Source organism: Henckelia pumila, chromosome 2 (assembly GCF_033568475.1).
Source record: "Henckelia pumila isolate YLH828 chromosome 2, ASM3356847v2, whole genome shotgun sequence".
NCBI lineage: Eukaryota > Viridiplantae > Streptophyta > Magnoliopsida > Lamiales > Gesneriaceae > Henckelia > Henckelia pumila.
The window spans coordinates 954,188-1,026,276 of NC_133121.1; the positions used below are offsets into that span (position 1 = coordinate 954,188).

A 72,089-nucleotide genomic window follows, 5' to 3' on the forward strand; every position below is an offset into this window, starting at 1 on the left:
CCTTTATAAATATACAAAATTATATTTATCTGTGGAATATTCACTTTAATTAATAATCAAGTTGCGTTTAACTCATTAATTGAGGCAAATTAAAGAAGTCCAAAAATTATTAGCAGATGGAGAAAAATGATCATGCAAGAACAACATTATATGGTTTAGCAATATATTTACAATTATTATTAAGAGTTGCATCTATATATATATATATATATAGAGTTCTTTTATGGTGCCCAACTCATATGCCCAACTCCATGCCCACCATGTACAATATGTGAGTTGACCAACACAATTGATGAGTTGACTTATCACATATTGTACATGGTGGACATGGAGTTGGGTATATAGAGTTGGGCACAATAAAAGAACTCATATATATATATATATATATATATATATATATATAGAGTTCTTTTATGGTGCCCAACTCATATGCCCAACTTCATGCCCACCATGTACAATATGTGAGTTGACCAACACAATTGATGAGTTGACTTATCACATATTGTACATGGTGGGCATGGAGTTGGGCATATAGAGTTGGGCACAATAAAAGAACTCTATATATATATATATATATATATATATATATATATATATATATATATATATATACTTCCATGTATGTATATATAACGTACAGCTTTTTTAAAAACAGAAACCAAATCAGGATATTCATGGAAATAATTATTTGTACATTAATTGGGACGTTATTTACTAGATATTGTGGCACGTTACCAAATTTAAATTACAAATATGATGTCATCACGATATTTTTATATTATATTATTAGAAAATTTATATGAAATGCAAGTGGAAACAAAAATCCTGGGTTTGTGCATGAGAAGAAGCCACAAAACAAGGCCCTGCTCGGCGATGCCTCTCTAATTCAAACATGTCACCATCATCCATTCACATCATGCGCAATATATCAATGTATTGATGCAATTCTAAAATATTTTTTTAATTAATGTATAATAGTAATATCATAATTGTTAAAATTATCAAATCATTAAACTATGATTTAAAATATCAAAATATAAAAAAAATATATATAAAATAAAAGTGTATTAATATCTATATCACATAAAAATAATTTTGGTAAAAAAATAATATCTTAGAGAAAAATTCTTTATATATAAAGGAAGATTTATTGCTTGTTAGTAAATTGGCATGCTAAAAAGAAAATTTAACTTAAATAATATGGTAAGCAACTATCGTGTGCATGATGTCACGTCAACAAGTGCTCACAATAATATCATTTCTCTAGGTTATATTAACATATTGTTTAGTAAGGTTAAATATACCAAAATCGGTTTTTTTTTAAAAAAAAAACGACAATTTTTATCGAACTAGAGAACGGGTATTGTTGTGATCATTTTATTAAATTAAATGATCCAGATTTATTAATTCAAGAGGTTAATCCATTATTATATATATAGTATAAATTAACCTGAAAAATACTCTTTTTAATGATAATTATGTGATCTTGATAAATACAAGAACGACCAATAATTTTTATAATATTTTTAAAACACATATGTAAACTTTCCTAATGTACGTAATTTGATATGTTTAATATCCGGAGCTTTTGAAATTCAATATTTTTAATAAAATAAATTTTAAAATATAACAAGCATTTTGACATCATACATTTGGCATACATCGATAAGGACGATATTTTACGCGAGATGCAATATTATAGATTTTACTACACGTATTACATAAATAATTTATGCATGTAAAATTAGATTTTTTTCACGACGACATTATATTGAAAACCAAATGACGTGAAAGTTTTACAAACTTTTTCTGAAAAATAATATATTGTTTGACATTTAGAATCAAATTAAATGATTGCGTAATGACAGTTTGACATCTAATGTTTGCCGAATTCGATATACGCAAGTTGTCGATCTTATTATAATTAGTAACATTTTTTTTTTACAAAATTATAATTAGTAACATTATTTTTAGGAAAAATTGATTTTTTAGTATTTATGTTTGTCACTTTGCGATTTTGGTCTTCTATATTTTTCGATTTCAATTTTAATCTGCTATCTTTATTTTTTTGGATTTTTTTTTTGATGTGACCCTGATGTAGCACAGATGTGCTAATGTGGAGCTAACGTATATAGTGTCACGTAATAATTTTCGAAAAAAAAGATTGAAATTGGCAAAAATCAAAACATGCAGGACTAAAACTGAAAATAAAAACATAGAGGGCCGAAATCGTAAAGCGACAAGCATAAATGAGCAAAATTATAGTTTTCCACCGTTTCCTTATTTTTATAACGTACCCATACTTTCATCCTATATAATTATATATATCCACACCTTAAATTCATTTTATGTTTCAAATAATATTCACTACTTTGTAATGGATAAATGACCAAAAAATAAATTTTGAAAAATCAAATTAAACAATTGAATATAGTCGTTCAGAATCCATCATGTGAAGAACTGTCATGTAAAATTTCATATTATACGCGGGAAGTCCTATTTTTCCTGTGAATTTTGTTATTAGTTTATTTATTTTTACATTATTCATAAAATTTCCACCTGATTTGATTAATGTTATATTTTAAGCGCTTCTCTTTGATTTGCTTTATTAGGTCCACATAGTTATGTACGCAATTTTTTTTACTCCGACCCTTAAACTAAAGATAAGCCCAAGTAATTAAACTTGGATTAATGGGATAAAAGTCCATTAGAACTATGAGGCCCAATCGCCCAAAATCACATGTGAACAAAAGTCAACTAGGAAGTAAGATAACTGTGAACTCATTTTCCGTTACACAATAATTGAAATCTTTATTCACTCAATAAATAAATAAATGAAATCGTTGCGAATAGCCGAATATGCTTTAATTGGCTTTTGAAAGTAAAATTAAATAGTACTCGTATTTTAATTAATTTTGGTCGCACAACTATATCGGAACAACCTAGCTACCAAGTGCTTAATTAGTTTTTCTACGCCTAGTAAAGGTAAATATTATTTGCATATTGGCACATGATTAGCGATATAACATGAGTACGTAGGTATTTTTTAAGATGATCTTATGAATTTTTATCTGTGAAACTGGTCAACCCTACATATGTTTATAACAAAAATTAATATTTTTGACATAAAAAATAATATTTTTTAAAGATAACCCAAATAAGATATCCGTCTCACAAAATTAACCCGTGAGATTGTGTCACAACTCACAAGCATTTTTGTCAATTATTAAAAGATTAACACGATCGCGGCAATTTCTATCTCAATCGATCTCTTGAGGTTTTTTGAATATTAGTCAAGCAAAATGAGTCAAATGACCTTCGAGGCATGCTTCTAGAAGTAGGCATGTTCCCCTTCCCGTAAGTTGTTGCCTAGTAAAGTAACACGCTAAACAATTTCCACCAGCTAATATACAATAATTACTAATCTACAACATATAATTGCATCTAGAGTTTTTAAAGTCGTGATTTTGATAAAAGATTAATTAATATATAGCTATATTATTTTAATAATTAAAGATAAATCCAAAAGGAAAACGACAATAAAAAAACTATACGTGGGTAATTTGGGATCCTTCAATTTAATTTATTTAAATAAAAATGCCCTTGTGAGTAGGTGCTTAGTCATTTAATGATTTTTAAATGACGTACGCTGTGACATGTACACAATATTTTAACAAGCAGTTGTGGATTAAGTAAAGATTTGTTGATCAAACCAAATAACATATATATTATAAACAAAAAAGAATATTATGTAAAATAATATTCAAATAAAATTATTACAAATGAGAGTAAATTTGAAGCTTCATATATATATAATATATATCACCAATTTGTTTCCGGGTTTTTTTTTTAAAAAAAAATAATCACACACTGTTTCCATAAATATAATATATAAAATTAGGCGTAGAAATTGTTTTTATGTGTATTCAAACTGTTTATTAAATTAATAACATATGACACAGTAAGATAATTATCTATGAGCATTAACAAATCTCGATGCGCTTATAAAAAGTTTGTGCTAAAAACTATTATCTTTTCATTAAACAAAACTTATTATTTTTAGAAATTGTAATCCATATATGATATATTTTATTAAAGAAAAACCTTGTATGTTGATTTTTTTTTCCTAGATCATATTGTATGTTGCTTTAAAAGTAACCAATTCAGTAATTTTGGTTAAAATGAGTCCGTACGGCGTACACGATACAAAAGAACTTTTATAAATTAATGTGAAGGTTAATATATACATTATCCATATTTATCTTTTATTATCTATTTAACATGTAAAATTTAATCGATTCCCCCGTTCGATGAATGTTAAATACAATTCGTCTTTTTCATATATAATAATAATATAGATATAGATGTTAGTTGACTTTCGTATACAACCTGGAAAGTTCATTAAAATAATGGGAAAATATATCCAGTTGATTTTGATTAAATTAAAAATAAATATTTAAAACCAAAGGTTAATTAAATTTAGTGTGTTGTGAATATTATTAAATTTAAATTAATATCTTTTGACGGAGTCGAATCTTCACATTTTTTTTTATAAAAAAAAAACTGAAAAATCATTGTCATCTATTGCATACACATTTATCCGGCCATGTCAAATTTACCTTAAATTTTTTTGAAAAAATTGATTGGTTGGAATTTATATATTTATAAAATAATATAATTGAAGTATAAAACATTATTATGGGAGGAAAAAATGATTGAAAAGTAGAATATGAGCATGGGAAGCTAGCTGGTAAAAACTTGAAAAGCAAACAAGTAAGAATTGGACCGAGACTAATGGAAGATTCCACAATTGATTAATTTTATATGTTATTCACTTCTCTTGGACTTAATCCCAGTCTCCGGTCCAAAACGGCATGTTTCGTGCTTTTACCAATAAACTATATATTTTCTACACGTCTTCCATGTATTTCATTTCCACATTCAATTATTGGAAATTTTTTAAATTCGTATGTTTAGTTTAGTAATTGGGTATTTAATTGGACATCAACATCTATCAATTTTTTTAGTCAATCGTTTGATTTGTGGGTGAGCATATTTAACAAACCCTCTCATTTCTTCTATAAAAAAACAAACATTCATTTCATTAATAATAACTCTATTTCTTTTTGTATCTATTTTCTTTAAAAAAATATACAATTATTGCAAAATTTTTAGTAGTTCCACGAATACATATTATATATAAATTAAACAGAAAAAAAAAGAGTCCATAATTTGTACATAACTCATTTGACATCATAATTTTAAATTTAAGAGGAGATCTATAAATGTAAGACAGACAGAAACGTAATTAATGTAACAAAATTAATTGTACAATAAAAAAAGTTAATTTAATTTAATATGCATCTAGACACGAAAAATAAATCAAAATATCTGAAAAATAGGAGTTCATTAACGAGGAAGACTTGCGACATCTTCCCACTTATAAATAATGTCACCCACTTTTCAGCTTTGCACACACATATCCTTAATCTTCCCAACCAATCCCACTTCAAATCTCTCTTCTTCTTGCCCTTAATAATTCAAGCTTCGCCATGGCCGCCGCCGCCGCCGCATGTAGAATGCTAGCAGTAATGGCCATAATGTTGGTCGCCGGAAGAGCTTCTGCCGATCCTGACATGCTTCAAGATATCTGTGTGGCTGATCTTGCTTCTGGTATTATAAATTATTTATATTCTCTGTTTGTTGTTGTTTTTTTTTTTTTTCTATATATAGTAGCTATATCTAATTTAATTAATTTCTCTATATATACTATATTTTCTTTGAAAATTTATGTATCATTTTGATGCATCAGTTTTGATTCGATCTTCAGTTTGTTCTTTCTTGATTGACCTGTGATTGCGAGGTGTGTGTGTCTATAGACTATATATATAATCTCAGTGTAATTAATTTGTCTTAATTATATATATAGTATATATAAATGTTGGTTTTTCTTATGCACCAAGAAAATTTCCAGCGACTTGCGGTCAAATTACTATAATCTTGAACCAATAGGGCATAGGCTGCAAATTAACCTAATAAGACATGTTTAATTAGTTATGAACGTGGTTAAATTGGTTGCTTATTTTTCCACTTAATTTGATATATATTTCTTGTTCTACGTTTGTATTTCATTTGATATTGTAATAATATAGGTAAATACTTTTTTCCTTTCACTTTTAGTAATTTGAAATTTTGTTAACAGGTAATTTTTATTCATTTATACTTTATATTGATTAAGATATGCATATCTTTTAAAAATTTATTGAAAATGACAATATTTTTTGAAAAAAAAAAACTAAATTATTTTTGTGTGCACGCTACATATATATACGTGGATATCTATATATATATTTTTGGTACCAACTATATATGTATATATTTATTAGAGCTTCCAGAAGACAATTGATAATTTTGAAAAGTGGTTAATGACGTGGAATTGACATATTTGGCTCCAAAATGGAACAGGTGTGAAAGTCAACGGATTCGTGTGTAAGTCAAACACGACGGCGGACGACTTCTTCTCCGCCGTGCTGGCAAAACCCGGCGCCACAAACACCACCTCTGGTTCGCTAGTCACCGGTGCCAACGTACAGAGAATCCCAGGCCTGAACACCCTCGGCGTCTCCCTGTCGAGGATCGACTACGCCCCCGGCGGCCTGAACCCGCCGCACACTCACCCACGCGCCACCGAGATCGTGTTCGTCCTCTACGGCGAGCTGGAAGTGGGCTTCATCACAACCGCCAATGTCCTCTACACCAAGACCATCAAATATGGCGAGATCTTCGTCTTCCCCAGAGGCCTCGTCCACTTCCAGAAGAACAACGGGGGAGTTCCCGCCGCCGTGATCGCCGCCTTCAACAGTCAGCTTCCGGGCACGCAGTCCATCGCCACCACCTTGTTTGGAGCGTCGCCGCCGGTGCCGGATAATGTTCTGTCAAAGGCCTTCCAGATCGAAACTTCCCAAGTTCAGGAGATCAAGTCCAAATTCGCACCCAAATGAAATTAAATGAAAGTTCACATGCACTACTCGATCTTTTTTCAATATTCGTTTGATAATTTGATTCCTCCTGATGTTTGTTTGAAGATTTTCCAAATTTCTTTCCATTTTATCAATAAAATCTGATTTTAATTTCTTCAAATTGTTTGATTTGTACGTACACATGCATGAACAATTTGTGTCATTATTTCCCGACTTTGGACGATTTAAGAAATCACATGTACACACTTAATTGTCTCTTTCTTGCATATTTGGTTAACTAAACAGCAAAATTTACTGCTTTCATTTGACCTCAAATACTCATATAAGGTTGCGCTTGATACTTGAATTGGAAATCCATGGATTAATTCGAATAGTTTTATTGTTTTACAGTTAATTAAATAATATATAGCTCAACTTTTAAATCCATACTTCAAGTTTATATATATATATATTAGTAATACAAACTACGTAAAGTATATAAAAATTTGAAATGTCATCATATTCATTATTGTGGAACTTGAAATGCAGTTATTAATTAACATTAAATAATATTATATAAGAATGTTAGGGATATGAATATGAAGTTTATGGATTTACTAGTCTAAACAACAAAAAAATATTTAAACATATTTGAAATCATGAATTTGAAACATATCAAACCAAGCGCAACCTAACATAATTTAGCATTATTCATTCAAGCCACTTTGTTGTGATCATGATCAGTACTATTCAATTAATGATATGGAATTCCACGTGCGGTAAAGAAAATAATTAAGGTTGCAATGTTTGGATTGCTGGATTTTGATTATAAGTTTATTGTTTACAATTAAACAATATCTAAATGTTAAATCCATACTTTACTTATTTGCACATTAGTAATACAAAATAAAAGGCCATCAAAATTATATGCTTTGAGCAAAAGATATAACCAGGGGCGGCCCTAAGTTAGGGTGGACTGTGCGACCGTTCAAGGCTTCATCTTGACACGGGCCTCCGATTATTTTTAAAAATTAGCATTTAAATTAATATCCAAATAAATTTAATAAATAAGTAGTGATATAACAAAATAAAAAAAATTGTGAATAGGTTTTTATGACACAAATTTTGCTCCAAATGAGTTAAATCACCACAATTAACTATCATGGTTCACTAACTCTGTTCAACTTCTATTTTCTTTCCTCATTCAACCCTCCAACCAATTTAATCTATGTTAAAAAATTTCTTGCTAACCTCCGTTGCATCATAGGTAGACATACTGTCAAGTTTTTTTTACTTAATATTCAATTAAACTATGTTGATTTCTCATATTGTAGATTATAAAATTGAGTAATTTTACAAAAGGTATAATTTTTATTTTTATTTTTATTTTTTTTCATTTATTAATGGATTGTTGCATCATTATTTTATTAATTTATATTACATTAATTTATTATATTTTTCCTATATATATGTATATTTTTTGTTCGTATTTTACTTCATTATTTAGTATTATTTTACATTGTTTATAAATTTAGTTAAATGGTTCCATTCTTGCACAAATATTCATCATAAAATGTCAAAATGACGACTTTGTTTAAAAAAATGCAATAAAAGTGAATTTTAAATAACATTGGTTGTTGAATAATTTATTTTGAGAAACTATATATATGTAAAATTCTTTCTAATGTGTATGTTCTTTAATATTATATTTGTGTATATATATACACACTATTAATGAAAGAGAACATATTTTTAACTTCGACCCGGGTCACGTTTTTTTTCAGGACCGCCCCTGGATATAAACTAGTATGATTTTTTCTTTTTGAAAGAAACATGGATTGTTGCATATATGTGTATCATTTCTTAAAAATATTGTTGGAAAAAAAATTTATTGAATGAATTACAATTGAAATGTGCTTGAAAATCTTATTTGAATTGTGTTGGAATAGTTTGAATTTGGTGAAATAAATTGGAGGAAAAACTTGATTTGGTTTGTCCCACATTGGAACATGTTCAATGTATATTTCACCTTTTATAATTCAACTTTGGTTTAAGGGATTGGGCCCTTAGGGCACCTGATGTTTTGTAAAGGGGAAAGACGCTAATCCATGCAACAAACACACGACGAGACATGGCGTGGCGAGGCGAGGTCATATGATAAATTATTTTTTTTGGATAAAATTTGGTTCAAGAATAATATTTTATTATTTTTGTGAGTGCGGTCGATCGGTTAAAAACAACCGACCGAGTGCGGCCCTCCTCTGCCGAGACAGAATGTTTCATGAAATTTGGGCGCTCGGTCTGCTCAATTTAACCGACCGAGCGCACCATAGTTTGAGCAAAATAGTAGGCTTTGGAAATGTTGGGCGCTCGGTCCGCTAAATTTTATCGACCGAGCGCGCCTTCTACAGTCCGAAAAGCTGCGTCTCTTTATGGGCTTTTTCTGTCATGGGTTGCATCCTTACGCCTTAAAACGTGTTGTTTTGTGTATAAGCCTATATATACGATAGTTATAACATAGAAAAGATATACAGAAACATCTGATAACGTATGCATCAGATTTCTGATTTCTGAAAAATCTCTTCCTCACTTTCTCAAAGAAAAGTTGAAACTTATTTTAGTTCGCTGAAGTTCGTGATATTTGTAGTGCTGCTATATCACGATCGTTAGTCGTTGTATCTTAGAGACGATTGCCGTCAACGTTGAGCACTGTTAACGGGCAATTTCGTCTTGCGGATAGAGAGTTTCTCTCGCCTCGACTTTGTTCGTCTTTGTTGCTGCTATTGTTGCTGTTGACGCACTCATTTTCAGAATTCGAAGTACACCCTAATAACAATCGCAAGACAAAATTTTGTATTTCTTGGATTTTGAAGATGTCTAAAGTTTCATTCTGTGGGGACCTCGGGTTGCTAATTGCAAATCTTAAGGGACAATTAATGAATAAGCATCATTAATCTAATAAGAAAATAATAAGGATCAAACAATTTTTCTTTCAAAGGAGGGGTGATCCCGGGCGGTTAAAAAAAGCCGCCCGGGCGCCCCTGTTTTTTTCAAAACAGTAGGCTAAGACCCGGGGTGCGCCCGGGCTGTTGTTTTCTACCGCCCGGGCGAATCATGGGCGAAAAATCTGCTCTGTTCTTTTATCAGCAATTTGATCCCTTCAATCCATTTCAATCCTTCAAATTCAAGTCTAGAACATGATATATAAGATCCAAATCATGCATATAAACATAAACAAGGTCTCAAGCATCTATACATGCATTTGTTATATCGAACAAGTCTCTAAATAACGATAAACAACATCAACTATCTCAAGTTTCATACATGCATTCCAAAACCAACAAGTTCTAAGGTTCTTGATGCTTCTAGTTCACAAAACTTCATCTACAACCCGAGCCTCACGTGCTAGACTCTCTCCCAACTGTCAATGACATCGATGACTAGCTCCTGCCCCATCTGTTGTCATGCACACATACAAAACAAGACAACAGCCGGATAAACTCCGGTGAGAAACAATTCTCAGTATAACCAACATATAGAAAGCGTTAAATAAATCATATCGACTCTATTTAAAACTCGACTCAACAAATAGAGTAATTAACACTTCGAATAAGAACTGATTCATACAACTTCGAGGCCATCAAGATTCATAAATGATCTTGACATGGATATCCATCTATCGTAGCCATTTCGAGCTAGAAAATAAGGTTAACCGCAACCTTGGCATAGAATCAATTCATTAATAATAACTCTATTTTCTCATCTAATGTTTTTTTATTTAATGTTAATATAATGAAACAGAGAAAAGTCGATTTTTTTTAATAATCTGTTTGACATTAAAATTACAAATTTAAGACAAGTACTCCATTGAGGAAATCAATCGTAAAAAATTATTCAGTTAAGTTAAGAGAAAAGCACAATGTGTGTAGAACAAACAAATCTCTTGAGCCTTCACAATCAACATCTTCAAACAAAAACAAGTCATAGATCATTTTTCCGTGTTCAATATTTTTCTATATCAGCTTAATAGAGCTTAATCACCCACAAATGAGAATTCAATGTGGGTTAAACTTCAAATTCTATATATAAAAATTTTGTCTCTTTTCGGTATTGATTTTTTTTTTCTTTTGATGATTTGGATTGCATTGTAAAATATTGAATACAAAGTATTTAATAAATTGTTTAAAACAAACTTTTTTTAACATTACAACTTGCATTCTTTCAAACGACTCTAAAATGGTAATTTTGGCTTTTTAGAAGGATTATTTTGAGTTTTTTTTGCTATGTTGAGAACTGAACTCGATATAATTTCTCGATGCTCGATCTTGTAATGGGCTTCAACTTTTGATGTAAAAGTGATGGATGTCACAAAACATAAACCATTTGTAGGGGTGTATTACTGCATAGGCCTTTATATATACACAATTAATGTCCGTTTGTCTTTTCTTTTTGCACCATTTATTTTTTATTTTTTTAATATATAGACCATATAAATTAACACGTACATTTGAGTACTAGTGTTTATATATATATATATATATATATATATATATATATATATATATGGGATAATTTCCAATTTGATCTCTCATTTTAGACCTTGTTCCTGATTTGGTCCTCCGTTCTTAAATCGACCCAATTTAGTCCCTCGATTTTCGTCGTTTTTCCGCAATTGGTCCATCCGTTTAATTAAACGTCAAAATGAACGGAATGACCTGCTAAGCCGAGAGACTAAATTGGGTCGATGTAAGAACGGAAGACCAAATCAGGAATGAGGTCTAAAATGAGGGACCAAATTGGGAATTATCCTCCCCATTCTAGCATTACTTTTGACTAAATGGTTTTTTTTTATCAGTTATATTTATAAAAATATTGTTTACCTAAATAAAAATATTTTATAAGAATTCAACACATACCATATTAATATTATTTTTTAAAATTTAAACACATAATAAAAAGTTTCGTTTATATAAAATTAAAATGTGAAAGTTTAATTTTAAAAAATTAAAGTATACTTAGTAAAAATAAATAAATATTTGTTAACAAAAATAAAAATTTTAAAAAATAAATATTAATGATGATAATATGTTTTAAATATACATTTTTTTCAAACATAAAATATTTTTCGAATGAACTCATCTAGGTTTGTTAATATAATTGAAAAACCTTCATAAATCCAAACAAATCAAAATAAGTCAACAACTGATATAACAACTTTGTAATTAAAAAATAAAATTTATAATAAATAAAATAAAAAATAATAAAAACATATTTTTATTTATGTTAAGCAATATTTTTATAAATATTTATATAACTGATCAAAAAAATTTCATTTAATGACTCTACTTTTCTTATTTTCGTCTCCTTAATATTTTTAAAATGGACATCAAAATCGAAATTTAAAATTAAAATTTATCAATATTGAGATAAAAAAATTTGCAAAAATATTTTTATAAACTTATAATTTATTTATTATAAATGTGGAATTTTGTTTCTCAAAATTGATAAATTTTAATTTTAAATTTCGTTTTTGATGTCCATCAAAAAAATTATTAAGAAGACAAAAATAAAAAAGTAAAGTCATTAAATGAAATTTTTTTGATCGGTTATATTTATAAAAATATTGGTTAACATAAATAAAAATATCTTTTTATTATTTTTTATGAAGGTTATTCAATTATATTAACAAACCTAGATGAGTTCATTCCGAAAATATTTTATGTTTGATAAAAATATATATTTAAAACATATTGTCATCATTAATATTTATTTTTTAAAATTTTGATTTTTGTTAACAAATATTTATTTATTTTTATTAAGTATAATTTAAATTTTTAAAATTAAACTTTCACATTTTAATATATATAAACGAGAATTTTTATTATGTGTTAAAATTTTAAAAAATAATATTAATATGGCATATGTTGAATTCTTATAAAATATTTTTTTTAGGTAAACAATATTTTTATAAATATAACTGATAAAAAAAATCATTTAGTCAAAAGTAATGCTAGAATGAGGGGATAATTCTCAATTTGGTCCCTCATTTTAGACCTTATTCCTGATTTGGTCCCCCGTTCTTATATCGATCCAATTTAGTCCGACCCGGACCGGACCCGGACCGTGGCTAGGTCTAGTAGAGAGCTAAGCATTGAAGTTGAACTTCCATCTTTTTCAATAAATAAAAGACTAACTCTATTAGATTATATGGTAGCTAGCTAGGACAATAAGAACCTTTTCAATACTAGCTGTCCGGATTGCTAGCTACCTCCCGTTCATACATATTATATAGGTTTGAAATTATATTGGATATGGTACGTACACGAGGATTCTTTTTATGGCGGTTAACTTGCGGATGAATTCTTTTCCGCCGTGCTAGCAAAACCCGGCGCCACACACTCACCCAAATGAATTTGACCATATTTGAAATCATGAATTTGAAATCTACCAAACAAAACGCAACCTAAAATACTTTGGCATTGTTCATTCACATATGTTGTCATTACTATTCAATTAAAATTATGGAAATCCACATACTGAAAACAATTAAGATTGTTGTTGGATTGTTGGATTTCAATTATAGGTTTCTTGTTTACAATTAAATGATAGCTTAAATATTAAATTCACATCTTACTTATGTATACATGCGGTCCTAAAGCCCAGGGCCCCATCTTAAAATGGGTCCCGATTATTTTTAAAAAATTATTATTTATATTAATATCTAAATAAATTTAATTAAAAATAGTGATATAAAAAAATAAAGAAATCGCGAATATGTTTTTATGACACAAATTTTATTCCAAATGAGTTAGATCATCACAAACTCTCATGGTTCACTAAATTTGTTAAACTTCTATCTCATTTTCCTATGTCTCACTCCAACCAATTTAATCTAACTTTGTTAATATTTAGTACAATTTCATATTGTCTATGAATTTAGTTAAATAGTTTCATTCTTGCAAAAATATTAATTCGAATGTCAAAAATGACGAATTTGTTTTAAAAATTCAATAAGAGTGAATTTTAAATATTATTGGTTGTTGAATAATTTATTTTTAGAAAGTACTATGTGTAAAAAAAAATTTAATGTGTTTGTTGTTTAATATTATATGATATATATACATTATTAATGAAAACGGTCATATTTTTAACTTTGTCTCGGTTCGTGCCACATTTTTCTCAGGACCGTCACTGCATGCATTAATAATACTAAGCGGAATACTTTCACAATTATATGCTATGAGCAAAAGATATAAATAGTACGATCGTTTCTTTTTCAAAGAAATATGGATTGTTGCATATATTATATATATATACCATTTCTAAAAAAATATAGAAATCAGTTTACTCAATTTTTAGCTTTTTGGCTAAAAGTAACTAAAATATTGTGTGTATTCAATACGATAACAGCTTTGTAACAGTATATATGAAGTATGAACAATATTGTAATTAATTAATTTTAAATAACGATAGCTGTGCTTTTGTTACAAAACTGAAATTTGTGAGACTTAACTTTAGTTGTTGCAAAATTTTCTTTTCATCCTCCAACTGCAGTAGGTATATATAGTTGATTTGATAATTTATTTATTTTTTTAAATCATGCATTTTTCCATAAAAAATTCGGTTTTGTTTATGCTACCTCATTCGAACATAGGGATCTAACGACACAAATTTTTTTTGTATTTAAAATGAACAGTGCACATGTACTAGAATAGACATATCCTAAAAGGTCATTGAGAGTAGAATATGTGAGAAGCAGAAACTCTTGGAAAGCGAACAAATAAAAGAAGTGGACCGAGACTAATGGAAAATTCCACAATTGATTATTAATCTTTCGTTATCCACTTCTCTTGGACTTAAACCCTCATCTCGGGTCCAAAACGGCATGCATGTTTTTGTTTCGTGCTTTTACGGTCAAATATAAACTTTGTATTTTCGGTTAGAATATTTTTTTGAATTTATTTAATATTTTCAGAAATTTAATTGTCGATGTTGAATAATGATCTTTGTTGCAAAAATTACGGAGATCGACTTGTGTCCGTTCGCGGGTGGACACCTTGATTCATGAACGGATGCATGTCAATTTAAAAAAATACAATTGTTTGGAATCATCTCTTAATTTTTATATATATATATATATATATATATATATTGTACAATATATTCTCCATTATATCCTAATAAAAAAATTTTATAAGAAAAACATCTCTTAAAATATAATATTTCAAAACAAGCCTTGAAGTCAATCAAAATCCTTTACATTATTTTTGAAATTCTTCAACATTTTATACATGTTCTTCCATCTATTTTATTTCCCCAATCTTCCATTATCGGCATTTTTAAATTCGTATATTCAATTTAGCAATTGGGTCTTTAATTGGACATGACCATCTATGCATTTTTAGTCAATCGATCGTTTGATTTGTGGTGAGTCGATTTAACAAACACGATCTAATTATTTTTTTTCATCTAAATTGTTTTTAAAAAATAAAGTGTTAATATAATTAAACAGAGAAAAAAGTGTCGATGATTTTTACATAATCTTATTGACAACAAAATTACAAATTTAAGATGAGAAGACGATAACTCTAGAAAGAACACAATTATAATTTTGTAACAAAATCACTTCTCGATAGATAAAAATAGAGTTTATTCAATTGACTAATACGTCTCTTATGAAACACTATTATGCATGAGACGGTCTCATATTCATGTATTTTTAATATGAGTTGATCCAATTTATTTACGTAAAATAAAAATTAATATTTTTATTTTATTTTTAGTCGAATTAGTTGAGACATTCATCCCACAAAATATATCTTTGAGTTTTTGTGTTATTTAATATTAGCTTGAAAAAAGAAATATCTAAAAATAATAATAATAATAATAATAATAATAATAATAATAATAATAATAATAATAATAATAATAAAAGTTCATTAATGAGGAAGATTTGCAACATCCCATCTTCCCAGTTATAAATAATCTCACCCACTTTTCAGCTCTGAGCACATATATATCCTTAATCTTCCCAACCAATCCCACTTCATCTCTCTAGTCTTCTTGTCCTTAATTAATTCCAGCTCCGCCATGGCCCCCGCCGCCGCCGCCGCATGTAGAATTATAACAGTAATTTCCGTAATCTTGGTCGCCGGAAAAGCTTCTGCCGATCCTGACATGCTTCAAGATATCTGTGTGGCTGATCTTGCTTCTGGTATTATAAATTATTTATATTCCTTGTTTTTTCCCCCTAAATATATATTTAGCAAGCTATTATTTCATTAACAATTCTCTACACTAGTTTTTTTTATCGGAAATTTATTTGTGATTTTGATGCATCAACTTCGATTTTTGATCTTCATGAGTTTGTTTGTTCTTTCTTGGTTGACCTGTGAAGTCCACATTCCACTCGCCTTCAATTAATTTCTTTTTCTTCTTTGTCGATCGGTTTTATATATGTAGATATATAGATATTATCATAATCTCAATGTTTGTTAAAAAAAAATAGAAATTCATAAATTTAAAGTCCATAGTCCTAACAAACATTATTGTATAAATAATCAATTAGGGAACATAACATTGTTCACTTATGCACCAAGAAAATTGCCAACTACTTGCGGTTTTACTCTATTGTATATATAGTTGCCGTTCATTGAATTTTTACTTTAGTTATTGTCGTTAACATTGATTAATGCTTATTTTCCCACTTGATTGGATGTATATATATATATATAAATTTTTAGCTGCCCAACTAATGATGTTCAATTCATTTCCGACAACTAAAACCCGGTAGTGGGTTTTAGTGATACGAATTTTTTTTAAAAAAAACAACTAAAATCCGGTAATGTGTTTTAGTGGTCGGGGACGAGTTGGGCAGGAATGGCTGGGGAACTGAAAATTAATCTAAATATATATATATATATATATATCTTGTTCCATTATTATATTTCATTTCATTTTGTACGTAATATTTACATAAGAACATATTTTAATTTACTTTATATTGCTTAAGATATGGATATTTTTTTGTAATTTTACTTAAATGTATTTTTGTCCATCAATTTAGGGACCAATATATATATATATATATATATATATTTGACTTCTTTATTATTTTTGTGTACGCCTAAAATACGCGTGGATTGATTTCACACCAAGTATTTATTAAGATCTTCTAGAAGACAATTAAAATAATATACATTTATTATTTACAGTTTTAAAAACCGGTTAACACTTTTGGCTCCAAAATGGAACAGATGTGAAAGTCAACGGATACGTGTGTAAGTCAAACACGACGGCGGACGACTTCTTCTCCGCCGTGCTGGCAAAACCCGGCGCCACCAACAACACGTACGGATCGCTGGTCACCGGTGCCAACGTTCAAAGAATCCCAGGCCTGAACACCCTCGGCGTCTCCATGTCGAGAATCGACTACGCCCCCGGCGGCCTGAACCCGCCGCACACTCACCCACGCGCCACCGAGATCGTGTTCGTCCTCTACGGCGAGCTGGAAGTGGGCTTCATCACCACCGCCAATGTCCTCTACACCAAGACCATAAAAAACGGCGAGATCTTCGTCTTCCCCAGAGGCCTCGTCCACTTCCAGAAGAACAACGGCAGAGTTCCCGCCGCCGTGATCGCCGCCTTCAACAGTCAGCTTCCGGGCACGCAGTCCATCGCCACCACCTTGTTTGGGGCATCGCCGCCCGTGCCGGATAATGTTCTTTCAAAGGCGTTCCATATTGCGACGCCCGAAGTTCAGAAGATCAAGTCCAGATTCGCACCCAAATGATCACATATCGTGAAATGACTTTTTTTCCTTTTTAAATTTTTTTCTGAGAATTACAGTCTGTATTCGTTTGATATTTGATGTTTGTCTGACGATTTCTTTTAATTTTAACAATAAAATTATCTGATTTTTTTACTTTAATTTTCAAATTGCTCAATAATTTGTACGTGCACATGCATGAAAAAATGTGAATTATTTTTGTCTTCGTTTGATAATATATATGATCAATACTGTACGTGTTTGATGTTCTGATGTTTGTATGAAAGATTTTCCTCATGATTACCACTTATTTCAACTACAAAATCTGGTTTTCTTTAAAATCATCCGTATTCATAGATCAAATTATCTTTCTATACAATCAACATCAGGTAAATAAACAGATACGGAAAATATATAATAAGCTTTAAAGTCAATGAGCGTTAATCTGATTACCTCGTTGTAATGTAAATATAGTACTGAAATTTAAATAATATTGTTATATTTTAAATTTAACTTACAATTTATCGTTTATGACTTGACTTTTTTCTATTCATAATTTATGTAATTTCATGTTCATAATTATAATTTTACAATTACAATTCACCCTAATTTATGTTCATAATTTTAATTTTATTTTAAGTTTAAGAATATTATAGTAATTTTATAATAAAAAAATTAAGTGGGGCTTGCCCCTTAGTGAGCCGCCCCTGATCCCGCCCAATATAACAGTACTAGACAAAATTTGGCCATGATCATGTAGGTAAAACAGGCAAACATGTGCATACACAAGACATTTTCAAAATTATAGTGAATATAATATTTGATTTGATTGATTAAATTATATATAAAATGATAAATTATTATTTTATTTTTTAAAAAATAAATAAAATATAAATAATATTATTTATAAGGGGTAATATAGTAATTTAAATTCAATGATTTGATTATGTAAGATGAATAATTAGTGATTTGATTGATGTAAAATTATAATTAACAGAGAATAAATAATATGATGAAAAGAACGTAAGATTAGATAAAATAAATTTATACAAGAATTACTAATAATCCAAACAAACATAGATTGTATAAATAATCAATTAGGGAACGTAACTTTGTTGAGAATAATCGAGAGACTGCACTTACGCACCAAAGAAAATTACCAATTACTTGAGGTCTTAATCTTGATTGCGTTTTCCCACTTCATTGAATATATATAGATATATATACCTTGTTCCATTATTATATTTCATTTCATTTTGTAATATTGACATAAGAACATATTTTTGTCTTTTTTACATTATAAGTAATGTTTTTTTTTTTTGGAAGATACATTATAAGTAATGTAGATACATGGTAATAGATAATTTTAATTACTTTATATTGCTTAAGATTAAGATATGTATTTTTTTTAAAATTTTAATTTAAATGTGTTTTTGTCGATAAATTTAACGAAAAATATATATTTGACTTCAATACCACCTGTTTTATTCCTTAAAGTATTATTTAATAATTTATCCCCATGTTTTGGTAATTTAATTTTGGTTTTTTTTTTTAAATTTTCGGACAAAAAGACTAGTTAGTTAATATCTAATGTGCACAGTGTTCTTGAGAGAATTGTTGTTTAGCACGTGGTATCCTAGACAAATAATAAATTAAACATTGAGAGCACTTAAATAGTGATATGGTTTATGGTAAATTTGTTTTCCAAACTTGACATATGATATATATGTTTGTGTAGGTTATGTTATGCTTGTTGGAAAAGGCAAGGTTCTATAACGCGTGAAGCGTGTCGAAGCGTGAGAGTCAAACTTCAAGTTTTTTAAATTTAAGCGCGATTACTGCGAGTTTAAGCGTAAAAAAACGTTTTTAATTTAAACAATAATTTTAGTTATCTCAAAAAAATCAAGTGTAATGCATTAATTCTTTGTGAGATTCTAATTCAACCTATGTCTGACCGCTTTTTTATCGCTTTTGGCCGAAGCGAAGCGTTTTAGATAAGTTTCAAGCTTAAGCAAAATTAAGTGAGACTTAATCAAACTTTTTAGAACATTGGGAAAAAGCAGTATGACAAAAAAGGGGGTTGATTGGGTAATTATTGATATTTAAAAATATCAAATTGATTGGTTGCTTGAAAAGAGTAAAGGATGAACTTTTTAGGATTAAAGATAAAATCCATGATTATAGTATAAGGTAAATAACAAAACTGTGATTGGCTGAATCTGCGATCATTTATGTTACGAATAGACGATCAACTCCTAATTGGTTGTGAAAGCTATTTATCTCTATTTTTCATTGTTAAAAAAGCTGGTCATTCTATGTGCTTCAGGATACAAATATTACTGATGACTGTGGGAGACAACCAACCACGGATTCATAAGATGATGATTAATAGTTTTGACTCCGAATAGGCTTAAGATTGGTGTATTTAGCTTGCATGGACAAATGACTTAATAAAAGTTTGTTCGTTCTGATAGCAGTGATCTTATTGATTATTTATTTTAAGCTCACAAAAGGGAAGAAAAATGCAAACAATGTGTCATTCATTAGCTTATAAACATTGCATACTCGACATGTCATACCTGTTCCTACTATGATAGTATGTGACCTATATATATTGAAAGAAATTATTTGTCAATCTTTTTGAAATTGATTGAGAGCATCTAGAAAGCAATTTACATAATACTTTTTTAATGGATAAAATTCTAAAATACAAATATTATGTATTCTTTTTAAAGTAAAGGTCGAACCTTAGCACATATTTTTCGTTAAATTTTAAAAATAAATTCAAGTAGAAAAAAAATAAATCAATGAATGATAAGTCTCTTTATGCACATGAATGAGTTAATGTTGGCATAAGTATAACTAAGAAGAACATGACTCCCCGATAAAAACATCACTTAAACTATTCGCATTTCATTTTAATTATAATAGAAATTTCAAAAAACATTTTCAATACAATAACCACAAAAATCATTGGTAGACCGTATTCATAGATCAAATCTTTCTTTCTACACGATCAACATCATGTAAATAAACAGATACGAAAAATAAGAAGCTCTGAAAGATGAGAAACAACATATTTTTCCTAATTTTTACTTTGTCGTGGCTTGTTGCTTGCCATCTGGAATAGCAAACAGGACGATCGATTTTGAAGGCCGAATCAAAGGGACATCACATCTGTAATACCCTTTCCTCTCCAGCTGTATTATATCTCCACGCTTCAAGTTCCGCATATCAGATTCACCAAGTGCCCGCGTCTCCTTCCTCGTGCACGGATTGACCCAATCAACGAAATCTTCATCTTCCTCTAACTGTGATCATAAACAGGAATGAATTGCAACAAGAGAACAAACCCAAAAAATTGACAAGTACCGTTCAAGTCAGAACGAAGCAAAAGCGTTCTTGCCCTGAGTAGAGAAGTCACCTTTTTCTTTGTGATAAGATGGTCAAAGTCAACGAGCGTTAATCTGATGAGCTCGTTGGAATCTGGAAGCCACGTGAGTTTCAATTTCGTCGTCTTGACATTTCCTTTGAGATTCAAAACTCCCATGAGCTGAGTTATGATGCCGTTCTGGTCTTTCTTGATTTCCTTCACAATTGCATTGCCCCAATCCTTTAAAGTGACTTCCTCATCAACTGCAATCGATTCCGCATCAGCATAGTCCATCCATATTTTATTAGAATAAGTTACGGCCTTCTCTCCAGCACCTTCATATTTCTTGTGTTTAGGTAAAACTCGCACGAAGGGATTGCTGGGACCATCCGTTAGAATCAGCAATACACGTTGCTCTTCAACCACAGCAGTATACCTGGGACATACAGGATCAATTATCTTCTTATTGATCGCCCAGAGTTTGTCCCATTCCATGAGATTGAGATTCTTGGAGGCCCCCTGACAAACATAAAGAAGACTATGAGCACCATTATCATATTGCTGTCATGTGACAAGCATGACCACCTAGCGATTAACTCCCCCATCCCGCCCAATATAACACTAGACAAAATTTGGCCATGAGAATTTAGGTAAAACAGGCAAACATGTACACACAAGACATTCTCAAAATCATCACAAACTTGTTTGATTGCTCGAGTATAAAGAATAATTTGTTTCAGCATTTAATGTTTTGCCATTAACCAATAAATGCTCCTGCAGTATATTATACATCAGAGAGAACAATACACTTACCTGTTCCAAGATGAATTGTATCAGTGCTTCAATCTTCAGGCCCCTACGCACTATTCCTTGAACCGTCGGAAATCGAGGATCATCCCATCCCTCAACCTTGCCATTTAGAACAAACCACAGAAGCTTGCGCTTACTAAGAAGTGTGTACACCATATTCAGCCGACTAAATTCATATATACGGACCCTTCTTAATTCCATATCCGACTGAATTCTATAATATTGGTCATTTCGATCATGGTATTCACTTGATCGAAGAGCGTGTGTAATGCCTTCCACAGCATCAACAAATGGACAACAAAAGTCATAAGTTGGATATAATTTGTATTCAGATCCGATCCTGTGATGAGGAGTCAAATTACAGCGGTAATACACTGGATCCCGAAGTGATTTATTTGGGTCATTCATGTCCAGTTTTCCCCGTAGACAACACATTAATCCCCTCTCTGAGCCAGCTATCATTTCATTCCACAAATTGAGATTCTCCTCCACACTGTTATTCCTGCATCCTGATTCTACACCATTCATCCTTTCCTCCTTCATTTTCTCACGTGGAGTATCATCGACATAGGCCTTACCCACACGGATCAATTTCTCAGCCATTCCCATGAGTTGGGGAAAGTAGTCTGATGTGTATGTCACAGCATCGTATTTGATCCCTAGAGTTTCAATATCTTTAAGAAGATTGTCCACAAACTCACTACTTTCTTTGTCAGGGTTCGTGTCGTCAAATCTTACAATCAGCTGTCCTTTATACCGCTCAGCAAAATACTGGTTTGACAATGCTGCTTTGGCATGTCCTATATGAAGATAGCCACTGGGTTCGGGTGCAAAACGCAACTTCACTTTCCCAACCTCAGCATCAGGGAGATCCAGCAAAAAGGCGGATCGGCTACCTGCTGTTTCATTCACATGGACACCATTCTCCTTAGAAATGGATTGAGAACTAGAACTTTGTGGCTCTTTTGAGTTAGATGGTATTGATTTTCCAGAGCCTCTTTTCCCAATATAGGTTGAAAGAAATTCATTTAGCACACCATCATATTCAGCAGCGATTGAGTTGAACCACCGAACAAGGTTTTGGTACTTCTTAGATTTTCTCAAACTTTCCCATCTCAAACCAGTTCCTGAAAGACAAAAGGTATACACAAACACGTGAATGATAACATAGATTAAAACATAATGCAGAAAAATATAAACAAAAGAAAAGCCAATTATCCTCAATTCAAAAGTAATGAAGGTGCTAGTGCCACGTATAAAACAACGGGCAATTACAGAACAATATAAAATATAAAGAGAAAAATGAGAAGGCGTGAAACCTATCAGGAGTCAGGAACAAGAATTGGAGAAACATCTGGAGTACCTGGTTATTCACTTAACAAAAATTCGCAGAAATCGGATTAAGCCAAATCAAAGAGTTCACCTGCAAGACCAGCCCAGATTGCTACATCCGCAATCGAAAGACTGTTGCCTACTAGGAAAGTATGTTCCAGCAAAAATTCATCCACTGTGCTGCACGCCCCCTCAAATTCAGACCCAGAACCAAAGATAGGAGCAAAATCAAGCCATTCATCAATCTATGATACACATATATAAATATCATCAATACCAAATCCCATGACTATGAATAAAGCAAATCAATTGTTAGAATAGATTATTTTTCAACCAAAGAACTGGAAGAACGATTAATACAGGTTTCAAATATCTACTTTCTTAAATTAAAACAAATAGCCACATTCAACAAACAAAATACACAGAAAAGGAACCTGGCACGATTGATAAGCATCCCTCTCATAGAAATCAGGAATGCTGGCAGTCCTGCCCACATATTTCAGAAGTACATAAGCTCCTTGCAGCCTCTGTCTGAAAATTCATTATGTTAGAATGTGCGGACCATTCCTTTTTCGTATGTTTCAGATAACATATGAAAATGGGTAAAAAGCTCATAATAAAAACAAAACACAACCGAACACAAAAAATTTCAGAATGGCAGAGCACCATGATTGTAAACACAAAAAAAGGATTAGTTTGATAATATACACAATCTCTACTTCAATATTGCATGCTCATTTACTTAAATTATTTGCTGCTGATTTGAATGAGAATGAGAACTAAAGACTCCAATCTGGAATCTGGATCCTGTTTCAATATTCCCCCATGCATTTGTTTAATGAACAACCTAAATCTAGAACTTGTTCAGCCACATTCAAATCGGCATCCCGTTTCCAAATCATGAGTTAAAAAAATGGACTGTTACCCCTTAAAAGATCAGGATATCCCACACTTCCCTAAAATAATTTCTCAAAAAATATATTTTGAACTAAAAATTACTGAATTTTTTTAGATAAATATTCATAAATTCATGAATACATTTTTCTTGGGTAGTATGCCCTGCAGCATGATAATGATTATCCATGTCCGTTCTTGTTGTCGAGAAGAATAAAGAACAAAATCCAGTAAATTCTAGATCACAATTAACTAAAAAACTACTCAATCAAAAGTCTAAACCACTAAAACATACACAAACGAGGAAATTCACTATCACACACAATTCTATATCAACCCAAATCCCAACACAATCCTTAACCTGAATGAAAAAGCGAGTAACAAATAGGCGCCATTCATCATAAAAATAATAGATTATACTTCTATATTGTCTGATCCTGCGGGCGGGGCGAGCAATTATCATAGATGAATTAAAAAAATTGCAATAAGAAAGAGAAGAAATAACCCGTTAGACAGAGCAAGAGTTGGTGTGGAGCCGGGAGCAAGAGTAGAATTTGATGTGAGAGACACACCGGCAATTTTCGCGGCCGCGATAGCGGCAAGAGGAGGAGAATCGGCGGAGAAATGGAGTTCCATCTCGCTGGGGATACGGCGCCGCCACTTGCTGTCCAAAATCACGGTAACAGTATGCATGAGCTTGGTCTTGTTTCAAGGGAGATGTAAAATTTGGTTGGGCCTCTTCAGGCCCATCACTCGAAAAGGTTGAGATCTGTTTCATTGTTTGGTGGGCTAAAAGTTGGGTGACTCACTTTCAAAAAATTGTTGGGCTGACCCATTTGGATTATCGGTCAAGCAGGAAGGATTGATATTTGATCCATCAAATTTTCTTTTACATATAAAAAATTATTATATTATTTTTTAATGATTTATGTATGGTAGATTAATTGAAAATATTTAGATTAATTTAGAGCTCGTTTGGTTTTAGTAGATAATTGATAAAAATAGGGGCGGATCCAGAAATTTTTTTAAGGGGGCAGCTGAACAGAATAAATTATCACATATATATACACACACATAATTAATCATCACATAAAAAAGTTAAATATAGTAAATTTAATAATATTTTTATATTTCAAATTTTATTTACAATTTACCCCTATGACTTGATATATACTGAAAATAACTAATAATACTTCATTCGATAAACTAATATATATATATATTTCAATATAATTAATTAATATTCGTAAAAATATTTTTAGCAAAAAAATTTCTCTTCAATGCAGTTGTTGCGATTGGTAAAATAAAAGACAAACTTATAAGCTTGTAAGCTAACAATTTTTGCTTCAACAAATTTTTTTTTAGGTTTAAAAACTTAAAACCCATTGTGTTTAGGTTTAAAAACTTAGTGATTGGGCTACAATTTTTTAAAAATTATAAACCACAAATTTTTAGGTCACATTGCACACATTAAACAATAAAGATTAACTTAAATTTTTTGATCCTCTTTTATATTTTGTGTTTGGTTTCTAATTTATGATCATATATTATTATTTTTAAAATATAAAAATATATTAATAATTTTTTAAAAAAATCAAGGGGGGGCAGCTGCCCCCCTTGCCCCTAAGTGGAACCGCCCCTGGAGAAAAATATTTTTTTAAAAAAAAGTTTTTATTAACTCAAATGTGTTTGGTTAAATTTTAAGTGCTTTTAAAAACACTTATTTAAGCTAACATAAGTCATTTTTTAAGAGCATGTATTTATAACTTTTCAAATGTTTTTTTTTAAATTCAACTTTTTAAAAAAGTGCTTTCAATATATTTATCCAAATACAAAATTATTTTAGTTTTTACTTTAAAAAGTGCTTTTAAAAGCAAACTTAAAAAAACACATATTTTTTGAAAGATCTACTGAAAGCAAACGGGCAATTAAATGATTTATACATAGTTGATGTGTTAGTCGATAGTTTTTGAATTTTTTTTAAAAAAATATTTCAAATCCAAATTTAAATCGTATTCATTTGGTTCGAAATTATCCACATCTAAAATCCGTTGTATCCATTTGCATCCATTTACTTCAAAACTAGAATGAAGCATTTGATATATCCTTATATTAGTAAATTATTTTTTTCTTCAATTTAACTTCAATTTATCAGCCTGATCATTTCAGATTCATCAATGCTTTAATTTGAAATCCCCTCACAAATTCAAATAAATCAAGCCGAACACGATTTAATAATAATTGTTTGATAAATTTTAATATGCAATGAATAATAATAATAATAATAATAATAATAATAATAATAATAATAATAATAATAATAATAATAATAATAATAGTAACAATAATAATAATAATAATAATGTTTTGTCCATAATAATAATAATAATAATAATAATAATAATAAACCTCGTGTGTTTTTTTCCAGCAAAAAAAATATACAGTGTTTTTCTCACTTGTTCTGTGTTAAATGTCAATATATAAATAATAACCGATGACTTCTTCATTGAACTGTGACAGAGAGTTCTTCCACCAAGCATAATCACCCATTTCAATTTTGTTTTACATTAAAACTGAATTTAATTTCATCAACTTTAATGGCCACAAGTATAGGACATTGACAAGCCCATAATTGAGATTAAAGTGGCAACAACTGGTATTATCTAACCAACCCTTGATTCATGTAACTAACGTGTTCACCTAAATATACAATTACTATCATCAGCAACTCAAGTAAAAGGGAAGTGAAAAATGTCTAATGTCAAAACATAAGGAACTCTTAGGAAAGTTGAAAATTTTGACACTCGTCACATTTTCATTGGCTGCAAGGATTTCTGAGGAGATAGGTCTATATCAATGAGCGAAAGGTCGTATGGCGCAGAGACAGTGCTAGACGCATTCATTAGCAGAGACGCGCCTACTGCCTCGGATTTAGCAGGATTATGGGATGTACCAGACTTTTGAGGAGTTGTATCACCGGAAGATCGAGGACTGGTCAACTGTATGTCTTCCGACTTGTTTACAAACATGTGCTTGTTTTTCCTAACTGTATCCATTTCTGGACCTGTTGGGACAAAAGTTCGCGCCCTGTACTTTCTTGCTCCATCATCACCCTCGCTACTATGGTTGTAGAGAACATAATCATGATAGGTCGGTGCAAACTGTTATTGAATCAAATGTATAAATTATGAGAGTTCTCATTCAAGAGAGACGTTTGCTGGGATCAATTAGAATAATCCGTCATCAAAACTAAAACATTTAACTCCAAGTTGTAATTTTTACCTGGTGGACCGTATCATGGTAAAAGTCATTCAGTTTCAGAGCATGTGCCAGGCTTGCCGTGAGGCCATGATTGGCACCAATATTTGCACCAGCATATTCTTTATAGGGAAAAGCATAAAGATGACCAAATGCAGCAATAAGCATTTCAACACATATTATGAAACTTTGAAATTCTGCAGCTTGCTCTGTATCTTTTATTAGTTCAGACTTGGCAGCAAGAAAAACCAAGACACCCTGCAAAAGCATTCATAAAACATGCAGTTTCTGGCACATAAGTCAGTCTTCAACCAGCAAATTCACATAAGTTTAATGACATGGTGGGCAAAAACAGCAAAACTCGCGAAAGCCACTAAGCCCTCGATTGCAGATAAAGGAGTAATCAATATTCCAGTGCAGACAATCTCCACCATTCACTCATGCCATTAACAAAAATTTTGATGTACCTGGTCGTTGCTGGTCAACGTGTACCACACACAGAGCGACGGCCAGCACATTACAAAACATCACGAGGTTAATTGCATGAATTGGTGGAGAGAGAGGGTCTAAGTGTCAAACAACACACTGACTTTGTTTTCATGTAAATACAACAATCATTTCATCTCATCGTTTGCCTCAGGTATCTCCGCTCAGCTCTTTTCGCTAGCAAAGTTTAACAGGTTGTTGGAAAATAATGGCTTGTCATAGGAATGAATTTCATGCAAGTTTGACCGATACACTGACAATGGAAACATGTCTGCAAATATAAGGTACAATCTTAAAAGCACATTTCCATCCTAAAGCTCTTAACAGTCCAAAAGAATATAGTATCGAATTCAAGTTACAGCTATAAACAGTGGAGCCTTGCAAGGGAGAAAACCTACATTTTCTTCATTTAAAGGATGGCGATGGAAAGTAATAAAAAAAGGTAATCCTCGAAAATGGCAATAAAAGCATGTGAAATTCTGAGTTACATCATTTTTACGCATTGGAATTCTAATTTCTACCAGTAAATTACCTGCCAGTATGTAAGAAAAACTACAGACTTGATAATGATAAACTTGGGAACTGGATTGAATGGCTGAAGCAAATCTCTGCAAGCCACATAAAACAAGGCCAAGGCATAGAGAGCCACAGAATAAGAGATAGTATAGATAATGGTAAGGTAGAGGTATGATTGGCTTGGGTTGAAATTCCCATCTTCGTATTTCCCTTTCGCATAAAGTATAAAGGTGACTGTGACTAGAATGGGCTTGAGTATCACAAACTGCAAACCTCCTTGTTTACATCTTCGAATAAAGCGCCTGCACAGTGTCACTCACATTCAATCATTTTGAGTAAGTTAACTAGAACTAGTTCAGGAGGTGAAACATCCATGTGTACGGTAGTTGATGGAAAATATTGATTAAAAATCAATACAAATGCTTTACAAGACCACACGCTACCACAAAGCAAGTACTCGTCCAACTTATCACTATTAATAAAACATTGCCACATTGGAGATACAGTAAAGACCAACATGTCTCAGTCTCTCAGACACCTAATTCTCCACGACTCGTTAATAAACACTTTGAGAACAACACAAAACAGCAGTGCCAAAGCAAGTATCACAATGACAATGGAGCAATACAGCCAACAGTAGTATTCCCAAAACTACTACAATTCTACACATTTTAAAAAAGTAAGAATCCTAAACCCAGATCTTCAAACTCTGTAATGTAAAGGATCAGCAATCAGCCTTCTAAAAGTGTCTGACACCTGAATCCTGACACTAATTGTTGGGAAAGAGTAGGACGTAAATGATGAGCACAAAAGTAAAATATTTATTTCAAATCACCTGCACTTTGTTGCACAACTCCATTGGATAAGTCAAAAGGCTATTTGAGCTTTTTAGCAACAAATTCGTATTTGCAACAAAAGATCCCTCAAAAAATTCATACGAGAGCAAAAAAAAAAAATAATAATCCATAAAAGTATCGGAAATGTTTTCCAGGCATTGACAAGTAATATGTTGACATATAAGCATTAAAATGTAGTCAATTTGAAAGCAAGTTGAACATGATCAAACAATCGATAATGTTAGGAAAACCCAAAGTTTATATATAAATAAAATCACATGACGGGACCACACATTGCACCAGCAAGGCAACTGTTAGTTTTGTGAATAGATGGCTCACCCGTCCAGTGGAATTGGGGGGAAACAACACGTCATCAAACACCAATTAGACTTCAAAACTTTTCCAGTCAGACTTAACACAACAGCTCCAGGACCACCTACCCACGCTAAACACAGTGATAGGAAATTATAAATGACCCAAGCTTCATAACTGCACAAAAAAGGGTTAGTCAAATTCACAAAGGAATAACAAATGCGCAATTCGAGCTAAAACAACATATAGAATGAACCACGACAATTGATCAGAATTCAGACGAATCATGGAATTTAACAATGTAAATGCAGTATGTCCATCTATTGCAGGTTGCAAAGGCAAGCTCAATAACGGTCAGCGTCTGTCACTGGAAAGAGTATTTAGAAAATCCTATATATTTATTAGATTCTGCCCTATCCATGAGAAACCACACTTTCCACATGTTTAAAGCACCAGACACTAGTATGAGAACAGCAACCCACAAATAATATTGGGGCACACCATGGATTCATGCCAAGGCAATTTTTCATGATGACCAGATAGCAGTCGACAAAAAATTCATTGTTGGAAAAACATAATAGATACAGCCAATCACTTGGAAAATGTTTGAGCTTATCACATTATGAGGATAAAGCATCAAAATATTGTTATGAGAGAGAGAGAGATGTGACATTTACTGAATGCAATCCAAAAACATAAACAAGATGGCCGAACTTACACTTCTCTGATTGAATTGAAGTAAATTGCACTTTCATTAAAGACCAGTGACAAAAAAGACATCAATGCATACACCTGCCAGAAAACCAATTTCAAGATTATTGTAACACACACACAACATATTAAATATGGAGAATCCATCTGCAAGATCATTTACAAGTTAGCATAAATACAATAAGGAATGAACAAGGACAACTTTTGGTTATATACTATATCCACGCAAAAATGAGTAGTTGTTTCGTTTAAGCTTATCAATGAGGCGTGTGCCTTATCTGTTGAAACCCCAAACCTGATATGCTATAAAATCTCACAGCATTTTTAAAGAGCGCATTAGATGCAGGATAGTAAATTCAACGTGAAATGCAACATGGTTATCATTGGAATATTGGTCTTCATTCATGGACTAATGAGTATTTATTTTATACTTGTTCATTGTAAGATGCATATATTTAATTACATGGGAGAAAATTTTCTTCAGATATTTAAATTTTACCAAATTATTCTCGACGGCATCTCACTCTGATAAGGAACATACCTAATAATACATCCAGTCACAATGATACTAATTCACGCATTGTGTTTCTACTAACTATGGTCTATGGCACAAATTAATCACATAAGTTTTTGAGATAAAATAATTTGTCTTGCATTAATTCTTTTAGATGCTTGAATTTCACTCTTTATGATTTCTTTATGATTTTCAGTGGAGAATATTTTTGTTTTATATAAACTAAGTTCTTTTCTAACATCAATGTGGTCAAATAATGGTCATTCATCTTTGTTCATAGATGTCACTCAATAATTTGTAATACATATATATATATATATATATATATATATATATATATATGTTATAGGTAACACATTCTCTTCGAATATTTTAATTCTACAAAATTATTCTTCCAAGTGCCTCACTTTTTAACAAGGCGCCTGCCTCATTCTACTTAAAGGCTCGACAATACTCATGTACCATAATGCACATTATGCTACTAATAACTATGGCACAAAGGAATCATATGTGAAAGGAATAAATTAACGTGCCTCATATAAATTATTTAAGGTCTTGAATCTCACTTTTATGATTGATCATGACGTTTAGCAGAGAACATTATTGCTTTTATTCAACCTAAATATAGGTCCTTCCTGAAATCAAGGTGGTCCTAATATAGTTGTACAATATAACAACTTTAGTAAGGATATATATAGCCTAGAAGAACCTAGTTTAATATTTCACAGAGCTGCTTGCGTGGTCAGTCCCCTAAAAATGTTTTCTTTCTCGCCTGACAGGTTTTTTTGAAGACATACAGACCCTCAATTGTGAAAGGATGTCTGCTTGTTTTCAAACATCACAGGACAAAGATATGCTTTATGAGTCATATCCTTGATGACTGGGTCATATGTAAATTTACAACTGCAGTATGGTGTCTAGCAGCTGTTAGCTGACTGCCACATCTATCTCTTATTAGAGTAAACCTCGCCTACCATAAAGCTTCCTCTCTTTCAGGGAATATGATAAGCCAAAATTCCAGTGTCTTAGATACTTTAGAGCAGAAAAGATACGTGACACTGCATGTAACCTTAAATCTCACTGCTACTGTGGTTATACCAACAGGTGAATAACATACTCCTACAGTCCTACTATACTCAACACCTGATCAATCTATTGATTATAAGCATGCAGATTCTAAACACCGGCACATCATCAGATGGCTATCTCATACCCGCACAAAATTTTTGTGGTTCACCGGTACTTCATTAATAAGTGAGATTTAAGATTTAAAAAAATCAAGTATAGCAAATGGTGGCATAAATAAGCATGTGATCACACAATTCAATCTTTAGAACTGAATCAAGACCAACCAATCAAGAAAAACTTCAACTTTATAAAATTGCAAACATACGAGCACACATCTTGCAGAAAAGTCCACCAGTAACACTTACTGGAACCATAAAGATGATCCGGACAATGTATCTCTGGAATGTCGGCTCAGTATAATTCAATAAATGTCTGTAAATGTGGATAATAGCCAGTGTGATAGCCCCAACAGTACAAGGCAATGCCACCAATATGTACAATATTGGTCCCATTTTGAATGTGGACTCCAAATCATACACCAAAAAGTTCAAACTTCGCCTGAAAACAGAAACAAAAAAAAATAATAACCGCATCATCAAAAGCCAAGGAAAAAAAACAAGGACGAACGCACACAAAATTCAATCCACAAACCTCAAGAACTAGAATTCAATTGTAGGTGGAACGAAAAAGAATACTTTTCCACCTCGAACCTGCCAAAAACTCCTAACCCTAGGAAAAGGGCGTATGTGTTTCCACTCCACAGCCAGCACCGAATGAAAACCGCAACAAACAGAACCCGCGTCACTAAGTGTCGATTCCTTCAACGAGCAAATGGAGTCTAAAGCAAATATTTTTAAAAAGAAAACGTCACCAATCAATCAAATCAAATTGGGAAACATAAAAGTTAATCATCACTCCACAATTGTGAATTAATCAACCAGAAATGCGAGCAAAGAGTGTAAGCCACCTTGGAATCGAGGAGAAACAGAAGGGTAACATACAGTACAGTATAGATCTGCGAAAGAAGAGGAGAAATTGAGCAAAAAAAGAGCGTGAGTAGTCAATTATCCGTCGGGAGGAGAGAAAAGCAATCCCAAAATTGATGATTGATATTTGATTGATTGATTAATGGCGGTTCTAGTTATTGTTTGTGCTGTGCTTTCTTGACACTTAATATATTCTGTTGTTTTGTTTGATGTCTTGTTTTTGTCATACTAGTATTTCATCTGTGCGATGCACGGAACATTATTTTATATAATTAACTATTGATATTAGTAAGTATTTTGAACGATTAAAATAAATAAAAATTGGTTAAATGGATTATATATTGTACAATTAGAAAAAAAAATTGTTCACATAAAGTATATAGTAACTTATTGTTTTTAACAAAAAATAAATATAGATAAAAAAAAACTCACCATAAATGAAATGAGAAATTTAAGAAAAATTAAATTAACACTAAATTTTCAATGACAAAATTAATAAGTTTCATAACACGATATTAATTTATCTATTTTGGAGGGAGTCTCTTGATACCATTTTGTCAATGAAGTCTAAAAAATTAAAATGATAAAAAAATGTGTTAGATTAATAAAACATAAGTAAAAAATTAAAGGTAATAAAAAATTAATAATTAAACAAAAAAGATATAAAATGATATATATTCATAAAGCAAGAATAAGAGAAATAAATATAACAAAAAATTTTGTTGAATTAATAACATTCACATTTTTCAGATAACTAAAGTTCTTGAATTCAAATATTTTCGAAAGAAAAAGTATAATTAAAAATCTCGCATACATTTGCTTTAGTTATAAATTTGATTTTATATTTCAATATATTTTATGCAATAATTATGTTTTTAATAGCAAAATGATGATTTTTTTTATGATTGGTTTCACTTCTCTATGAAATCATATTTTATTGTTGTATGTACGTGAACCCTATAAAATAGTCATATTTTATTATTGTATATATGCGTGAACTCAATAAAATAAAAAAAAATGTAAATTACACTCACATTTATAAATAGATAAATATCAATAAGAAAAAATATATATATACACACCAAAATCAGTAAATATGCATTATAACCTGGAATCTACCTTGTTTTTATACGAAGGTAGATTGTAATAACGAACTAATCATAGGTTAAACACCAAATGCAAGATTGAAGTGTCAATCAAGGATAACTCTAATCTTATCAAAATAAATGAGTCATATGTGTATCTTGATTGACTTATTATATCATGGTTTTGTATTTGAACACTATTTATATATTTCGTGTGTATTCAAATCAAATGATATTTTTCTTGTATATATGGTAGAGTTTTCAAATTTTATCAGTAAAAACGGTAAATTGTGATATGATACACACACATAATAATTATTGAATATTTCACACACATATATATGATAATGTTGTCCACATATCGTGCCACCTAATGTGCCCACACACACACATATATTATTTTATGGTTTTGTATTTGCATTGTTTATATATTTCAACTGTGTTCAATTTGAAATAGAGATTTTTATGTATATATGGTAAATCTAATAAATTTGAACCGAAACAAACTTTTAAGTGTTTATTGCTCCGTATAAAATGTGTATATAATTAATATTGATATATTTCTATTTTATAACATGATTATTTTTAAAAAAAATTATACTTTCTAATTTATGTCAATGACACATCAAATTTTTAATCGAAAATTGCTATATTATTATATTTACAATATTAATTATTATCTATTTTTTATTATTAATTTTTTGGCAAATCAAATTTCTATTAAGCAAGTAAATCTAAAATCAGTATTTTTGTACGATATATATATATATAATTCTTTTATGGTGCCCAACACTATATGCCCACTTCATGCCCACCATGTACAATAGATGAGTTGACCGCTTGTACATGGTGGGCATGAAGTGGGCACTTAGTGTTGGGCACAATAAAAGAAATATATATATATATATATAAATATATATATATATATATATAAAGTTTCTTTCAAGTGCCCACCTATCATGCCCACTACCATGACCACCAATGATGTGTCATTATTCTATTAGATGTGATAAAGATGTGATAAATTCTAGGTCTAATAGAATAGTGTCACATCATTGGTGGGCATGGTAGTGGGCATGATAGGTGGGCATTTGAAATGAACTCTCTCTATATATATATATATATATATATATATATATATATATATATATAGTTTTGTTATGCTGACCACCCACCGTACCCACTTAATGTGTCCACCATGAGGTGACACTCAACTATTGCATGTGTTGAATTGTGCATCCAATAATTGAGTGTCACCTCATGGTATGTTTGTGTGTGTGCATGAAAATGTGAATCAATCTAAAAGAAGCAAAATTTAAAATGCATTTATGTAACTTAATTATATATTTATATATATATATATATATATATATATATATATATATATATATATATATATATATATATAAATATATAATTAAGTTACATAAATGCATTTTAAATTTTGCTTCTTTTAGATTGATTCACATTTTCATGCACACACACAAACATACCATGAGGTGACACTCAATTATTGGATGCACAATTCAACACATGCAATCAAAGATTGGTATGCTATCATGTATAACATTTATGGAGTTTATTGAAATTTTAGCATATATACCAAATCTCGAATTTTTATATATAAAAAAAATCGGCACATTATCATATATATATATATATATATATATCATTTATAGTAAATTTTACATATACATGGATAAAAAAATAAATTACAAATTCGTACATAATCATATATATCATTTATGGAAAGTTTATTTATAGATAGATTAAAAAAATTAAACTTCATTAAATTTAGTGATAACATCGGATTAAATTTCAAATAAATTAGTGATTATGTATAATTAAATTTCAAATTTTGCACTGAACGTTAGTACTTTCATAGTATTTGCGAAAATTTTCACAAATATATGAACAAAAAATATTAACTGAAATATCATAAAAAATTAAATGAAATTAAAAATGTTGATAACATGACATAAAATTTAAAAGTAGAACAAAATATTGTTATATTATTATATACAGTGTTTATGGAAATTTTCACACACATATGGACAACAAAATTAACTAAAATAAAAAATACTGATAACATTCGATTAAATTTAAAATTTTTAACCAAAAATTGATACATTATCATATATTGTATTTATGTTAATTTTCAGATATAAAAAAAATTTTAACTGAAATTTGAGACAACATTATATATATAACATTTAATTTTCACATATATTTTGAGAAACAAAAATTAATTGAATTTTTTAAAAAAATATAAATTTTATCAAATTTTGAATCGAAAATTGGTATATTATCATATATAGTATTTATGTATTTTTTACACTCAAAACAACTAATTGAAATTTAAAATAATGATAATATCAAATTAAATTTCAAATTTTGACTAAAAAATCATCATCATTATCCTCATTATTAATTATTAATATATATAACATTAATTAACATGGTTTCTTGTTTTACTAATTACATTTTGGCGGAAAACTACTATATTTAGTAAAAACTCTGCTTTTATATATATATAGATTATTTATTTATTTATTTATTTATTAATTAATAATTTTATATCAATTAAATCAAATAAATTATAATCTATTCATCAAATCAAATAATGTATTAAATATTTTTTTTTATTTTTAATTTATATTATATTACTTTTCTATGGATTACTTATTCTATTAATCAAACCAAACGGCGAGTAAATATATATAATAATATAATACTAATTAGTAATTAACCATTAGTCCAACCTTCTTCCTAACTTGGTTGGCATCACTAAATGATTAATCCACTATGTGTTTATACAATTTAATTATTTATAATTAATTTATTTAATTTTTTTTTGAAATTATTTGATTTTATGTTAAAATGGATGGTTTTTTTTATATGGGGGGATTGGGGGTTAAAAATGGATGATATCAAAATCAAAATGTAAAGAGTAGAGATTGATCATGTTACCATTTTAAATTGATTATAATTGTATGCAATCATAATATAAAGTTAAAAATTATTGAGAGATTAAATTGTCAATTGAAATGATAATGTTAAAACATGGACAAATATTTTACCATGACACCACTTTTTTTGTTCTGTTAGACTTTAGAGTTTAGATTTAGATTAATAATAGGAGTAGATTAGTTATTAATCAATTATATTCTACAGATATTTATAGCTGTAGATAAATAGAAAGAAACTAGTCTACCACCATATGTTCCTATCTTCATTCATGTGGAGTGGACTATGGTGGTTGTTTTTGTTTATGGTTTTCCTTTTTTAGTTTTTTCCTTTTTTTTCAGCATAAAAATCTCATTTCATATAATTTTTGAGATAGCCAATTTTCCACATAAAAATCCCATCACAAACTATTTGTTTCCCACACTAACATAATTTACATAAATCATACTATTTTGAATTTATTTTATCCATATTATAATTATAATAACATTTAGGGAGTGTTTGTAATCACTAAAAAAAAGTGATTGTTAGCTTTTGACTTAAAAAAAATCATTTTTGTGTGTTTCTTAAACCTAGATTATGTGTTAGCTTATGCTTAACTTAATTGAAATCCAAAAGCTAGTCATGTGGTGATTATGATTTTCCAAAAGTGATTCTAATAAGAAGGTCATTACTAAAATCAATCTAATCACTTATTTATCAAACACTACCCAACTTTAATTTTTAAATTCTCACATTTGTTTCCAAACACTACCAACTTTTGATTTTTCTTAACTTTTTTATAATCTATAAATTAATAACTTTTACAAAATCATAATCTATTGCAAACACTCACTTATTATTATATATAAATATATTTTAATACAGTCCCCGTTAAAAACTCAATCGTATTATCGTGTATATTTTAACAATCACTAATTGTTAAATTAATTGTTCTGTATTTTAATTTATTTATTAAAAAACTGTAAACTTCAATATAACAAATAGTACCTAATTAATAATATCATTTGCAATCACTGTGACCACAAGAAACCATTTATATATTATATATGTGTGTTAATAACAATAAAAAAAATAAAAATTAGGGAATATCACCCTAAAAACATATTAATCAAATTAACGCCCCAAATTTACGCCGCCACAGCCATCAACAGAACAGCATTAAATATTTACCTGATTCTAACACCTTTTTACAAAAACATCATGTTTATGTTGCATACTTGTGTCCTAAATTAAAAGGATACATGTATGCCAGAAAAGGCGAATGCAGGAACCAACGACCAAAGCAAAAGAAAAGTCAGCAAACTAACAAACAGCTGCTGAACAATTTGGCCTAAGTTCAGTTCTGACGTTTATTACAACATAGAGAGTGAAATTTTAAAGTTGAACATGAAGTTTAAGCCCATGTTAATTGATATGGGAGGAGCCAATGCATGAGGCATCAGTTGAGTCGCCAGATTTTGGTAAAGAGACAGATTTATTAGCCTGTGGGAAGCATGAATAAGCAAGGAAGGAAGCCCCGAAGCCAACGGACAATCCCATAATGCTCCATAGCAATCTTCGACGATTCCTTTTCTTTTCTTGTTGTCTACGGGCAACCTCTGCAGTCAATAAAGAGAAAAGATAAGAAGGCCAATAACCATCACATTAAGCCTATTACTCGCATCTCCAAACTAACTCCATGTGCACCAGATATGCAAAATATTGGTTTAGAAAACAAATTAAATTTCAATGGCTGTAATACACTCTATTTACACAAACAAACAAATGATTACATCATTCTTGTTTTTTTCACTTTGTAGCCGCACCAGAGGGCAAGACAACATAATGAATCCCCAGCAACTGAAAATTTTTTCTCTTCTAAAAGCACAACCAAAAAAGTACACCAAATACTACTGATGGTTATGGTCTTATTGAGGTTAATTTGATATGAGGAAAGTCACAATGACATGTGTTTCTTATATTGTGGGATCCATGATTTGTCCGACTCCAGTAATAGTGCACTATAGACTTTTAAACCCGACATGAAAGGTAGTGCAAATCAAGTAGTTTAGAGCTTCATAAGAGTCAAGTGTGTTAACTAGCTTGAAACATAATTTATGATAATCACACATCAAAAGGTCGATAACAACAGATAATTATCAGCAGCGAGAAGCACGCAGGAAAATATATTCAAGTGATGCTCAAGTAAAGCTGCAATAGATATAACTTTTCTACAAATTTACAATCACACAGAGAACTAATCCAGAAAACTTACCCACAAGCTTCCTCTGGGACATTTCATGATTAACCGTCTCGTAGTATTGCAACCTATCTCGTAGTCTCGTTATCTCCTGGTCTTTCGATTCAATGACCATGGCAGCAGTTTCTTCAGCCTCGGCACGCGCTAGACCCCTTCCAACTGCTTCAGCAACAAACCTAGTGACAACTACTTCCTGGGTAAATTGATCGATGGAATTGTCTTCAAGCTGCAGGACATCACAAGCAGCTGGAGGAGCAGGAAATATCAATCCATCCTGAGACATAAGGTAGTGGATCCTCTCCCACTGACTGCGCATCAATTTTAAGTTTTTCTCCGCAGTCTCTCTCTTTTCAATCTCCTCAAAAAGACTGCGTCTTGCGTCATGGAATTCTGATTCGATTCTAGAACCAGATGAAGGTGTATTTGATACGGATGCATCAGATGAAAAGTCTGTATAATGAAATCAACGCACCTCGTGAAAATGGACATCAATTTCTATATTAGTTGATGAATATCATGAAACCTTTCTCCAAGTTAAATAGTATAAAAATAATCACAGGGCTCAAAAGTTTGTCTATTATATCATTTAGAGTCTTAGACCCACCCAATTATGATGAAATTAAGAGTGATACTAAACTAGAACTGCCATGAAACTGATCCTATAGGAGGAAGTGTAAGTTAAAGCCCGTGACAGTTTCCTTCAATCAAAATGTGAAGCCAATCATAACAAAACTAAGCTTCTAGAAAAAGAAATCATCTCCTCAAATGCTATGTCGAACTCTTTAATCTGTGTAATTTTAGAAGCCGACCAAATTACCAAATCGGAGATTTCAACACAACAAGCTACTGGAAAATCCAAACACAACTCCTTATTTGCATGTGATGCTACTAACAAGGAACAACTACAACTCAACTACAAATTACCACATAGCAAACATATATTCCACACTTGAAGAAACAATTAAATATACATACTACATAGATAAGCCAATAAAGTTACCATCAATTGCATCAAAAAATTCCCCTTGAGCAGAAACAAAGCTGCGGCTCTCAATTTGTTTCACCGCAAGATCACTTGCCTCCTCCTCCTCACTCTTCACCCTCGAATCAGAAAACCCTTCATCATTCTCTCCACCATCAGCTCCATCTCCCGAGCTCTCACCCTTCCCAAAACTTTCCCCAGCCAGCTCCCCCTCCGGACCCAAATCACCACCTTCATTTCCGTCAAGAAAATCCGAAACTTGACAAAAATCAAGACTCCTCTGACCATTTCCCCCACGGCGGCGCTTGTGATTGACCACGTACGGAGAAGGGGATGGAGGGTCAGGCGTAGAAAATTCAGAAATCGGAGTCTGCTCTGGAGTCACATACAAGGCCGGCGATATGTACAGATGCCTGAGATTTGTTTCTCCAGCATGATTCCCGATTCCATGTACGGAATCAAGGTGGGATTTTTCGAGGGGATCTGGACATTTGGGTTCTAGAAAATTATCCAACGCAATACTAGAATACGTCGGCATAATTTTTCAAATTGAGAAATTGTATGGAGTCGCCGACATAGAACGGGAGGCGGGAAGGGTTTAGCCCTACCAAGAACTTGGGAAGAAGTGGGGACTCGGGGGACAAGAGCACCAACGACAGGGAGATAACTTGTGATAAACGAAATGATTTTTATTTTATTTTTGAAAAAATATAATAGTAATCTCGTTTTTTTCTGATAAATGGGAAATAAATAATTAAATATATATTATCTCCTTCAATTATATAACTCACATTTTTTTTCAGTCTCAAGATATAAGCATACAATATATTTAATAATAATTTTGTTACATTTCTTGACTTATATATCCTTTTAATTATAATTTTTTGATTAAATAAAGGTAAAATTATAAATTTTTACATAATTTGTTTTTTTAATAATTTTTTTTTATCAAAGCGAAAAAATAAGACTATATAATCCAGATAAAAATAGAATCTTATAGCATGTTTAATATGGTTAATGAGATCATATCCTTCAGATGATCAATGATATATTATTCTAAGTGTAAGTATAGTACCTAAATCATAGATTCATTTATTTTTATCTTAATAGATATGTATAATTACGCGATGTATGATGGCGGTCATCTCCTTCTCTTGCATCGTATACCGTATCTCCGTATCATTGAGCTTCCGACTTTCATAGACGATAGGGTGTCCTTCTTTCATTAGGACCCCTCCAATAGCAAAATCGAAAGCATCGGTGTACTTCAAGCTATTTGTGAATGTCTGAGAAAGCCAAAACGGATTCCTTGCTCACCACTGCCCTTAAGTCAGCAAAAGCTTTGACACATGCATCCAGCCATCCCCATGGTCAGTCCTTCTTAAAAAAAATTCGTCAGCGGTGTAGCTCTCGCGGAATACCTTTTTATGAACCTGCGATATTAATTTACTAGCCCAAGGAAAGAAAGTAGTTTGGTTACCTTGGTTGGCGGCTCCCAATCCATGATGGCACGAACCTTGCTTTCGTCCATCTCGAGCTTTCCATGCTCAATCGTGTGCCCCAAGAATTGAACTGTCTATTGTGCAAATAAACACTTTTCCTTCTCTGTGTTCTCCTGTAAGACTTGGAACACTGTTTGGAGATGTTGGACATGCTCCTTCAATGTGTGGCTATAGATGAATATATCGTCCAAGTACACCACCATGAACTTGTCAAGATAAGGATGAAAGATCTTGTTCATGAGTGTACAAAATGTTGTCAGGGCATTAGTTAGGCCAAATGGCATGACGAGTCACTCAAAAATATCCATATCGAGTGATACATTTTGTCTTGGGCTCGTCCCCTTGGACAATTCGAACTTGATAGTACCCTTTTTGTAAGTTCATATTGGTATAGTATTTGGCTTGACCAAGACTATCAAACAAATCAGCTATCAAGCGAATGAGCAAAGTTTTTCTTAGAGCTTCAAACGTACGATTTAAAAGAATTCTGGAGAGTTTCCTGAAGCTCGTGTTGATCAACCTTACTTGATTGCCTTGAAGTCTCGAACATCGCTTGAAGATCAAGGATTGAAGAGCGTGTTGTTCTCATTGAGTTTTGACATCAATGATTCATCTCCTTGTTTTAATTTTTTATTCTATTTCATATAAAATGTTTATGAGATGCTTAGTTATTTATTTTATTGCTTACTTTAGAAAAAAAATTGAATTTTACAATAATTCATTAGTTTTAGGGTTTGTAAACTATTTAATTCGTTTCTTTCACTAGTGAAAGTTTTGACACGAGACATTACAAGAGTAGTGTATACTCTTTCTTAAATATCTGAGTCTAATTATTTGGTTGCGAGTGTATTTTATTCACACTTTTATAATTTTTCATTGCATATTATTGGACAACAATTTTATTGTTTTCTTTTTTGTCCTTTTTCTACTATTTGATTTATCACTTTTTCATTAACCTCCCACTTCTCATTCTACACCCCACTAACCCATTTTTTATCTTAATCCACAAATCCACGTTGAATTTTAAACCACTTAAATTTCTCAATTTTTTTTCCAACCATCTTGCATTTTTCATCATTTTATCGTTTTATATAATAAATTTTATTATCATTTTTTAAATTATTATGTCCTCATTTTATTCTAAGCTAATTTTATCTATGTATATTATCAATTTAAAATAATTTATCTAAATTACATTTATTTATATTATGATATTGATATTTGTATATTATATATAATGCACGCACGATGCGTGCATAATTGCTAGTTTTAATAATAAAAAAAGCCACAATCAACGCAGTTTTTTAGGTCGAGTTTTTAAACTAATATTCATTGTGGGCCTTGTGATGAGTTCCATTGGGCTCCAAGTTATTTTGAATTTGGATATGGATATCATCCCCTTCGAGCCCATTACTTGACTTGTTGATCCAATAAAATAGAATCTATTTACCTTTTCGTGAATAAATTTGTGCATAGGTTCAGCACAAGATTATTCGTCTTCCTGATTACATCAAAATCTTTCTCGGCTTCTTTTACGATTATTGTTTTATAATGTTGCCCGCTTGTATAACCGGTGAGTTTTGATGCATTTTTTTGGTTTCTTTCGTTGAAATATATACTTTCACCACTCACTCTGATTCTCAAATCTTATCTTGCCCAGTTGCTTGTGTTATGATTCTCTCGTTTTCGTTTCGTTTTGTTTTGTTTTGTTTTGTTTTGTTTTGTTTTTTTGCATTTACTACTGGTGATTTTTTTGTAAAAAAGAATGAAATCAATTCAATCAGTGAATTTCAGAATTTCTCACTCGACAGTGTTTCTTACTATAGCCTTGTTGACCGCCTTAATTCTTTAGCTAATTTTGTTGGGCTCTTTCAGGAATTGCTTGTTTAGCGTTTGGATTCTGGGTTTTGGAGAATGAAATGAGACGCCGTCGGGTGAAGGTATATTTCAACATCTCTCTGCTATCTTCAATTAATATTCTTGTTTCTTAATTGATCAAACTCCTCTTACTAGGGGTTTCCTATGGTTGCTGATGTTGATACTCCTGTGGAAGATATTGATGTTGATACTCCCGTGGAAGATGCTCATCACAAGCATGGTATTGATGTTGATACTCCTGTGGAAGATGCTCATCACAAGCATGGTATTGATGTTGATACTCATATTGATGTTGATATTCATTTGGAGGAGAGAAAAGATAGGATCAGTAAGTTGCCGGATGATGTGATCTCGTTGATTGTTTCGCGATTACATACGATAGATGTTGTTAGGATGAGCATCCTGTCAAGGAGATGGAAGCACGTTTACACCTTTGTCTCAGAAGTCAGATTTTCATGTCTTAGGATGTGCCCTCTTTCTCTTTGTTATAAATTCGAGGGCGAAAAGTTGAGCGAGTTAAAAAGAAAGTTTGTCCAATCAGTGGATTCTTTTTTAGAACATCATTCTGGTTCTAGAATAACGTCCTTTGAATTGGTTTGTTGCTTTCGTGGATGCATCTTGGACAGTTTTAGAAGATGGATGGATTCTATTTGCAGATTGGGAGTGGACAGGCTTATCGTTCGATATTGCAGTAGTCCTAACTGTGTAGAGAGGAACCCTCCAGTTTTCTCTTCTGATTTTCTTCCTGGACCATCGGCGGTGAAACATATATATTTGGTTGGCGGTTCTTTCCAAATATTAAGTCAAACAGCTCTTGAAGATATTGATTTGACTGGTGTTGCGTTCACTTCTGAGGCAGTGGAGTGTATTTTATTGAACTGTTGCAACCTCCAATCGTTAAAATTTAAGTTTTGTGTGCTCCCTTCCAAATTACATATTCATGGTCCTGATCTCCAATTAAAAACTTTGACGGTGTTATATTGTTCAGAAGTTGCAGAGATAGACTTGTCTGCAATAAATCTAACTACTTTTGAGTTATATACTTTCAGAATGACGACGTTAACGTTTTCGAACGTACCGTTGCTACAAACTATGTTTGTCACCAAAGTGGCCCCTTGTGTATTTGAAAAAGCTGCCAAAGATCTACCTAATCTTAAATTCATGCATTTTTGGACCGATGCCAGATTATTTGAGGTGCAATTAATCTCTTTTCACCATATTTATCCTTGCTTTATTTCCTTAGTAGTGAAGAAATTCTAGAAATATTTATGGAGTAGTGTTTGCATGTTGCCTCAGGCATTTGAAATTGGTGGAGTCAACAAGCTTAGGCACCTCAGACAATTGGCTTTATTTTTAGATCAACAGAACGAGCTCGATCTGCTAGCACTTGCTACAATCCTGGATGTGTGCCCTCTTTTACACAAGCTCCAAGTGTCGATGGTATTCATCAGATATTCACATCACACCTTGTTCCCATATCATAACTTTTTTTTAATTAATATACATGTGACTGATATTTTTATTCGGCTTTGCCAATACAGGGACAACTATCGACATTTAATGGAAAAGGAGCAGAGAAGAGAGTTGTCAGGCACCACACTAAGTTGAAAGAGGTGGAGTTTAGTGGATTTAGTGGCACAGAGAATGAGTATAATTTTATTTTGTGCGTTCTCGCAAACGGGGTCTCCCTCGAACGATTGTCAATCTTTTTGGAGGTTAGACAATACCATGTAAATGTTGGAAGATGGCAACGTCTAATTGGTAATCAAGGGTATTTCAAGTTGACACTCAGGAGTATTCGTGAGTGGTTGCAAGGAAAGGCCATTTCTAAGAATGTTGAGATTCTTATCGTGTAAGAAACCATAACAGATCCATATGTAATTAAGTTGGGGTTTTTTTTTTTTTTTTTTTCAGATTATTGTTTTGGAGTTTATTGAATTTAAAGGTATTGATCCCTGTTTATTGGCTTCTGCGTTGGTTGAACCAAATGAACAGACATTTATATTACATGGTGAAAAGGAGAGATTTTTTGATATAATGTATGCACTGATTTCAAATTTTGAATCGGGTTTCTTTGTTGTAGATTTATGCATTTGTTTGTGCAGGTAACAGCTACTCATCTCTTGCAAGAGACAAAAATATGCCAATCAGAGGCCAAATTCCCCTGTGAATTGTGATATGTTCCAGAGATATCCATGGTTTCGCCTTGGCATCGTGGTTTCTTCTTACCATTTATTCGTAGACGGAAGAGTGAGGCTTGAAATTGACTAATCAAATGTATAATTCAAAATATGAAATATTATACCTGATGCAATATCAACAAGTACTGGCTTAATTTGGCACAGTCAACATCCAGTTAACAAGATATATATTGAAAGCTTTGATGATTTCTTGAAAATTGAGAGCCGTGTATATATGGCCGTCCGTCCGTACATAATCATATCTCGTACTCATTTGCTTTGTTTGAGAGACAATATTAATTTTTTCTTTTACTATATATATATATATAAATTAATTTATTGCAAATAAATATATAATAATTAATCACTTCACCCTCTCAACGTGCAGCTCTATTTAATGGTTTTTATTCAATTTTCGATCATGATTAGAGGAATGATAATTTGTTTGGAATATTGAACAAACTTATTAATCATATAACCTGCAGTACATCATGACAATTTTAATACTGTATAATAACATGTGTTCTTAAAAGCTCGCTTAAGCGATGTTTAATCTCGTTTAAGTTTTAATACGCTAGCTTAAACTCGATTAAGCGACCGTTTTTTAGAACAGAAAATTTCATTTATTTTTTAAAATGAAAACTTTTTTTATAAATATGTATATTTATAGTTTAAAACTTGAATTATCTATTAAATCATATATTTATGGTTAATCTAACATTTTATTTAATGTTTGTCTTAAAAAATTAAAATTATTGTAAAAATTGAAAACGCTTTAAGCTTGAAAAGCTTGAAACTTGAACTCCACGCTTCGACGCGTTTCGCGCTTTTTAGAACCTTGATAATAACACAATAATCACAATGTAAATTTATAATAATGTATAAAAAATTATAAACGAAGTGAAGTCCGTACATGATGAATTTAAAATTCACTTGGTATATATATAAGTTTGAAGCCAAAATTAAAAATTCTTTATGAAATCAAAATATATCCAGAGCTAATTTTTCCAAACGGAAAAATGATGACTCCTGAGTCTTAAAGCAATCACTCTTGTGGGATTAAACATAGTTGCTCGACAATTAGACTGTATTTATTTATTTATTTATTATATAAGAAGTACTAATATGCAAGCACCTAGCTGTTGATGGCTGGCTAAGAACACTCTTCCAATTTCCAACCTTGACTCCGGGATTTGCGAGCAAGCAATGATGGATTGTAAGCTGGTTCACTTCTCCAACAATATGCAATCTATGTCGAAGAAGAAGGTCATAATTCAGACATCATGATTAAAAATAACTTTCGGTTTAAAAATAACTTTTAAAATTTTATTTTCTTCATTTCGAAAATAAATAAGTAGAAAATTTTCAATCATTTCAAAAATTTACAATAAACGGTCATTTTCCAAATCTCATATTGAATTTTCAGTTATTCTAACTAGAAAAATTGCAATACAAGCTCAATAATAATTGCAAAGTCAATAATTCTCAAATATTTCAATTTTTAACCCATTGATTATTTTTCCCAAAATATCGCAACAATAGTATTTAGGATAAAAATCCAAACTTCAAAAGTCATATGTATCCTAAATCAATATTATCGCAACTAAATATTCAAATTTTTTTTAGAGCTATCGAATTTATCTCAAAATCGCATAATTTCAAAACCTACTACAGTAAATCAACCAAAAAAATGAAATAGAGTGTTCTATTTTTAATTTTTGCACATGGGGCTGAACATTTTTTTTAAAAAAAATTTAAACTACAATTGTTTTTTTTTTATTATTTATAAAAATGGTGACTCCGCCCCTATTTAATATATATATATATATATATATATATATATATCCTGATTAATTACAGGATTTTTGCACTTGCTTCTTTCGTATATATACATACTTGGAAGGCATGCTAATATATATTCCCCTAATCAACACGATCGTTAATTTTTTTTTATATTGTTCATTACTTAATAAAAAAAATATGAGAAAACCTTTAATTTGAAGTTAAAAAATGTTTGACTCCCCTTGAATCTCATGAATTCAAAGGATAATTCCCAAATTCACCACCGTCTTCCATTCTTAATTATAAATTAATTATAACACTCGATGGGATAATTAGTTAAAAAAAACAGGTTACAAGAAATCTGATTGAAAAGTTAATGGGACGGGAACCACTACGTACGTACCTAGCTAGGAAATATATATGGTTTGTAATTAAAATTTCAAATTGAATTTGTGCATGCAATGTTAGTCGAGGGCCGTTGGATTTAGCTTGAAATATATAAATAGTAACTTAATTTAGTTGTCGCAAGAAGAGCAGTCCGACGATGACCGGTCGATCGAGTTGATAATATCATTATTAAAAAATAATGATAAATAAATTAATAAAACTGTGATATTAGGTGAGATTAATTAACGCTGACAAGTTCTTGTCACAGTACTGCATGTATTAATCATTAATCTCTCAAATAATCAAAATATATATTCGATTGGAAATTTTTTAATATTGAAAAAATAAAACAAATAGATAGAGTATATAATTATGTACACATGCAGTGCAAGTAAGTTTTCTATAAGAATATCTCATGGATCTATTTCGATGATATCGATTTTAAAATTACACACACAATGATCATAAAATATATAGTTTTTTAATATTTTGGTAAAAAGATATTTTGTAGCCGGTGATCAATTTCATCTGCAAATTGAAGTGATTACTTCACTACTTAAGTATAAGTTATATAGACTATCAAGTTAACCCCCACAAAGGAGTGATTCTTATATATTTTTAGTTTGTCTTTCTCTTTCATTATATATGTGAATACGAACATATGAAACATCACTTTAAGGAAAGGCTATTGCGTGCGTTATTTCAAAATTTTTGTATGTTTACTTCACGTGATAAGATTTTGAAACAAATTTTTTTTATGTATACATCAACCTATATATTATTTTACAAACAGTACTGTTAATTTAAAATTATTTTTTTATGTATACATAAACCTATATATTATTTGGATAATTTTTGTAAAATGTTGTTGAAAAATAATTTTGAAAAATGGCCAGTTAAGCATTGAAATTGGTGAAGAGATCGATCTCCGGTCACATAAGATTTTGAATTCAAAAATTGTAGATATACACAAATTCAATTTGAATTTTAAGGTTTTTTTTAAATTAATTAATTAATATTTAATCACTTTAAAGTAACGGTACATACACTTCTCTTTGATAAAATTATTTCCAAAATACATTTATTTGATCGATCTCAGGTCACATAAGAACATACACTTCCAAAATTGTAGATATACACAAATTCAATTTGAAATTTTTAAGTTTTTTTTTAAAATTAATTAATTAATATTTAATCACTTTAAAGTAACGGTACATACACTTCTCTTTGAATTAGATAGCTGAAATTAATGTTGAAACACGTCGACCATTCCATAAGCTAACGCACAATATCTTGGTTAAAACGTTCTCATGAAGCCAACAATTAATTAGGAAAATCAACATTAATTCATACATTCTAATCTCGATCGACGATCTTTTATGGTTAATTAAATACATGCAATGATGACCAATCTAAAAACACTTTGAAAATCATCACGTGAAACTTCAATATTATAATTTAAATAACACGTACACATACAAAAATACACAAATTGAAACGGAATTGTTTTTCCTTTATATTTAACTTGTGGCGTATTCTTGGAAATGCATCCCTCCACGCCTACAATGGAAGACAAATTATTATAGGCAAGGTAAATGGTAAAAGAAAACCGTCTTTGCTCATGCATTTGAAGCAAACGAGCGATGTGCACTTTTGGAGTGGCGATAACCTTTTTCTTTTCGTTGCATCTTTCCTCCATTTGAAATATCCATCGGGATTATTTTTCAAATCATTGACTATGCGCATAAATTAATTTTTTCTCATACGAAATTGTCGTCGGAACATGTCATCGGTATACACTGGCTCAACAACAAAATAATCGTTGAGGAGTTGAGTATATCCAACGGCACGTTCTCTATTAATTGACCTTCTTCTTTGTCTACTCCCATGAGAACTTTTCACCATTTCAGCTAATATACGATGTTGCATTAACGTCAAAAATAATGCTTCACAAGGATCCGATATTGTATGACGATTTGTTGTGGCTTCGGGAATATTTTCTGTGTTGGACTAACTAGGATTTCCAGCCATTTTGAAGCAAGTGAAATGAGATGGGAGGGATAAAATATGATATGAAAATTATGAAAAATATAAATTAAAATGATATATTTATAGATGAAGTTTTACACAAAAAAAAAACAAAAAAAATGACAACGGCTAATTTTTCCATTATCATTAAATATTTATACACATTAAATAATAAAATTTAAAATATTAAAAAAAAGTAAAAAAACAATGTTCCACTCGTTACCAATGCACGCACGCAATTGTGGCAGGCGTGCAACTCACGCTTCGAACACTAATTAGTATCCGGACATTTTCACCTTAGTAGAAATGTCCTCCCTACAAGGAAGGACATTTCTATTTAGGGGACATTTGGAGAAATGCCCTCTCCAAATGTCCCCTATTGTACATGCTCTAAAAGAAGGTCTTATCACCTATCAAATTTGAACATATATAAGGGAGTGTTTGCGATAGATTGTATTTTTGTAAAAGTGATTAATTTATAAATTATAAAAAGGTTAAGAAAAATCAAAAATTGATAGTGTTTGGAAACATATGTGAAAATCTAAAAATCAAAGTTGGGTAGTGTTTGATAAATAAATGATTAAAGTGATTTTAACAATGACCTTCTTATTAGAATCACTTTTAGAGAATCATAATCACCACATGACTAGCTTTTGGATTTCAATTAAGTTAAGCATAAACAAACACATAATTTAGGTTTAAGAAACACACAAAAATGATTTTTTTTAAGCCAAAAGCTAACAATGATTTTTTAGTGATTGCAAACACTCTCTAATCCTGCAAATTTGTGCATAAATTATTTGTCCCCGATGCTTGCCATATTCAATGAGCCTATTAATGTTGAAATCTCAACCAATATATATATATATATATATATATATATATATATATATATATGAGTTTTGATATCATGGACAACCACTATGGGCACCTACATGGGCAACAGCTGACGTGACATCTTGTACATCCAATCAGTGATTGCCACGTCAGCTGTTGCCCATGTAGGTGCCCACGGTGGTTGTCCATGATATCAAAACTCATATATATATTTATATATATATATATCAAATATGTATCTTTCAATCTATTTTCATAATACTAGCTAGCAACAAATGGTTTGTGAGACAATTAAAATCACATTTTAACATGGTAAATAATTCGAAAGTTTCAACCATTAGTATATATGTATTTGCAAACTGGCCTCAATTAAAAACTACTCGAATATCTTTCCAACCGATGATTTTCTGTTATCGAACGACTTGAATTTCTTTCTCAAACGAAACTCAAAAAAAAAAAATGATATTCCAATATGATGACCTTTTTATTAATATTGTATGCGCTTAGGGACCTTAATTATAAGATCACTACTACTTATTAAGCCCTCCCAACTTATTTTACTAAGCATTCCAAGAGCTCATTATACATTATATATGCATGATGTATATATTAAATTAATAATTTTTAATTTGTGCACATAGAAACCTCAAGGTCATTATTCCTTATCGTCATCGAGCTCGTAGAATCCGAAGAAATAAAACATTTGACTTGATAAAAGAAAACGTTTTGCCAGATTTATGGTTAGTGAACATATAAAAATATAAGACGATCGATCATCAATAATATTTTTTTTACACCGTATTAAGCAAACTAAAATCTTGTGCGTCAAAAAAAAAAACATCTCAATAAGATTAATTAATATATTTACATACCTTTCCAACATGAGGAGTGAGGACTATATATCATGAAGAGAAAGATATTAATATATATATATATATATATATATATAATGACAATTAAACACAACATTATATATGACATCACATTTCAATACTCAAACCAAAAAATAATATATCTTTATCATATGCATATCGACTATCTACATATATCGTATCATCCGGCCTATAAACTATTGGTACGTAATTATAATTAGTTCAATTTTCTATCTAATCTAGAACTTCCATGACACAAAAAATTGAAATGAAAAATTTACATACAATAACGTACGTTATAGGTAATTGAGTAGTAATAAAAACTAAATATATATATATATATATATATATATATTATAGAAAGGGATCGGAACAATTATATATATGACTCATGCCGTCATGTATGCGTGCCACTCGACAAAAGGGCCTTGGCTAATTAATTGACTACGATCAATCTTTAAGTATTTTCTTTAGCGAACTAGGTACCCTGGGGTGGCGCAAATGGAAACTAGGTATATTACTACATCACTTGAAATATGAAATAATAAAAATGATAACTAGCTAAGTTGTTGCATGCATATATTAAGCAAAAGGTACGTACTTATGAATTGCATGCTTAAATGATACTAATTAATTAGTAACGATCAAGTACTAATTAATTAATTGGAAGAGGAGCACCATTCCATTCCTTCAAACAGATCGAACAGTCCTGTGATCCCCAACTCCTCCCTCACAAATTAACTTGTACAATGGACGTAGGACCTACACTCCTTGATCTTATTACTAATATACGGCTTTCCATTTTTCAAGACGATTCGAACTCTTTCGACTTCATCAGGTAGAAGGGCCTTAATTCAGTTCCTCCTCAAATGCACTAATTTTGTGGAAATACTTGTCATTTTTGCCATTTGCCAATGCGTGATCCACCAGTACTTGCCTCAGTTTTTGCAACAATGAGTAGTTTGCACTGCATGGATCATTTTAATTATTTGTTTGCCAAAAGCCAAAATATTTCTAGGATTTTACATCATTTTAATTGAATAAAGAGTTCAAGTCTTCCTTTCAGAAAAATAATTATTTGTTGACGAGAATTGCTAACCAATTAGCATTTGAAAAAGGAAATGTTACGCCATTATGTAACATAAGTACATAACACAAGATTATTGATAGGTCGATTTTGGGCAAGATGCGTTTTTGAAAATCTTTACTTTCCCTTTAAAATTATAGTTTTTTTTTGGGAAATAAATTAGATTTTCATTTCTTAAAACCCTAATATCAATAGATTAGAATTTTAGAAGGAAAAAAGAAGACGAAAATTAGTTTCTACGATCCATAGTTAAAATTATATATATATACACGTAATGTACTTTTATAACTAATTACTATAGAAATTCAATTTATTGAGTTAATGTTTAGAGAAAATAAGTTTTGTGTCCACTAACTTGCTTAATTTTGAATTTTGATTTATTTATTTAATTTCAAATATGGTTTTGCTTACACTACTTAATTTTAATTTCAACAATTGATTTAATTGAAATTTCCGTATCACTTGACAAGAAATAAATTTTCTGTCTCACATTAACGTTTTTCGATATCACGAAAATATTGAAAATTATTTTTACATCGACAAAATTGCAGACTGAAAATGAAAAGCCCCCCCCAAAAAAAATCAAAATTAATACATCAAAACTCAAAACAAGAGAGTGTCATTGAATCATAAATTATTTTCCCTCACAATGATATCAACGACTACATGAGTAATATTTATTAACTAACACGTTTCTTCTATCTATTATTTTAAAATTTAAACATGAGGAATAAATCTACATATTATCTCATTAGTTTGGCACCACACCACCCCCAAATTTATTAATTGCACGTAAATCGTGTCAATCACTAAAACCCGTTATAATCACGTATCTAAATTTTTTTATAGACACTATAGGAAAAAACACAAAAAATTTCACGGTTTTAAAAAACCGTAGCAAAATTTGCAACAATATTTTCAAACCTTAGCAAAATTAATTAAAAATTTAAATACAAATCTATCGCAACGATTTTAAAAAAAATCATCGCAAATAATGACAAATTTATATCGCTATTTGTGTCCTTTAAAAAAACCTAGCACAGTTCATGCAACACTTTTTTCAAATCATTTTTCATGTGTTGAACCGTATTTTGTATAGTTTTAAATATATATTTTTTCTCTTGTTCCAGATTTTCGGTGAATCTTATTGTTCTCGTCAAATTCAATGATGATTCAATATATCTGTAAGTTTATGTGACTTTAATTTCGTTATTTATATATTTTCTCATATATCAAGTTTATTGCGTATATACATATACATATACATATATATCTGCTATTTTATAATATAGTTTAGAGGGTATAGAAACTGTTGGTGTGAGGACATCATCTTTTGTTAGCGATTTACCCTTTCTTCTTTACCATTATTTTTCACGTTTCATTCCGTTTTTATATCCAATACTTTTTACCCACCACTTCTCACTCCACGTCCCTCAAAATCCTTCCCGTTTTGTCTCAATTTTCATGGTTAAACGGACGCTTTCTTCTCCCAATTTACACCACATTCGGATACGAAAACAGGTAACTTTATTCCCCTCAATCTATATATTAGTTGTGATTTTGATTAATGCTTTTCTAATATTTTCCTCCTCCTAGAAATATCTCATGGGTTTACAAAATTTTGCGATTTTTTATATATTTCATTTCTATCATTCTGAGATTGTATTTTGGATTTACGAATTTGTATGTGTACTATTTTTGTTCGACAGGATTTGACTAAAAAATTGAAAATTGGGTAAATGAATTAGTTTTTCACTTGGTTAAAAAATATTAATCTCATTCTCTTTCATTTTCGATTTTTAGTTTTTGCGACACCATCGTTGCCCACAGTTCGGAATAAGTACTTCGGATCTGTGCTGTGCAATGCATATAACCAAATAATCTGGTAATTAATACATTTTATTTTTCTCCAATCCAATTTTTTCTCAACTCCTTTCTGGAAAAGGACGCAGATAAAAACCGAAGCCATGATGATTCTTTCTCACTATCTCCCTCTTTCCAATGCCACTAGGGATGACAATTTTCCCCGCGGGTTCAGGTATCCGCGGGAAAAACCCGAAACGGGGTAGGTTTGGGGAAGTATTTTCGGGTATGGGTTCGGGTTCGAAAAAAATCCCCGAAACATATTGGGGCGGTTATGGGGATGCTATCCCCATCCCCGAACCCGCCCCGATAATAATAATAAAATTAATAATAATAATAATAATAGAAATATTTTAATTATCAAATTTTATTAAATCTAAAATATTATTAAAAAATTAAAAGTATTATTATTATTTTGTTTATACATATTTTTATATATTATATATAATAAATTCGTTTATGATAGCGTAGTTTTTTATAACATAAAAATATTATTTGAATCTCATTCATGTTACGTATACATATAAAGTATTTATATTAGTCTAAATATATATATATATATATATATAATTTTAATAAATTTTTGATACATAGTATTTTTTAAAATATTAATTTTTATTTATTGAAATATTTTGTATTTAAAATATTTTTATTAATTTTAAAAGTTAGTATTATAATAAAAAATTTAACCCAAAATATTTTAGATATTTTATTATAAAATTGAATAATAATTTTTATATTCTTATATTATAAAATTTACGAATTATATATATATATATAAATAAATAAAATTTATTTATAATATAGATAAATATATATATTTTCGGATATGGGTATGGGGATGGTGACTTGATCCCCGCGGGGATGGGTATGGGAAATCCCCGATAAGAATTAGTGGGGATTGGGGCGGGTATGAGGATCGGATTTGAATTCGATGACGGGGATGGGGAAGGCATCCCCGTCCCCGACCCGCCCCATTGCCATCCCTAACTGCCACCACGCCTCACCCAGCCCCCCGCTCTCCGTCTCCATCTTCCAACAATTTCTTTCCTCCGCACCACATATTGTTCTCCTCCCTTCACACACGGTGACAATTCAAAGCTGAAACCTACTCCAATCATGGCGGCTACGTCCGATCTCGGTGGTGATCAGGAAGATGGCCGAAAAGATGCACTAGAAGAATGTTTTTCCATATCAGATCCACTGTTTGTTAAAGTGATTGCTACAAAGAAGAGTCATAATAGTGTTATTTTCGCGAAAGAACTGGTGCATGCAACAACTAAAAAAATGCATCCAGCTTATACTCCTCTGTTAGCCGGTACTTGGCAATCCCTTCTGGAGGAGACGGACCTTGAGGACAGACTTGGCCAGGAGATGAATCTTGCGTTGAATGATTTTATTTCCCGCAAGAAGCCTTCAAACATTATGGATTCAAATTTCAGAAAGATTTTGGACGTGAAAATAGAAGAGTTCATAGATGGATCTGAAGAGAAATTTTCTCAAGTTGTTACTCAATGGGTCTCGGATAAGGGAATTAATTTGTTTCATGAGGTTCCTTTTAACCATTATTATAAGTACAAATCATTAATAAATTAGTTTTAGTCATAAATGATTTTAACTTGTTTGAGTTTTTGGTTTTCCTTCCTTCCTTTTTTTTTTCTTTCACAGTGCCCTTTGGCGTCAGAAGTGTTTTTGAGGAAAAAAAGATACAATAGCGCATTTCTTGCAAAAATGGTGGTGGAGGATGTCCAAAAGGATTAATCCTCTATTTGGCCGAAGATGGTCGCTGTGATTGGTGGACCGTTATGGGATATGCTGGTGGCGGAATCAAAACTTTTGAAGAAACTGAAAATAGACTTATATGTGGCGGAGATAAAATATTCTTCGTACAAGTCGCAACAACCAACCTCACAAAATAATTTTGAAGAAAAGTTGTTCAAGGTGATGCTGAAATCGGACACTTTTATTCCGTGGTCCAGTGATGTGGTTCACGAGTGGTTCACAAAATATGGATATGCTGGTGGCGGAGTCAAAAGTTATGAATAATGAAATAATGATTAAATAGCTAAAAAAACCATTTTATTAAAATTAAATATATGTGTATCGATCTATAATTATGAATTCAAAATCTTATAATTTCAAAATAATGGTTGATTATTAGACTTGTGGCATGCATGCAGATGCAGGCGAAACCAATTAATTGAATATTAATTAATAATATTATTAATTCTATATAAATGGTTATATATCGATGTTTCAACATATTTTCATTTACAATCCACACAAAGAAAAACCGAAGTCATGATGATTCTTTCTCACTCTCTGTCTCTGTTTCACAACCACTACACCTCACCCAGCCCCCAGCTCTATGTCTCCATCTTCCAACAATTTCTTTCCTTTGCACCACATATTGTTCTCCTCCCATCACACACGGTGACAAATCAAAGTTGAAACGTACTCCAATCATGGCGGCTGTGTCCGATCTCGGTGGTGATCAGGAAGATGGCCGGTAAGATGCACTAGAAGAATGTTTTTTCATATCAGATCCATTTTTTGTTAAAGTGATTGCTACAAAGAAGAGTCATAGTAGTGTTATTTTTGCAAAAGAACTGGTGCATGCTACAACTAAAAAAATGCATCCAGCTTACACTCCTCTGTTAGCCGGTACTTGGCAATCCCTTTTGGAGGAGGCGGACCTTGAGGACAGACTCGGCCAGGAGATAAATCTTGCGGTGAATGATTTTATTTCCCGCAAAAAGCCTTCAAACATGATGGATGCAGATTTCAGAAAGATCTTGGATGTGAAAATAGAAGAGCTCATAGATGGATCTGAAGAGAAATTTTCTCAAGTTGTTACTCAATGGGTCTCGGATAAGGGAATTAATTTGTTTTATAAGGTTCCTTTTAACCATTATTATAAGTACAAATCATTAATAAATTAGTTTTAGTCATAAATAATTTTAACTTATTTGAGTTTTTGGTTTTCTATCCTTCCTTCCTTCCTTTTTTTTTTTTCTTTCACAGCGCCCTTTGGCGTCAGAAGTGTTATTGAGGAAAAAAAGATACTATAGCGCATTTCATGCAAAAATGGTGGTGGAGGATGTCCAAAAGGATTCATCCTCTATTTGGCAAGAGATGGTCGCTGTGATTGGTGGACCGTTCTGGGATATGCTGGTGGCGGAGTCAGAAATTTTTGAGAAACTGAAAACAGACTTATATGTGGCAGAGATAAAATATTATTCGTACAAGTCGCAACAACCAACCTCACAAAATAATTTTGAAGAAAAGTTTTTCAAGGTGATGCTGAAATCAGACACTTTTATTCCGTGTTCCAGTGATGTGGTTCACGAGTGGTTCACAAAATATGGATATGTTGGTGGTGGAGTCAAAAGTTATGAATAATGAAATAATTATTAATTAGCTAAAAAAACCATTTTATTAAAATTAAATATATGTGTATCGATCTATAATTATGAATTCAGAATCTTATAATTTTCAAAATAATGGTTGATTAGACTTGTTGCATGCATGCAGATGCAGGCGAAACCAATTAATTGAATATTAATAATATTATTAATTCTACATAAATGGTTATATATAGATGTTTCAACATATTTTCATTTACAATCCACGCAACTAAAAACCGAAGTCATGATGATTCTTTCTCACTATCTCTTTGTTCCACTGCAACCACACCTCACCCAGCCCCCCGCTCTCCGTCTCCATCTTCCAACAATTTATTTCCTCCACACCACATGTTCTCCTCCCTTCACACATGGTGACAAATCAAAGCTGAAACGTACTCCAATCATGGCGGCTGCGTTCGATCTCGGTGGTGATCAGGAAGATGGCCGGAAAGATGCACTTGAAGATTGATTTTCCATATCAGATCCACTGTTTGTTAAAGTGATTGCTACAAAGAAGAGTCATAATAGTGCTATTTTCGCGAAATAACTGGTGCATGCTACAACTAAAAATTGCATCCAGCTTACACTCCTCTGTTAGCCGGTACTTGGCAATCCCTTCTGGAGGAGGCGGACCTTGAGGACAGACTCGGCCAGGAGATGAATCTTGTGGTGAATGATTTTATTTCCCGCAAGAAGCCTTCAAACATGATGGATGCAGATTTCAGAAATGAAAGAGTGGGTGCCCGGTGAGCCAACTTGTGGCTAAGGGCTTTGATGACTCTTTGTATAAACAATCTTTTGTTTAATATAATTTACACTTTTATTAATGGCAATGACTTTGTCTTTCTTCATATTGTGATATTGTGATATACTATTGTTGTTTTGATAAAGACCTTGAATATACTATAGCGTATGTAAGATGTGGTAGAACATGGAGATGTCTATCATGAAACACATCTTATAGTCACTGTATATTCTAAACTGTTCCTAGTCGATTGAGCCGTCCGATAATAAGGATAAGGATCGCTCGAGTTTGAGACTAGCATTTGCGATGCAGAGTACCACGTTTCATTGGTAAGGAACATAGAGATGTTCGAAGCATGCAAATGGATATTCATATGATGAATGATCGAACTACCCTATCCGGACTTTCCAAGTGGTTATCACTTATCGAGTGGATATAGTCCGCGGTTTTGGTTGTACACCATTAGTCCTTACTACTTGAGACATCATTGAGACTCTATATGCTAGTACTGTGTTTTGACTCGTTTACCGACTCTACTGGGGTCATCAGGTGTCGGGATTGGGTACAGTTACAACACATATAGGAGTCGATGCTTTGTTGTCAAGGATTCACCACATACTTGCGAGTGTGGATATCCTATGCGATCTGAGGAGATATTAGTGTGACGAATCTCTGGCCAGAGTACATGATGTGATTTAAGAAATGGTTTCTTAGTAGCACATGCGATGTCACTATTTGATCTTCAAGATGTATTGCATAGTTATCGAATCTCGAACGACTCTCGATATACCAATGGTTGTTGATTCGATCGGGATATATGGATGAAGGGACCGTACTGTACGTTAACCAAAATCTACTGGTTCTTGTAGGCACTATCAGTGATACCTAGGGAATCATGGGGCGATGTTGCTAGGCGCTTACCATGATTCGATGGGCAAGTCGGAAATTGTTGTTCCGAGTCACAAGGAGTTGTGAGCCCACGGCTAGCTGTATCCCTGAACCATTGAGGGTCACACAGTGTAATGGATTTTTAATCCCCGTTGAGATAGTTAAATTTAAAGAGTTAAATTTAATGAACGAAGAAGTTGGACTTCTTATTTAAGAGTAGAGGAGTAAGATTTCCTAAAATGACATAGGGATGGCCATTTTTGGAAATCACTGAATTCGGATTCAGAAAAATTTATCTTGACTTTAAAAGGTGCAGAAATGGTTTCTGTGCACATTGGTGAAATCGGTTTATCAATCGGAGTCACGATGAATTTTATATTAATTTCTGAACATGCGGGCTTTGCTTGTCGGGCTTGAACTTATGACTAATGGGCCCTAAGCTGTTAGTGGCCTACATTATAAATAAGTTATTGCAGTACAGAAATTACACACAACAGGTCACAAGGATTTTTCGAAAACCCTAGTTAATTTTCAAAAGGTGGCCCCCCCCCTCTCCCTCTACTCGAGAAAAATCCAGCCTGTGATTTGAATTACAGTCTGGTTTAACGGATCAAATTCGTTAATCTCTTCGTAGAAACTTCTGATAGATTTTCTAGTGCAATCTATCAGAGGGATTAAATATCTATTCGTGGACCTGATTGAAGAACAGTTCGTCCATCAGTTCCAGGGATATACAACAAGAGCAGAGAAATCTGTTGGTGTCCAGAACCTCGATTCGAGATTAAAGGTAAAAATTTTATAATCGTTATTTAATTTTTACACACACAATTTAATCGTAAGGTTGATATCCATTATGGAATCGTTCCATACAAAATTTTAAACTTCCGCTGCACCGGGTATCAATCCTAATTGATCTGATCGACGCGTTCTCCAACAAGAAAGATCTTGGACGTGAAAATAGAAGAGTTCATAGATGGATCTGAAGAGAAATTTTCTCAAGTTGTTTCTCAATGGGTCTCGGATAAGGGAATTAATTTGTTTCATGAGGTTCCTTTTAACCATTATTATAAGTACAAATCATTAATAAATTAGTTTTAGTCATAAATGATTTTAACTTGTTTGAGTTTTTGGCTTTTCTTCCTTCCTTTTTTTTTTCTTTCACAGTGCCCTTTGGCTTCAGAAGTTTTATTGAGGAAAAAAGATAAATTGCTTATTTCTTGCAAAAATGGTGGTGGAGGATGTCCAAAATGATTCATCCTCTATTTGGCAAGAGATGGTCGCTATGATTGGTGGACCGTTATGGGATATGTTGGTGGTGGAGTCAAAATTTTTGGAGAAACTGAAAACAGACTTATATGTGGCGAAGATAAAATATTCTTCATACAAGTCGCAACAACCAACCTCACAAAATAATTTTGAAGAAAAGTTGTTCAAGGTGATACTGAAATCGGACACTTTTATTCCGTGGTCCAGTGATGTGGTTCACGAGTGGTTCACAAAATATGGATATGCTGGTGGTGGAGTCAAAAGTTATGAATAATGAAATAATTATTAATTAGCTAAAAAAACAATTTTATTAAAATTAAATATATGTGTATCGATCTATAATTATGAATTCAAAATCTTATAATTTTCAAAATAATGATTGATTAGACTTGTGGCATGCATGCAGATGCAGGCGAAACCAATTAATTGAATATTAATAATATTATTAATTCTACATAAATGGTTATATATTGTTGAATCCGATATTTTGGTGATAACAAACAACAACTCATTGTATAGGAATGTGCTGCCAACCATTGTATTTCAGGAACCTACTACAACTTCTACCGAAAGCTTGTCAACCGCCTTTGCTCTCGACCGGCTGAAGTCACAAGCCTATCAACTGGCTATCAAAACCAGCAGAGGATAAATCTATCTACCGAAAGCTTGTCAACCGCCTTTGCTCTCGACCGGCTGAAGTCACAAGCCTATCAACTGGCTATCAAAACCAGCAGAGGATAAATCTATCTACCGGAAGCTTGTCAACCGCCTTTATCTCTCGACCGGTTGAAGTCACAAGCTTATCGACTGGTTATTCAAACCAGCAGAGGACAAATATCTCTACCGGTAGAATGCCAACTGCCTATCTAGATATCTCGAGACAAGTACCTGTGACAAGATGTTCTTTGCAGGATCTTTTATTAAAAGCAGAACCGGCGTTTCAGAAGATTTGTTGACTCCTGCAAATCAAGACAACAGGTTGTACCAAAATGGCAAAAACACAGAATGACTGCAGATAAAGCATTCGACCGTTTATTCCAGTTTTGGATCCTGGAAGTTGTCTGCAGTGTACGATCCTCATGCAGAATCATCAATGCATTTATGAGCATTAAATGTGCATTCAATGCAGCATCAGAACGTTCAAAATAAAGACGTTGATGATTGACCTATATAAAGGGAAGATTGCTCAAACAACAATATGCAGTGAGACAAGACAACGAAGAGAGACAAGCAACTCAGAAAAATTTCAATCACTTGACTAATATCAGAAGTCCTCATCTGATATACTTGAGCACACTTACAAGATCATTCATCTGCTGCTCAAATAAACCCTCGCCTACAGTTCACATATCTGATCGTCAAGGATCATCCTAGGGTTTTCAAGCCTCTCGACCGCTCTGCAGTCTGAGAAGCTCAACTCAACTATACTCAGTGTTGAAGAGACTTGAAGCTGCTCTGAAAGCTTCCACCAGTCTGATAAGAACTGAGAATCTTATCTGTGTAAATCTAGGAGTTTCGGATTAGGCATTGGATAAGTCCTAAGTCTGAAGTGGGTGTATTACAAGACGTTGTAATAACCAAAGTCTTCTAGTGAATTCCTTCCTAAGTGGAAGAAGGGGAGACGTAGAAGGATTAAGCCTTCGAACTTCCATAAAATCGTGCTTTAGCATTTACTGCAACTTATCTCACATCCTGCTCATACATTGCATTATAAACTTTGCATCACTAAAACCTTTGAACTATTTCCGCACTATTTAAGTTGTTCAAAACATTTTAGAAGTTGAGAAAACTGATTAAGTGAACTAAACCTCACTTGATCTTTCTAAAGAAGTAGAAGAAAAGTTTCAGAGTGTATTCACCCCCCCCTCTACCCTCTGAACCGATCCCAACAAGTGGTATCAGAGCGGGTTCCTTTCTCAACTGCTGATCTGAAGTTTTCAAATCATGACTTCTTTCAACAGAATTCCTATGTTTTCTAAAGAAGAGTATGATGATTGGAAAATTCGCATGCAGGCACATCTTGCAGCACAGGATGATGACATGCTATATGTCATAACAGACGGTCCTATCAAAATTATGAAGGTCAACCCAGCTCTAGCCGATGGTGCAGGACAAATGATTGAGAAACCAAGAGCTGAGTGGACCACTGAGGACAAAAAGAAGGCCAATCTTGACAATGTGGCCCGGGACATCCTATACAAAACACTGGACAAGAATATGTTCAGCAAAATCAAGTCATGTTCCACAGCAAAGGAGATTTGGGAGAAGCTCACTCAGCTGTGTGAAGGGAATGACCAGACAAAGGAAAACAAGCTCACTCTGGCCATTCAAAAATATGACAACGCCAAAATGAAGCCAGGGGAAACCATGGCTGAATTTGATGAACGGTTCAGTAGTATCATCTGTGATCTTACTGCTTTAGGTAAAACTTATACTAACCGTGAAATTGCTGTGAAGGTTATGAGAGCTCTGCCCAAAGAATGGGAGATCAAGACAGTGGCCATGAGAGAGTCAAAAGATTTGAGCAAGGTTGAACTGCATGATCTCTTTGCTGATCTCAAAGCCTACGAGTTCGAGCTCAACATGAGAACAGAAGATGAACCATCCACATCTCAACCAACCAAGGCCTTAACCTCAACCGTGATACGTCCACCGGTCGAGGAACCTCCAAAGAGATCAGCTGAGCAAATCAGCAATGAAGCCATGACACTCTTTGTCAAGAAATTTGGTAAATTTATGCGTAAAAACAATTCTAAATTTAAAAATTATCATAAATCGGACCATACAAACGATGGTCCTACTTGTTTTAACTGTGGAAAGCCAGGCCATTTCATTGCAGACTGCACCAAGCCTAAGAACAATGATCAGAAGCAATTCTCCGAAAGAAGAAGGGGTAAGGAGGATAAAAGGACGTTTAGAAAAGGAAAAGACCAAAGGGTTCTAGTAGCAGATGAAAGCAAAAGCAAGTGGGCTGAGTCTGACTCTGACAACTCCAATACCGGAAGCTCTTCAGATGACAGCGATGATGAAAAAGTGGAATGCCTTATGGCCGACATCGAAGAAGAAGCTGAGGAGGTATTTGACTTTGGCTCACCTGAATTTACTCACAGTGATTTAGTTACTGCTTTACACGAAATGGCTAATGAATACAAAGCATTATCCAAGGAGTTCGAGGAAGTAAAGGCAGAAAGAGCTAACCTAAAAGATAAGTCAAGCAAATCAAGCTGCATGCAGCAAAAAGAGCTTGATGGTCTTAAGGTCAAGCTAAGTCTGCTGGCTACTGAGAACGACACCTTGAAAAGAGTATTCCAAGCTACCTTGATTGAAAATAAAAAACTACTTGAAACCATTAAGGCTTGGAATAAATCTTCGGTAACCATTGACAAGATTCAAGAAATCCAAAGACCGGTGCATGATAAAACCGGTCTAGGGTTTGGAACAAATGAACAGTCTATGGAATCCTGTATTCAGTCAAGCCTGGACAAAGGCAATCTTAACAAAATAAGATTTGTCAGGTCCAGCACGATATATGAACACGATAAGTGCAGCTTTGACAAAAATCAGAAAGTATCGAACGAACGAAGCTCTAAGCATAGAGGGCTGGGATATGTGGATCCCCAGACCTCTAATCAAAGAGGAACTTGGATCAAACCAAAACCTAATGAAAGAAGAAAGGGAAACCAATCTAATTTCAAAAGGCCATGGAATGAGTCTAACTACTCTAAGAAAATATGGTCAAAGGAGAAGCCTTACCAGTACTTTAATTGCAGGCCAGTTCAAAAGAGGTACATGCTAACTGATGAAAATAAAAAAGGCAAGCAGCACACAGCAACCTCACAAGCACACACATTTACTGCCTATCGACCGCACAGATTTCTGGACACACACACGGGCAAACCTGTAAGGGTGTTCCAGGTGTGGGTCCCGAAAGGGCTAATCCGACCTGGACCCTACTAGATATGGGTACCAAAAGTTCTTCACTCTTTGCAGGTACTAAAAGTCCAAACGGGCGAGAAAACCACTTCTATCAAGGACACTACCTGGTATTTAGATAGCGGTTGCTCACGACACATGACAGGGAATCCAGAACTTCTAACAGAAGTGGTGTTGTGCAAAGGACCAAAGATCAGCTTTGGAGACAACTCCAAAGGTAAAACCGTGGGTAAGGGTAAGATCATCCATGGTAACTTCATTATTAAAGATGTGTTACTTGTTGACAAACTATGCTATAATTTGATAAGTATTAGTCAACTATGTGACAATGATCATTCGGTCGAGTTTCACAAACACACGTGCCTCATAAAAAATGACAAAGGTGAGACTCTTATGACCGGTGTACGAGACCTAAACACCTACAAGGTAAACTGGTCTTGCTCACATATTTCTTCACCCACTTGTCTTACTGCTCATCATGATAAACATTGGTTGTGGCATAAGCGGTTAAATCATCTAAATTTTAAGTCCATTTTTAACTTGAGGAAGCATGATTTGGTTTCTGGTCTGCCCGAAGGAGATTTTGTAAAAGACAAAGTTTGTCCTGCTTGTCAACTAGGAAAGCAGGTGAGAGCAACTTTTAAAAATAAAGGGTGTATGTCCTCTTCCAAATGTTTAGACTTACTTCACATGGACCTATTTGGTCCTATACCAGTAAGAAGCATAGGGGGAATGAGATATGCTCTTGTTGTTATAGATGACTTTTCTCGATTTACTTGGGTCATCTTTCTCTCTTCAAAAGATCAAACTGCACCTCACCTGATTAAGCTTTTTAAACGCTTGCAAAATGAACAATCTACTGTAATAGATAGAATCAGGAGTGATAGAGGGACTGAATTTTTAAACATCACTCTTATGACTTATCTAGATGATCAGGGAATCAAGCATGAGTTGTCAGCTGCTAGATCCCCACAGCAAAATGGGGTGGCTGAAAGAAGGAACCGTACTTTAAAAGAAGCAGCCAGAACTATGATTGCTGATTCAAATGTTTCTCAAAGACTTTGGGCAGAAGCAGTTAACACAGCTTGCTATACTCAAAACAGATCTATGATTAATAAACGATTTAACAAAACTCCATATGAGATCTGGAATGGCACAAAACCTGACATTTCTTATTTCAAAATTTTTGGGTGCAAATGCTTTATCCACAACAATGGCAAAAACCATTTGACAGCCTTCGATGCCAAAGCAGACGAAGGAACTTTTATTGGTTACTCAGCCGTTAGCAGAGCTTATCGAGTGTTCAATCAAAGATCACTAACGGTCGAGGAAACCATTCATGTTGTTTTTGATGAATCTACTCTATGTACAGAACAAACTCAAGGGAGCATAAATGATCTGAGTCACAGACTGGAAAACACAAATCTACAGGAAGAGAGTGACAGTGATCTATATCCTCCAAAGAAGGATGATCCAGTTCCCTCCACCGGGTGTGATCAAACAAGGCCAGAAGTGGATCCACCGGTTGATAACAATCCTCCAGCCAATGATGATCCAGTAAACGAGGACGTTCATCAACCAATTGATGACAACCCTTTAGGGAATTATTTTAGGTGGAACAAAGATCATCCACCTGGGTTGGTCATAGGTGACCCTTCTGCTCCTCGAAAAACACGTGGTCAAATGATTAATGAATTCTTGCATGCCGCTTTCATATCTCAGGTAGAGCCCAAGAAAATAGATGAAGCTCTATCAGATGCCAGCTGGATTGAAGCTATGCAAGAAGAGTTGAATCAATTCACCCGCAACAATGTTTGGCATCTAGTTCCTCGACCGAAAAATCAAAATGTGATTGGAACTAGATGGGTGTTTCGTAACAAGCTCGATGAACATGGCACTGTTGTGCGTAACAAAGCTCGACTTGTTGCTCAAGGATTCAGACAAGAAGAAGGCATAGACTTTGAGGAATCTTTCGCGCCAGTTGCAAGACTAGAAGCAATCCGCATCTTTCTTGCTTATGCAGCCTTCAAGAATTTTAAAGTTTATCAAATGGATGTGAAGTCTGCATTCCTCAATGGTCTACTTCAAGAAGAGGTGTACGTTGAACAACCACCAGGTTTTGTCAATCCTACTCATCCTCAATATATCTATAAACTTGACAAAGCTCTCTATGGATTAAAACAAGCACCGCGTGCTTGGTATGACACTTTGCTAAAATTTTTACTGGAACATGATTTCCAAATTGGAACGGTCGATAAGACCCTGTTTAAATTTGTAAAAGGTGATCATGTGTTACTAGTACAAATTTATGTTGATGACATTATATTTGGGTCAACTAACCCCAAGTTGTGCTCAAAGTTCTCTAAACTGATGAAGGAGAAGTTTGAAATGAGCATGATGGGCGAGCTAAACTTCTTTCTTGGACTTCAAGTAAAGCAACTTGAAACTGGAATATTCATCAATCAGTCCAAGTATGCCAAGGAATTGGTAAAGAAGTTTGGAATGGAACAATGCTCAACTGTATCTACCCCCATGAGTACATCAATTAAGCTTGATAAAGATGAAGGGGGAATTCCGGTTGAGGTAACCATGTATCGAGGCCTTATTGGTTCACTGCTCTATTTGACTGCCAGTCGACCGGATATCATGTATTCAGTTTGTTTATGTGCTAGATTTCAAGCCGCACCTAAGCAATCTCATTTCATTGCTACCAAACGAATACTTAAATATATTAAAGGAACTACTAATGTGGGTCTTTGGTATCCCAAAGATTCAAATCTTAATCTTATTGGCTATTCAGATGCAGATTATGCAGGTTGTAGAATTGATCGCAAAAGTACAAGTGGCACATGTCAATTCCTTGGAGATAGACTAATTTCGTGGTCAAGTAAGAAGCAGACATCAATTGCTACCTCGACCGCCGAAGCAGAATACCTTGCTGCTGGCAGCTGTTGTGCTCAAATACTCTGGATTCAACAGCAGCTTAATGATTATGGGATTCGGTCGAGTGAAGCTCCAATCTACTGTGACAATACAAGTGCCATAGCCATCACTCACAATCCAGTGATGCACTCTCGAACAAAGCACATTGATGTCAGGCATCACTTTATCCGAGATCATGTCTTAAAGAAGGAAATTAGGCTGGAATACATCTCTACCGATCAGCAAGCAGCAGACATATTCACCAAGCCTCTACCGGACGCTAAGTTTTCATATTTTCGAAATATTCTTGGCTTAGTAGATTTAAGTTAGTATGCATGTGTTTAGGGGGAATGATTGTCAATATGACATTAATAGATTAGCTGTTACGTTGCCATTAATATTGGCATATCATCCGCCTTTAACTAGTCTCTGACAGACTTCGTACTAGCAGCTTGGTGCTTTGAACCAAATGACATTAATTGGGCGCCGTGATTATGCTCTTCAAAACTTTTTGAATTTCAAAAATACTTTTCATGACATCACCCTATGGCCCATAGGTTCCTATATATACTTCTTTACACTCGTATATCAATCTTTCACCTTTGCTAAAAACTTTCATATTGTATTAAACGCTCCATCGAATTACTCTCAAGCTTTTGCTTACTCTTTGCTCGAGTTCTTATCTATAGATATCATGTCGATCCAGAAGACTTGCCTCGCCATCAACTTTGATTCCGTTGTTAAGGCAAACAACGCAGGAATAACTGAGGTCTTCACCATGCTTGAAGCCTCTGGACTGAAGAAATTTCTGGAATGCAGCGCCATCTGCGATTTGCCTGTTTTGAAGGAGTTCTTCGCAACCGCTCAAATCGAGCATGGGACTATCAAATGCTTGATCAAGACAGAGGTCTACTCCTTCAATCAGAAGTTCTTCGCTAGCACATTTGATCTGCCCTCCAGGGGTTTGACAAAATGCACGGATCTTCCAGATGGTAACTGCTCTTATTGGTTGAAGGAGTTCTCAACTACTGATGCTCCGATCAAACTGCCGGCCCAGAAGACATCTCTCAAAGCTCCATTCAGGCTACTGACTAATATCGTGGCCAAGAATCTTCTGGCCAAGGCTGGATCTTACGACAAGGTGACGCTGGAGAAATTTCAATACATGGCTTGTATTGCCTCCAAGATCAACATAAACTGGTCAGACATTCTGTTCAATATTCTATGTGAAATGATCAGGGGGAAAGGGCAATCCGAGGGATTTGCTTTGCAAATCTGCCACATCTTGGGCGTCCTTGGAGTGGACTTTTCCAAGACTGAGCCTCTGCATCCCACCAAATGGCTCAACAAGTCTACGATTCTCAAATTCCTGAACAAGAAAGAGACTGCTGTCGACACCTTGCCCTCAACCGCAAAGGCTATTGCTATCCCTCAACCGCTTTCAACGGTTTCGGTCGTGGCCAAACCAGTCCATACCAAAAAGTCTGCCAAGCGTCAACTAATCATCGAATCTGACTCTGAAGATGAATCACGTGAGAATGTTCCACTGATTCAAGCTTTCAGCAGGTCATCCCCTTCGGTCTCCAAAGCAGCTGTGTCATCCACGCCTGCAGGCGAGAAGAAGAGGCAGCACAAGAAGCTAAAGTCTCTTTCTGGACTTGCTCCTACCCCGCCAACGGTCGAGACTACTACCGTTGTTGCTTCTACTGCTCCTCGTCCTACAAAAGGTGTGATAATCCGGGAAGGTGCCTCATCAGCTCCTGAGGTCACTCTAGCTGATCCCAAAGACAAAGGGAAAGGTGTGATGATCTACACACCCAAGGCTCAACCAGCAGCTACGATAGAACTCAATATGATCATCTCTCACGTACTCCGTACTGTCAAGCGTCATCTACAACGTTTTGACAGATGGCATCACTCCCGCACTCACTTGACACTCGCTCAAATATTTCCTAAATGGAAATCTCTAAACGTCATTGAGCAGAAGATGCTTCTATTTGCTGATACTGAAGACATCGTGGAGGCTCTGGGAAGACGACATCTCATAGACTTGAAGCTTCGAGGAAGCCTGCTATCACTGCTAATTAATGAGCGTGTCAAGAATTTCAAATCCAAGAGTCCTACCGCTGCCGATGACTTTGTGATTTTGACTGGACTACAGGATAGTCTACGTCAAATCACTCAACTACTTCAGCACTTCCAAGCTCTCAACAATGTCAAAACACCAGCTTCAGCAGCCTGTTTGCAAGCTTATGTGCTGGAAGCACAAGTAATGATGAAAACCTTTCTCACTCAAGATCAGGGTGAAGAAGATGTCTATGCTCTTCCTTCTTCAGATGGGATTCTGACCGATCTCATCACTGCTGACCTCTTTCAATCATATGCTCTAAGATCGAGTGTAGCAGCATCTTCATCGGTCGACCCCTCCTCAACCGCAGTCCAAGCAGTTACTCAACCGGAAGCAGTTGTGATTGCTCGCTCCTCTCCCGTGACGACCGCTCTCACTTCTCCCGGTCATTCACAAAATGTTTTAGAAGTGGTTGCACAAGAGACACCTGTCACCTCTGTGACAAAGGCTCCTTGCAGTAGTGAAGCAACAGTGCCCCCAACGGAGATATCAAGCACTATTGTATCACCTGCATCTCCAGAACAGCAAGTGACTGATGCTGATCCAGCACTTCAACCGTCTCCATCTACTGAAAAGTTTATGGAAGATCTCATTATGGATGAACCAAGTGCTGATCCTGGTACTCCACCAACCATATTGACTGCAGTCGAAACTATTATATCTCCAACTGTACCATTATTGGAAGGTCCATCGGGTAGCTCTCCAGCAAGTTCACCCGCACCACATCATCGTGAGTCTAGCCCTGTTTCACCAAGAAATGACTCAGAAGGGCAAATGATTCAGACTGATGATTCTTTAATTGAAGCCATGGCCGCAGCTCTAGATCATACCTTGATAAATCGGCTTCATGAGCTCATGCAAACGGTTAGGTCCTTCTCTCAAGACATAACAAACTCTTCCTTATCGGTCGATAATTCACGCCAGACGATGATTCGGCATTTCGAGACCGTGTCTCGAGACCTCGCTCGTCTGTCCACAGAGATCACTAATCATCATCGCACTCAAATCAACACGCTCTCTACCGTCTCCGAACAAGTTATCCGATCCGAAAATCGCCTTCATAAGCAGTTGAATGATCGGATGGACACTATGCAAGCCACTCTACTTGCTCAAATCGATGCAAAAATAGACACTATGCAAGCCTGCCTTGGCACTCAACTCACTGAGGTCATCCTTCGGCTCAACCAAGGTGATGCCAAAAAGGGGGAAGAAGAGCAACGTAGAGCAGCAGAGGCAAGAAGACGTGAAGAAGAGTCCAGAAGAAAAGAAGAAGCCGACAGAAGAAGAAGAGAAGGCGATAGGTCAGGAGGAGCCAGTTGGTTCAAAAGATGAACAACTTATCTCTTCTTTACTTATCGCAGCCGCTTTTTTTTCTGTAGGTGTAATAAAAATGCTTATTGTACTTAATGAAATTCATTCTCTCAATGAAGTTCATTTTTATGCTTTCATATTGTTCTTGGAGCACTTAAGTTTTGTCATCACCAAAAAGGGGGAAATTTTTGAATCCGATATTTTGGTGATAACAAACAACAACTCATTGTATAGGAATGTGCTGCCAACCATTGTATTTCAGGAACCTACTACAACTTCTACCGAAAGCTTGTCAACCGCCTTTGCTCTCGACCGGCTGAAGTCACAAGCCTATCAACTGGCTATCAAAACCAGCAGAGGATAAATCTATCTACCGAAAGCTTGTCAACCGCCTTTGCTCTCGACCGGCTGAAGTCACAAGCCTATCAACTGGCTATCAAAACCAGCAGAGGATAAATCTATCTACCGGAAGCTTGTCAACCGCCTTTATCTCTCGACCGGTTGAAGTCACAAGCTTATCGACTGGTTATTCAAACCAGCAGAGGACAAATATCTCTACCGGTAGAATGCCAACTGCCTATCTAGATATCTCGAGACAAGTACCTGTGACAAGATGTTCTTTGCAGGATCTTTTATTAAAAGCAGAACCGGCGTTTCAGAAGATTTGTTGACTCCTGCAAATCAAGACAACAGGTTGTACCAAAATGGCAAAAACACAGAATGACTGCAGATAAAGCATTCGACCGTTTATTCCAGTTTTGGATCCTGGAAGTTGTCTGCAGTGTACGATCCTCATGCAGAATCATCAATGCATTTATGAGCATTAAATGTGCATTCAATGCAGCATCAGAACGTTCAAAATAAAGACGTTGATGATTGACCTATATAAAGGAAAGATTGCTCAAACAACAATATGCAGTGAGACAAGACAACGAAGAGAGACAAGCAACTCAGAAAAATTTCAATCACTTGAC

At 32.9% G+C, this 72,089-nt stretch overlaps 6 protein-coding genes across 6 annotated transcripts; 3 read left to right on the top strand and 3 right to left on the bottom strand.

Moving 5' to 3' along the window:
* Window positions 1-5,464: 5,464 nt before the first annotated feature.
* LOC140882015 (nectarin-1-like) lies at window positions 5,465-7,230 on the top strand. Its single transcript, XM_073287728.1, has 2 exons — window positions 5,465-5,673; window positions 6,466-7,230. The coding sequence occupies exons 1-2, from the start codon at window positions 5,553-5,555 to the stop codon at window positions 6,999-7,001; spliced, it is 657 nt and encodes a 218-aa protein (XP_073143829.1). The 5' UTR covers window positions 5,465-5,552; the 3' UTR covers window positions 7,002-7,230.
* Window positions 7,231-15,944: 8,714 nt separating this feature from the next.
* LOC140881697 (germin-like protein 5-1) lies at window positions 15,945-17,883 on the top strand. The gene is made up of 2 exons (XM_073287207.1): window positions 15,945-16,173; window positions 17,216-17,883. The coding sequence occupies exons 1-2, from the start codon at window positions 16,050-16,052 to the stop codon at window positions 17,749-17,751; spliced, it is 660 nt and encodes a 219-aa protein (XP_073143308.1). The 5' UTR covers window positions 15,945-16,049; the 3' UTR covers window positions 17,752-17,883.
* Window positions 17,884-20,614: 2,731 nt separating this feature from the next.
* On the bottom strand, window positions 20,615-24,808 carry LOC140881143 (glutamate--tRNA ligase, cytoplasmic). The gene is made up of 6 exons (XM_073286213.1): window positions 24,642-24,808; window positions 23,677-23,773; window positions 23,334-23,487; window positions 21,914-23,037; window positions 21,152-21,619; window positions 20,615-21,038 (listed from the first exon to the last, which is right to left on the bottom strand). Exons 1-6 carry the CDS (start codon window positions 24,770-24,772, stop codon window positions 20,820-20,822), a joined length of 2,193 nt encoding a protein of 730 aa, XP_073142314.1. The 5' UTR covers window positions 24,773-24,808; the 3' UTR covers window positions 20,615-20,819.
* Window positions 24,809-26,795: 1,987 nt separating this feature from the next.
* On the bottom strand, window positions 26,796-32,970 carry LOC140880913 (uncharacterized). The gene is made up of 8 exons (XM_073285777.1): window positions 32,805-32,970; window positions 32,489-32,675; window positions 32,203-32,395; window positions 30,263-30,336; window positions 29,572-29,721; window positions 28,413-28,698; window positions 27,419-27,652; window positions 26,796-27,297 (listed from the first exon to the last, which is right to left on the bottom strand). Exons 3-8 carry the CDS (start codon window positions 32,347-32,349, stop codon window positions 26,944-26,946), a joined length of 1,245 nt encoding a protein of 414 aa, XP_073141878.1. The 5' UTR covers window positions 32,350-32,395; window positions 32,489-32,675; window positions 32,805-32,970; the 3' UTR covers window positions 26,796-26,943.
* A 5,048-nt stretch (window positions 32,971-38,018) lies between these two features.
* On the bottom strand, window positions 38,019-40,766 carry LOC140883302 (uncharacterized). Its single transcript, XM_073289721.1, has 3 exons — window positions 40,118-40,766; window positions 39,133-39,567; window positions 38,019-38,476 (listed from the first exon to the last, which is right to left on the bottom strand). The coding sequence occupies exons 1-3, from the start codon at window positions 40,635-40,637 to the stop codon at window positions 38,283-38,285; spliced, it is 1,149 nt and encodes a 382-aa protein (XP_073145822.1). The 5' UTR covers window positions 40,638-40,766; the 3' UTR covers window positions 38,019-38,282.
* Window positions 40,767-43,083: 2,317 nt separating this feature from the next.
* On the top strand, window positions 43,084-45,788 carry LOC140883765 (putative F-box protein At1g67390). The gene is made up of 5 exons (XM_073290350.1): window positions 43,084-43,174; window positions 43,477-43,541; window positions 43,615-44,673; window positions 44,776-44,919; window positions 45,021-45,788. Exons 1-5 carry the CDS (start codon window positions 43,153-43,155, stop codon window positions 45,333-45,335), a joined length of 1,605 nt encoding a protein of 534 aa, XP_073146451.1. The 5' UTR covers window positions 43,084-43,152; the 3' UTR covers window positions 45,336-45,788.
* The last annotated feature ends 26,301 nt before the right edge of the window (window positions 45,789-72,089 follow it).

Excerpts from the sequence above, each read along its gene's own strand:
- LOC140882015 (XM_073287728.1), top strand. The coding sequence starts at position 5,553 with ATGGCCGCCGCCGCCGCCGCATGTAGAATGCTAGCAGTAATGGCCATA. Across the intron at positions 5,674-6,465 it reads TGTGGCTGATCTTGCTTCTG|GTGTGAAAGTCAACGGATTC; the intron begins GTATTATAAATT and ends AAAATGGAACAG.
- LOC140881697 (XM_073287207.1), top strand. The coding sequence starts at position 16,050 with ATGGCCCCCGCCGCCGCCGCCGCATGTAGAATTATAACAGTAATTTCC. Across the intron at positions 16,174-17,215 it reads TGTGGCTGATCTTGCTTCTG|ATGTGAAAGTCAACGGATAC; the intron begins GTATTATAAATT and ends AAAATGGAACAG.
- LOC140881143 (XM_073286213.1), bottom strand. The coding sequence starts at position 24,772 with ATGGAACTCCATTTCTCCGCCGATTCTCCTCCTCTTGCCGCTATCGCG. Across the intron at positions 23,488-23,676 it reads ATGCTTATCAATCGTGCCAG|ATTGATGAATGGCTTGATTT; the intron begins GTTCCTTTTCTG and ends TGTGTATCATAG. Across the intron at positions 21,039-21,151 it reads ATCTTATCACAAAGAAAAAG|TTAGAGGAAGATGAAGATTT; the intron begins GTGACTTCTCTA and ends TTATGATCACAG.
- LOC140880913 (XM_073285777.1), bottom strand. The coding sequence starts at position 32,349 with ATGGGACCAATATTGTACATATTGGTGGCATTGCCTTGTACTGTTGGG. Across the intron at positions 29,722-30,262 it reads TTCAATTCAATCAGAGAAGT|TTATGAAGCTTGGGTCATTT; the intron begins GTAAGTTCGGCC and ends TTTTTTGTGCAG. Across the intron at positions 27,653-28,412 it reads TTTTTCTTACATACTGGCAG|GGTGTCTTGGTTTTTCTTGC; the intron begins GTAATTTACTGG and ends ATGCTTTTGCAG.
- LOC140883302 (XM_073289721.1), bottom strand. The coding sequence starts at position 40,637 with ATGCCGACGTATTCTAGTATTGCGTTGGATAATTTTCTAGAACCCAAA. Across the intron at positions 39,568-40,117 it reads ATTTTTTGATGCAATTGATG|ACTTTTCATCTGATGCATCC; the intron begins GTAACTTTATTG and ends TTCATTATACAG. Across the intron at positions 38,477-39,132 it reads GTCCCAGAGGAAGCTTGTGG|AGGTTGCCCGTAGACAACAA; the intron begins GTAAGTTTTCTG and ends TATTGACTGCAG.
- LOC140883765 (XM_073290350.1), top strand. The coding sequence starts at position 43,153 with ATGTTGCCCGCTTGTATAACCG. Across the intron at positions 43,542-43,614 it reads TGAGACGCCGTCGGGTGAAG|GGGTTTCCTATGGTTGCTGA; the intron begins GTATATTTCAAC and ends TCCTCTTACTAG. Across the intron at positions 44,920-45,020 it reads ACAAGCTCCAAGTGTCGATG|GGACAACTATCGACATTTAA; the intron begins GTATTCATCAGA and ends TTGCCAATACAG.